The sequence below is a fragment of the Nicotiana sylvestris genome, chromosome 3 (assembly GCF_000393655.2).
Source record: "Nicotiana sylvestris chromosome 3, ASM39365v2, whole genome shotgun sequence".
In the NCBI taxonomy this organism is placed as follows: Eukaryota; Viridiplantae; Streptophyta; class Magnoliopsida; order Solanales; family Solanaceae; genus Nicotiana; species Nicotiana sylvestris.
Window position 1 is genome coordinate 132765497 of NC_091059.1, and position 72089 is coordinate 132837585.

General features: G+C 40.1%; 2 protein-coding genes across 7 annotated transcripts; both read right to left on the reverse strand.

Moving 5' to 3' along the window:
• Positions 1-33625: 33625 nt before the first annotated feature.
• LOC104232410 (membrane steroid-binding protein 1-like) lies at positions 33626-36088 on the reverse strand. The gene is made up of 2 exons (XM_009785602.2): positions 35580-36088; positions 33626-34232 (listed from the first exon to the last, which is right to left on the reverse strand). Exons 1-2 carry the CDS (start codon positions 35888-35890, stop codon positions 33860-33862), a joined length of 684 nt encoding a protein of 227 aa, XP_009783904.1. The 5' UTR covers positions 35891-36088; the 3' UTR covers positions 33626-33859.
• A 10434-nt stretch (positions 36089-46522) lies between these two features.
• Positions 46523-53067, reverse strand: LOC104232409 (F-box/LRR-repeat protein At3g48880). 6 transcript variants are annotated; one of them, XM_009785597.2, is made up of 5 exons: positions 52850-53067; positions 51378-51624; positions 50516-50722; positions 47569-47957; positions 46523-47376 (listed from the first exon to the last, which is right to left on the reverse strand). In XM_009785597.2, exons 3-5 carry the CDS (start codon positions 50528-50530, stop codon positions 46821-46823), a joined length of 960 nt encoding a protein of 319 aa, XP_009783899.1. In that variant the 5' UTR covers positions 50531-50722; positions 51378-51624; positions 52850-53067; the 3' UTR covers positions 46523-46820. The 6 variants fall into 6 exon arrangements, with proteins under 6 accessions (XP_009783899.1, XP_009783898.1, XP_009783901.1 ...); XM_009785596.2 differs by lacking the exon at positions 51378-51624; XM_009785599.2 differs by lacking the exon at positions 51378-51624 and having other exon boundaries at positions 50570-50722; positions 52850-53066.
• Positions 53068-72089: the final 19022 nt, after the last annotated feature.

The window sequence follows — 72089 nt, forward strand, 5'->3', positions numbered from 1 at the left end:
TCTTTGTTACCAAGTCCTTCATAAACTTGGCATATCCCGACATTTGTTTTAGAGCTTCAACCAAAGGCACTTTTATGGACAAACTTTTCATTATATCAATGAATTTCTTGAATTGGTTATCATTGTTTTGTTTTGCAAGTCTTTAAGGATATGGTGGAGGAGGCCTTGGCAGAGGATCCTTGGTTTTGGGCCCTACCGTTTCCTGTATGTCTATCACATGTTCCCTAGACGAGTTCACATCGTTTTGTGTCTCCTACACATTGTCATTAATGTCTATCTACACTTCATCATTCACATTCTCATCATTCACTTGGAAATAATTATTTGGTTCATCATCATCTTGCACCAACACATCATCACTCACAATCTTTCTGGGATTAGAGGTACCAGCAACTCCACCTCTACCACTTCTTGTAGTCACCACCATAGCATGGCCTGTATTGCTCCCACCCTTTGGGTTTACTACCGTATCACTTGGTATTGCCCCCTTAAGGTGAGTATTCAAAGCTTGAGAAATTTGGCCAAGTTGAATTTCCAAATTACGCATTGAAGTGTTATGAGAAGCTAATTGGGCATCGAAGTCGGCATTTTTCTTCATCATTTGCTCGAACATGGTTTCAATCCGTCCATCTCATTGTTGGAAGATCTAGGACCTTGTGATGGATATGGAGGCGGGTTGTTCGGTTGTTGATACATCGAGGGCCTTTGAAAGCCTAACCTTCGATTCATTTTTTTATTATTGTTTCAACCCCTTTGATTGTTATTGCCTCCCCAATTACTATTATTGTTGCCACCCCAATTGCCTTGGTTTCCTTGATTACTCCAATTTTGATTGTTGTTGTTCCCCCAATTGCCTTGGTTGTTGTTGTTGCCACTATTCCAATTTCCTTATTGACCTTGATTTCCCCAATTTCCTTGCGATCTCCACTGTTGTTGATTTGGAGAATTGCCCCGTTGACCTTTATAATTGTTCACATATTGAACCTCTTCACTTTGATCGCCATATGAATCATCTTGATTGTACCTACTACCACTTTTCTCAAATTTGTCCGGATTGCTTTGAAATTGTTGACCTCGTTGCCTTCTCTTGTTGATCATCATATTAACTCCTTCCATGGCATTGACTTGTTTTGGCCCTTGAACTTGTTACAAATGAGCTTTGGCCAATTGGTTCATGGTAGTAGTCAACTCGGCTATAGCTTGGTCGTGGTCATGGAGCTCCTTGTGTAGGTGAATAACATTAGGATCACCTTGTGGCACATTAGCTCGACTTTGCCACGCTGAAGAGGTATCTTCCATCTCATCAAGTATTTCACACGCTTCGGCATATGGCGTATTCATGAAGTTCCCCCCGGCTAGTTGGTTAACTACACATTGGTTTGTTGTGTTGATGCCACGGTAGAATGTTTGTTGGATCATGGCTTCGGTCATATCATTATTCGGACATTCTTAACCATCATCCGATACTTTTCTCGAATTTCATGCAGCAGTTCATTTGACTCTTGTTTAAAATAAAGGATCTCATCTCTTAGCGTTGCCATATGTCCCGGGAACTTCTTGGCCAACTCATCCCAATTGGTGATGGAATGGTTGGGTAACCTTTCTAGCCAACCCAAAGCCTTTCCCCTTAGAGAAAATGGGAAAATCCTTAACCTCAATGCGTCCTCGAAGACATTAGTTTGCTTGCTCCCCCAGCACGTGTCAACAAAACCTTTAAGATGCTTGTAGGCGTTTTGGTGTGGAGCTCCGGTGAAAAAACTCCTCTGTTCTAAAAGTGTAAGCATGACATTGATTATTTGAAAGTTGCCTGCCCTAATCCGGGGCGGGACTATTGCACTTGCATAGCCTTCGTTAGGCAACACCCTGTGTGCTGCCCTTGCTGGAAGTGGGGGAGGGTTCGGAATATTATCATGAGGAGGTCGACCTCCCCTTTGTACTTGAGGTTCGGGTTGAATTGCATCCATGTGATCATCATCTACCTCCTCCCCCAATGGCAAATTTCTGAGGGCTTCATTGTTAAGATCCACTTGGAACCTAAAATCAATACACACACAGATTAGAAAAATAGAACGAAAGAAAAACAAAACACAAATACTCAAATATATAGCTAAAATAGTCTAACTCCCCGGCAACGGTGCCAAAAATTAATCGGGTCAAAGCCTACACTACTATTGAGTAGAGAGGATGGTCAATGCAGTTTTAACCCAACTAGGTCGGGATCGAATCCATATGGAGTTAATAATTGGAATTAGGTTTATATCTAATCTATATGCGGGTTTTGAATCTAATTACCCTTCCACAAATGTTTGGTTTGATTTCTACTTCTACTTCTATTCTATTGCATGCAATATTTGAAACTAAGTACAATATTTTTGTTGTTGATTTTCAAGGGTTTAAAGGGACTAGGGTAGTGACTTCCACCTTGGTGGATATCTAACGGGTAACAAGAATCTAGGTCAATCGTGTGATTAATTGGGGTCGTAATGAAGTTATCACACCCGGGTACTTACTCTATATCTCTCGGTAGTTTGAATGATTTTGTCTAGTTTGACTTTCTCAAGTCCAAATGGGTATTCATGCAATTCAAGTGATTTTAGCTCAAGTCGGGTATTGCTATCTCTAGATTTAACCCTTTAATTGGGGCTATCAGTTTCTTGAGTTCACCCCAATTCCTTGTTAGCCTAGCTTTCCTAGACTTAGTCCCTCTTTCTCAAGTAGAGACTAAGTCATAAAGGCATGAATTAGTGTTTGCAACCACTAATTCTATAGTTCTAGCAAGAACTAGGTTAAATATCACTAACCCATACACATTCAAGCCCTAAAATTCAATACCCATCAAATACCCACACTAGGGTTGGGTCACAACCCTAGCTATGGGTTTAGCTACTCATGGAAATAACAGAAATCAAAGATACAAAGAAGATGAAATTCATATTACTAGATTAAAAGATGAAAATCTAATGTTAAAAGATGAATCTAGTACAAAATTTCCAAAAGCAGTAAATTCAGCCATCTCAGGTGCTCCTCTAATACATAACTTGACCTAAAAATGACAAAAAGATCTATTTATACTAAGCTAAAATTTTCGAACAAAAATACCCCTGCGGAGGTTTCGCGGCCGTATAATTTTGACCGCGACCGCACTTTTGCTTTCGCGGCCGCATAATTCTGATTGCAGTCTGCATTTTTAACTTCTAGATCTGAGTTGAGCATGGTTTTGCAGACCATATAATTTTAATCATGGCCGCATAATCATAATGCTGACTGCACTTTTTGTTTTAGCTTGAAATGTGAACTCTCTGAACCTCAGCAACCGCGGTCCATGGAATTCCAATCGCGGTCGCGCAAGTACTTTCGCGATTGCACTGACGTGGTCCATGTTCGAGTTATAGCCCAAAAATCCATGTCTCTGTTTCTTCATTTTGCGGACCTCGAAATAGTGTTCTTGGCCGCATTGATACTTTCGCGGCCACACAATCTTTGCACGGTCTGCGTTTCTCATCTATTGGCACAGTCTTGGTTTTTGTTCAAGTTTTGACTCCTTTATGAGATAAGTATGGCTTCTTTGGCTCATTTTGAAAAATCCCTGCAATCAAGCATATTAAGTTAGTTTCCGAAAATACCTTCACGCATTTTTGGCCAAATACACAAGTAAAAGAGAGCAAATAATAGGCTCAAATCCCACTTATCAGACCCCACAGTTCGTTCAGTGAATGAACCTTCTCATAATGGTAGTGAAGAGGCCCCGTCAAAGAGGCGAAGGTTAATGTCGGAGGGGGCGTCTTTGATTGAAATGCCCTCGAAGGGTTACCCTATTTTGGCGGTGTTTGAAGCCGGTGGTGAGCTTGGGTGTGGAGGCGATGCCCATTTCGGGCGTGGAAGAGGTTGTCGTGGTAGGAGACAGAGTTCGAAGTCCGACACGATTGTTCTGGGTGGTCCATTAACGTCTCTGTAGGCCTGTACCCCTCTTCGACTAATAAGAGGTTGAAGGGCGTAGTGGTAGATGATTATGAATCTGATTTTGATATTGATCCTGAGGATATGAGGATATTCGAGGAACGTTTTACCTGGGTCGATGTGAGGGCAGAAGGTCCTTCCTATGTGCTCAAAATTCTATCAGACTTTAACCTGTTAGAGGACACGGTGGACTTGGTGCCCCAATTTGACTTTCTGTGCTCCGCCACCGAAAGCAGGTCTCTTCGGGAGATCAGCGATGCCGATTTGGCACGCGGGGTGGCTGAGTTGGCCTTGATGGTGAGTTTCCTTTTGCTATTTTCTTTGTTTTGTGCCATTTTCTTTCGCTGATTCTTCCTTTTTTCCTCCTCGGACTTAAATGTTGGAGATCGAGAGTGCTTGTCGAGCTGAGATGCAGGCCAATGTCTTTCTAAAAATGTCCATGAAGTATTGCAGGTATCACAACAGGTGCCGTGAGATGCACGCGCAGCTTAGGGCGGGCAGTAATACTCAGTCCCTCAAGGAGGAGTTGGAGATGAAGGATGAGGATCTGGTGCGGTCTATCCGCAGATGTAGCGAGCTCGAGGGGCTACTTAGGGCCAAAAATGAGAATCTCGAGGTGGACAAAAGGGTTGTGGCGGAATGCGAGGATCTTCAGGCGAAGGTGTTGTCTTTGCGAGCCAAGCTTGAGCACAATGCCACTAGAGTTGCTAATCTAAGTTTAGAGTGGACGGAGAAGGTGGCCGAGCTAGAAAGGAATGTGGCTGAGTTAGAGAGGGATGAGGAAGCCTGAGTGGTGGGTTTGGCGAGGGCAGCGACGCTGGAAGACACTATCCGCGCCCTCATGTCCGAACAGGAGGTCAAGAGGGCGAAAGCTGCACTAAGGGAGGCAAGGCTCGAGGAGCGGGTCGGTGTACTCGAGAGGGATGCCTCGAACCTGGGAGACAATGTTGTGGCTCTCGAGGCCGAGAAGGCGCAGCTGTTGGCTCAGGCCTTCCCTTAAGAATCTGCCTCTATTGTTGTCCCCCACTATTTGTACGAGATATGGGTCCATGTTGAGGCCCAACGAGATATTTATAAGGATTTGTGGGCGGCGGGGAGCGTTACTGAGGTCGTTTTCGAAGATGCTCGGGTTAAGACACGTGAGGCTTGGCTCGCCTGCGGTTATGACCCGGTGACACCAGAGGTCGATGGGAGTGCTGAGATCGAAGATGGGCTTTTTTTTATGATGACAACGCTGGAGAGGACGGTAGTGGAGATGAGGTCGAGTGAAGTTTTTGTAGCTTTTTGTACTTAGAATTTTTTGTTCTTTTGTTGTTGCTTGTTTTTCTTTTTACGGGGGCCCGCTTTTGGTCTTTTGTAAGACGTTGTTGCGTGTGTATATCTTCTGAATAAGATAGTTGGTTTGCCTTTGGTTGCATATCTTTGACTTTTTTTCACTTTTTTTTTTGAAAAAAGATCTTCAGATTTTACCGTAATGAGTCCCTGATTTTTAGTTGGGAATTCGAATGAGGTCGAATTTATCTTGCTCATTCGAGCGAGGTCGGATCTCATCTCGTTAGTTCGAATGGGGTCGAACCTTACTTTGTTAGTTTGAGCGAGGTCGAATCTTACATTGTTAGTTCAAGCGAGGTCGAATCTTACTTTGTTAGTTTGAGTGAGGTCGAACTTTATTAACTTCAATGAAAGTCAAATTTTACTTTTTATTTGGCGATAGCCAGGGACTGTATGGGTGTAAATTCGAGCGAGGTTGAATTGAACCCGTTATGAGTTCGAACAAGGTCAAACTTTGGCTTGTTGATTCGAACGGGGTATTTTACTTTCGCTTAGCGATGGCTGGAGGCCGTGAGAGTGTAAATTCAAGCGAGGTCAAATTGTAACCCGTTATGAGTTTGAGCGAGGTCGAACTTTACTTTCGCTTGGCAATGGCCGGGGGCTGTAAGGGTGTAAATTCGAGCGAGGTCGAATTGTAAACCGTTATGAGTTCGAGCGAGGTTAAACTTTGGCTTGTTAATTCGAACGAGGTAGAATTTTACTTTCGCTTGGCGATGTGCGAACTCGGTGGAATGGTAGGATTGTTGCATGTTGCGTTGCTTTTATAGGAGAATATTACTTCGTTGTTGCATTGTCTATGTATGCTTTGGGGTGAGTCCCAGTCTATCTAGTCCCTTTATTGCTCGGTCTGGAGAGACCGTTGATGGGACGAGCGATGAACTTATTGCTTGCGCTTCTGGTGTCACGCCCCAAAATCCAAGGAGCGCGACCGGCGCTCAACCGAGTAAACTCGACTGAGCAAGCCTGTTAGGTTTCATTCTATCTAAACTAATTCATGAATAAATAGGAGATGGACTCCATTAATCATACTTCGTAAGTATTTCATTAACAACTTCCATTTCATTTCCATTAGCAGCTTAAATCATAATTATCAAAATATTACAAGTTTTATAAATCCTTGCCAAACATCAATATTTCTACTTTAATTCCAATACCCGACACTACCCACAACCTGTCTATGGAGACTCTAAACACAATTGAAGAGTAATGTAATATGGAAATGCCGGTAACAAGGCTCCGGCTATACCTCAAATACAAAGTACATGATGAACAGATGAAACAGGACCCAAAAACGAAGTGGGGCTCACCAAGTCAACTGAAAGGATGATGCGGCACTAGCTGCGACCAACACTGCCTGCTATAGAAACACCTACATCTATTTAAAGACGTAGCGCCCCCGTCAAAAGTGACGTTAGTGCCATCAAATAGCACTAGTATGTATAACTAAACATCATCTAGTTAGAAAGAACTTTCATACAAAAATAAAAAGGAAATCATAAAGACAACAAAGTTTCAAATAAGCACCATGTCAACAATATAAGGAGGTTCACATGATTTTCACATAGTTTCTAAAATTTTAAATTGGAGCATCCCACACTGTTGCATCATTATCCACTTTGCCACCGCTTCTTTGAATGGAGTCCGATCACGGCCCAATCGGCTAATCCATTTCTCGGAGACGTTACCATTATTTCATTCACACTTTCCAGTTTCAATCATCAATACATTACCACCATGTGTATATATCATGGCGGCCGATCACGGCCTGATCGGCTAAGCCGCCTCCCCGAGACGTTACCATTTTCCATTATTCATCTCACTCCAATCTTTGGTGACACATGTACTAGTTTACCGGCACTTGGGGCCACAATTTCCACATTCCATAATTTACGTTTCACATTGTTCCCATTTTCAACATTTACCTTGCCACTTAAGATCATAGGCGCATACAAAGGCAATTTAAATCATAAGCATAGAGAGGAATTCGTCAAGTTTGGCATATTAGTTCCAAAGTAACCTTGGCATGACATTTAGGCATTTAGCACATAAATCATGTTCTCCACACATCCTCCATTTACAAAGAATAAAACATTAAACACATGAAGAAGTACCTACCACATACATTTTCACAACAATAATTCACTTAACATAACAAGTACTACATCAATCACGTTTCGAACTTACAACATTTACACGGGCACCATGGAAGCTCAATTTCTAAGAGACGGGGTTTTATCCATACATACCTTGTTTAAGCTTTCCGTAAGTTACTGTGACATTCCGAAAATTCTATCAATCCCAATCTACTTTGAGACATAACAAAATTGAGCACAAATTAGGAAGATATTCATGGTTTCAGCTCATTTGAGTATTCTATCAAATACTAGTTGAGCATCTTGATTTCAAATCTCTTTTACAAGGTTTCCTTCATTTCCCAACCCAATCTTTACTTATTTATGTTCAACAATATTCCGACAAACCTAATTTGTAATTTCATGTATACATAATACTTTTACGCCCAAAATCATACCTCAATAATCTCATCTTATACCCAAATCTCGAAATTAAAGTCTAGTGTATAGAACCTTACCTCTTAGATGAAGATCTTGTGATTGGTTTCCTTGATTCTTGAAGATTGATAGAAGATTGAATGGTTAGAATGTTAGGCTCCCTCCTTCTCTCTCTAAAATTCTCTTAACTCTCTCTAAAATCATCAGAATATCGCCCCAAATGAAACCCCAAAGCCTATATATTAAAGTGGGGTCGGGTCATGAAAATAGGAAGATTAACCCTCCGAATTCAGGTCTGCGGTGCATAATGGACCGCAATATGAGTATGCTGGCCGCAGACGCATCGCAAAATCCGGTGCCCAAAACTGGGCTACACTGGTCCAATTTGCGACCAGATTTGTGATTGCGGATCAATTATGCGGATCGCATAATGGTTTTGCGATCGTAGAACTGACACAGGATCACATTTTTCCAACCTTTGGTAATTTGATCATAACTTTATGTAGATATGTCCAAATGACGAACAGTTTGAAGCGTTGGAAACTAGACTCGAAGACATTTCATATGATTGGTTGTCATTACATAAAACCTTATACATATTTAGATATGCTCGTTCAAAATGTGGACTTGTGCAAACTCATTTGGAATCTTAGCCTATTATGAAATTTTCCAATTTGACTTAGGCTTAGGCCTTTCCTTGAGCCCCAAATTACTTACCATAAGACTTGTACACTTATTTACCAAATCCAATTGATGCCCACCATGTTAGTAGCACATAAAATATTATAATTAGCCTACGTGGCACCACAGAATCCTAGATTGCTTAGCGAAATTTTTTGGGGCCTTACATTCTCCCCCTCTTAGGATCATTCGTCCTCGAATGAGGAGTAGAGTCCGCCCTAAATGCTTAAATTAATATATCTCTTTTCTCACCTACCTCAAGTCCCTAAATTTTGACTATCTCCTAAATTTTTCAGAATTTTCGGCAGAGTCTCTTTTGTAACTAGGCCTATCCACCTGCTAGAGAAGCACCAAAACCATCCTAAAAACACATTCACAACTCGACAAAGCACCACAATGTACATATCAATAACACGAACCTTACCATTACAAACTACATATTATCATAATGACACCGGAACATGGATTGCACATTTTTAGCTCATCACACCTATAAGGTACCTTTCAAGTCAAAACTTATTGATATATAATCAAGCGAAAATATTTTCCTTCCACGACACTTTCGGCCTTTAAGGTGGCCTCCTCGACTCCCAAGCTTTGCCATAACACATTCACGGAAGCAATCCCAACCCCTAAACTTATCTAACAAGGATGACAGCTAGATACCTTACATAAGCTAACTATCCATTAACATTCACCTTCAATAATTTACACCAGGATGATACACAAATGATCTCCACCTACCTTCTTAGACATAGACATATGAAAACACAAATTCATGAAGAAAAATTATGGGGAAACATTATACTCCTAGTGCGGCCTAATGGGATATGCGCTTACATACCCTTCATTATTAATTCACATAACGTCTACATGGGAAAATTTTGAGAATAACTGGTTCACCCTCCTGAATTCTAAATCTCTATGCGAACACCCAAACTAAACTCGTGGTGACCTTCACGATTACTCTAAGATGTGCTATAATAAATTGACCATAAAATTACCTACTGAATATATGTGATCACAGGGTGACTTTGACACATTTGAACCTTTAATATCAAATAGATCTAATATAGTAAGGAGCAACGTAATTCAAGATTGGGCTGGAATTATTCAGGAATCCATTAATCTGCTGAGCAGAGTATTTCATGAGGTTATATGCTAAGAGATGCAAAGATTACTACTAACAATACTAACATGGTTAATCATTGTGACGACATCAATTATTAGACACAAATAAGGCATATGGTTAACTCGTACATTGGCAATAGGAACCATTAAGGAGGAATATTCAAGTACGTGAACCAGTCGTCTTCTGGAGTGTAGGGAAAATCCGTTTATCAAGAATGAGAATACTCTGGCACCTTGAATGCGATATGGGTTTCAAAATACATGATGTTGAATTACACGCTTAACATTAACTGACATACGAAATCCATGCCACAAGCCCATGAGGATGAAAAGAAGTTGAACACTTATGAGATTATCATATTTCAAACAGCTTAACCCTTCCTTATAGTTGATCCTATATGAGAGAACTAAATATACGACAACTTATCTTCCAAATCAATATGCTCATGATATGTGCAAAAATCTAAAGGCATCTAATCTCAACCTTTCACGAGTGAAATTACATAGCTAGGATATCCTACCATAGGGGTGAAATCATGTATTGGTTAAAGGAGTTCCAATGGTTGACGTAATGCTCCAAGAAGAAAGACAATTAAAACCCATATCCTCCTTAAGGAGGTGGAATGCCAGGGGTAGCAAAATTTCCCGCACATGACAATGACGTTGTCACTAATCCTAGAAGCGGAGTGAGCAGAAGGCCACGTAACCCATCCAATCCGACCCATTTAAGACTTTTGAAAAGGGGACACACTCTGGTCTGAAATCATGGCAATTTAAGCTAGAACTTTAAGGCAAATCATTACTTTTGAAACCCATGATACAAGCCCTCGTCGTCCTAGAAAATCATCAACAATGGCAAGAAAGTACTTAAAATCATTACGAGCTAGTATAGAATAAGGCCTCGAAGCGACTATATGAATAATTATAAAAGGGTGAGAAGTCCTGATGCACTTATCGGAGAAGAGTAACCTAAGTTATCTAGTCACATGGACAAGTAGAGCAGGTAGATAATTGTTTAGGATAAATCTCATAAGGAGTGTGAGCAATATCTTTTTATCTTAACAAAAGGAACATACCCCGACCCTTGATGCTATACGGCATAAAATTAGATTCACGAGGAGAGTCACCAGATGAAAATAGATAGTAAGGCAGCACAGCTAAGAGCACCACTTGGAATCGACAAGCTTAAACAGAGTTGAAGACATTAGAAGTCTGTAGAAAAAGGGGGAAATTTGCCCACTCTCAGGGCGCTTGTAGAGCACATAAAAGTGAGGTTAATTAAATCAGATCATATAGTTTGATAACTAGTTGAGACATTGAGATAATATCGCATTGAAGATTATGGGAAAACAACATATGATGCAAGACAAATGAAAAGAAAGTGAGAGAGCTTATAGATGTGACCTTTACATTGTAACTACCAGGAAAGGTGATAATATAAAGCGATTACGAGAAGCTACATTTTTGAAAGAAGATCTCTGTATGTAGTCACGTGATGTATAACTCCAGAATTCAAAAATCCAATTATGTTTAGCAACTCTACTTCACAATGAAGCACTACAGCACACTTCTACACAACCAACTATTACCAGCCAAATTGAGAGACGCTAAAAGACTTGACTGAGAGAGAAGCTTTGGCATATGAATGTGTTACTAGGTGTATTGCTCCTTGGTTAACCCAAAACCAAAAGGCGAGAGTTAGACTGATAAGCAGATCGTTGGACCAGCACATGTATAGATAATCCATTATCGAAAGGAGATCATGCAATCTCAGCAATTGCAGCAGGCTATCAACCCTTGATGAACTTGAAGTGAGGTGGGAACCAAATGAGATAGTATAAAATAATCATGGAAGGTTTGCAGATGTTCATAATGAGTTCTCCATGGATTTTGACTTGAGAAATACCTACATGCTAATGAAAGACAGAAAGACAAGAGAAACAGACGTTGTGCTATGATAAGATAACCCCCAAAGGTGTGCTTGGTCTTGACGGAGAGCCTAGTAAGGTTCCTTACGAGAATAGAAGTGTTACAATGATACATAGAAGGATATGTTCCCTCATGGTTATCGAACAAGTGTTGGGGAAACTAGCACAATGAATTCACTAACTAAAAAACATAATTAACACATGTTGTGGAGGTGTAAAGAGAAAATAAACACTTGTTATAATCTAGACATGCTTCTGCTATATTAACTCCCAACTGCAATATACGACCACGCCACGAGCAACCACAATACTAGGACAAAGTGAGCTACTTACTGCGGGATGTCCCAAGTGGACACAAAAATTATGGCGACACAAGATCTTCCTATGACGGGGATGTGAGGATCTCAACTTTCAGAGGGACTTTATGCACACGGTGACTATTTCGATTGACATTCACTCATGTGATAGGTGTTAAGGTATGCTCTTATGTTATTAGACAGTGAGAAACTTCCATAATGATACTCACAAAAGAGTAGAGTGACTGTTCAAACCATATAAGCCACATACACAAGTGAGTAAAAGAGTGACTCGAGAAGGATCGCAACACTGGGATGCTTTACATGGAACTTGACACCACATAGGCAAATTTTATGACGGTGCATACATAGGCACAAGTTGGCAGATGTTGTCCATTCAGATAAATTATTCTGTAAGAAATTCATCATGTATAGTCCCTTGTTAAGAATTTAGGAAAAACAGGTGGGAAGTATTAATCTTAGAGTCATAACTCCATTCAAGGACACAATTATAGAACTTAATTCCACAAGAATGTAAATAAGAGGATTTGTAATAGAGTGGATTCACGAATGATGCATCTCATTCAAAAAGTCGATATATGCAATGTTTTGTTATTCAACACCTTGTTAGGACCATATTTATGAGAATTCTTCAATATGGATGCACATATACAACGAGTAGAAATTTTAATTTGACTCACTTAATGACTTTAGGTTGGTAGGGCAATAGCTTAATCGATACCCCTCGACACCACACTCCTAACCTACGTAGGTAACATACTGATATACTACATGATCTGGTGGTGCAGAGACATTAATAGGAACAAGGGTACTCCCCTTAGCAACAAGTTCTACAAATCCCTCCGTGGCTCGATACATTCTCCTAACTAACGCTTGGGCAATCTCCCTCAGATTCAATGGTGGGGTAATTCCCTCCTTAATGCTTCAACTCATGGATTAAGGTATCAAGATTACTCATCTAGAGAATAAGACATAGCGAGGAAATTAGCTCCCTATCTTGGGTTCTACTGCACGATCTGGAGTATCAAAGAAGGGTGAAATTCCTAAATGTCCGAATAGCCTCCAACTTATAGATGTGATCGACTACACACCGATAAGAAGGACTCTACTAGACACGGCTCTGAGACATCATAGGACACTTTAAAACCTTAGGCTCTGATACCAAGTTTGTCATGCCCCAAAATCCAAGGAGCGTGATCGGCCTTCAACCGAGTAAACCCGACTGAGCAAGCCTGTTAGGTTTCATTCTACCCAAACTAATTCATGAATAAATAGGAGATGGACTCCATTAATCATACTTCGTAAGTATTTCATTAACAACTTCCATTTCATTTCCATTAGTAGCTTAAATCATAATTATCAAAATATTACAAGTTTTATAAATCTTTGCCAAACATCAATATTTCTACTTTAATTCCAATACCTGACACTACCCATAACCTGTCTACGGAGCCTCTAAAAACAACTGAAGAGTAATGTAATATGGAAATGCTGGTAACAAAGCTCCAGCTATACCTCAAATACAAAGTGCATGATGAACAGATGAAACAGGACCCTGAAATGAAGTGAGGCTCACCAAGTCAGCTGAAAGGATGATGCGGCACCAGCTGCGACCAACACTGCCTGTTATAGAAATACCTACATCCATTTAAAGACGTAGCGCCCCCGGTAAAAGGGACGTTAGTGCCATCGAATAGCACTAGTTTGTATAACTAAACATCATCTAGTTAGAAAGAACTTTTATACAAGAATAAAGAGGAAATTATAAAGACAAAAAAGTTTCAAATAAGCACCATGTCAACAATATAAGGAGGTTCACATGATTTTCACATAGTTTCTGAAATTTTAGATTGGAGCATCCCACACTGTTGCATCATTATCCACTTTGCCACCGCTTCTTTGAGTGGAGTCCGATCATGGCCCGATCGGCTAAGACGTCTCCCAGAGACATTATCATTATTTCATTCACACTTTCCAATTTCAATCATCAATACAATACCACCATGTGTATATATCATGGCATTTGATCATGGCCCGATCAACTAAGCTGCCTCCCCGAGACGTTACCATTTTTCATTATTCATCTCACTCCAATCTTTGGTTACACATGTACTAGTTTACCGGCACTTGGAGCTACAATTTCCACATTCCATAATTCACGTTTCACATTGTTTCCATTTTAAACATTTTCTTTGCCACTTAAGATCATAGGCGCATACAAAGGCAATTTAAATCGTAAGCATAGAGAGGAATTCATCAAGTTTGGCATATTAGTCCCAAAGTAACCTTGGCATGACATTTGGGCATTTAGCACATAGGTCATGTTCTCAACACATCCTCCATTTACAAAGAATAACATATTAAACACATGAAGAAGTACCTACCACATAAATTTTCACAACAATAATTCACTTAACATAACAAGTACTGCATCAATCATGTTTCGAACTTACAACATTTACACATGCACCATGGAAGTTCAATTTCTAAGAGACGGGGTTTTAGCCATACATACCTTGTTTAAGCTTTCCTTATGTTACTACGACGTTCCAAAAATTCTAGCAATCCCAATCTACTTTGAGACATAACAAAATTGAGCACAAATTAGGAAGGTATTCATGGTTTCAGCTCATTTGAGCTTTCTATCAAATACTAGTTGAGCATCTTGATTTCAAATCTCTTTTACAAGGTTTCCTTCATTCCCCAACCCAATCTTTACTTATTTATGTTCAACAATCTTCCCACAAACCTAAATTGTAAATGCATGTATACATAATACTTTTACGCCCAAGAATTATACCTCAATAATCCCATCTTATACCCAAAACTCGAAATTAAAGTCTAGTGTATAGAACTTTACCTCTTAGATGAAGATCTTGTGATTGGTTTCCTTGATTCTTCAAGATTGATGGAAGATTGAATGGTTAGAATGTTAGGCTCCCTCCTTCTCTCTCTAAAATTCTCTTAACTCTCTCTAAAATCATTAGAATATCGCCCCAAATGAAACCCCAAAGCCTTTATATTAAAGTGGGGTCGGGTCATGAAAATAGGAAGATTAACCCTCCGAATTCGGGTCTGCGGTCGCATAATGGACCGCAGAATAGGTATGCCGGTCGCAGATGCGTCCCAAAATCCGGTGCCAATAACTGGGCTACACTGGTCCAATTTGCGACCAGATTTGCGATCTTAGATCAATTATGTGGACGACAAAATGGTTTTGTGATCGCAAAACTGACACATGATCTCATTTTTCTAGCCTTTGGTAATTTAATCATAACTTTGTGTAGGAATGTACAAATGAAAAACGGTTTAAAGCGTTGGAAACTAGACTCGGAGACCTTTCATATGATAGGTTGTTCATTACATAAAACATTATACATATTTAGATATGCTCGTTCAAAGTGTGGACTTGTGCAAACTCATTTGGAATTTTAACCTATTATGAAATTTTCCAATTTGACTTAGGTTTAGGCCTTTCCTTGGGCCCCAAATTACTTACCATAAGATTTGTACACTTATTTACCAAATACAATTGATGCCCACCATGTTAATAACACATAAAATATTATAATTAGCCTACGTGGCACCACGAAATCCTAGATTACTTAGTGAAATTTTTTGGGGCCTTACATCTGGGAACCCTGGGGCTCGATTAATTTGAACGAAGTTCGAACATGACTCGTAATATTTAGTCGGCTGAATTGGCGTAGCATCTCCATGTCGAGCATACGGGCAAGCTTTTCGTGTTCATGTTCTGCCTATGTTGGGGAGACTGTTGTCACACCTCCCTTTTACACACCCGAAGGTAGTACAAGGGAGTTTTTCCACTTTAAGTGACATCATTCGAAATGGGATTATTTATTTATTTTTATTCAGAGTCACCACTTGGGGTAGTTTGTTTTCTGATGTCCCAAGTCACCGGTTTATTTTTAAAATCCCAAATCGAGGAAAATTCGACTTTCCCTTCGAAGTCTGTGAACCAGAAATTCTGAATAAGGAATTCTGTTAACCCGAGGGAAGGTGTTAGGCACCCTCGAATTCCATGGTTCTAGCACGGTCGCTTAAACTATCATAATTAGCCTATTATCTGATTTTAAAACATGTTTTAGCCTATGGTATAATTTTAAATTATTAATCACTTTTAATTAATTTTAGAAAGATTCAACGTTATCTAAAATACGTCTTTGAACCACGCCACATGAAATGCACCCGCGGTCCACGACACATTTTATTTAACGTTGTTGAGATTTGGATTTGGGTCACATGAAATGCACACGCGTGTTTAAGGAAACTAATTTAAATAGCGCGCCTAAAGCAACTACACACTTTCAAGTTTGTGAGGGCCATGGAAAATTCAACTAATGGCACACCTCGATTTCTAAAGAGTTAAAATTAATTAAGTGAGGGCCATGAGTTTTGGGATTTTATTTGACATGGCACGCCTCAAATTATTTCAAGATTATTGTAAGTCATTGATTATGGATAAGTATTATGGAAGAAAAATGTAAAATGTAGTTATTAGGATTACTTCGCAAATTAGTTTATATCAAAATTTCTCATTCACTCACAATGCCTTAGCAAAGTGGGATGTAATTAACAACCAGAACACTATGCTTGAGCGCAGATGAAGTGAATTCAATGATCAACCACCATATTCATTAATTTAATCAAACAAATGAGCCAAAAACATATACTATCATTTTAAAAGGGCGAACACCAGTCTAACCAAAACAAGACGACTGACCCGAGAAATAAAATATCAATAATTATGGACACAATCATGAAGGAAAACTAGAACCAGAATTTTCGTGCATAGTAACACAAAATCAGTAGATGAATCGATCAATATTAGGTAACTCAACCTCCGAATTGTTTATAGGGCAATTAGCTGCCCATGGAATTAATCACACACAAAAAAAATCCACCTCAAATTGATATTAACTTCAGTTCCCACATGGCATTATGATATATACAAAATGTAAAAGTAATTAACTTATTGATTGAAAGGGAAATTCTTGCATACGAAATGTTTGTGTACATCCTTCACAAAAAAGAACCATCAAGTGTCTAAGTATAATGCCAACTAAGCATATAAAAAAATAAACTATTTGACCCGTTTCCTTGAATCGAAAGATATCTGATGAAAGCCAAAAATATATACCCATATATGAATATGTTTATCTTAATACACATGATTTCTTGTCATGTCGTGATAAAATAGTTATGCCAAAACATTCTAATCTATTAACATCCAAAGAAAAATTCACCCAGAAAGTGCAAATGGATTCATCCAAGGTTGAGGCATATCTAAAATGCAGCATTACAGCAAAAGTGCCAAACAAAAGCTAAAGAAGAAATGTGAATGGTTCAGCGAAATTGCAACGCCGCAGCAACAAACAGCCCTTTTAGATCTCGATTTAACCTTGAAAATCAACTTGCCCATTTAGACATTCCCAGCACATTCGAAACGGCCACCAAAGCAACACTCAGATTTGAAAATGAAACCCAACAAAAATGAAAAATAGAGCAGTGTTTGCAGATCACGAATCCAATTTTACTACTGAATTTTTTTTTGTTTTCAATTATTTACTCTCAACTTCCAATCTGATCTCATGAGCATGATGGTTGGAGAAGAAAGAATTATTTCTCTCCTTTTTTGTTTTGGCGCTGGCAGGTTGCGAAGCAACATCGAGGTTCCGATTTTTTCCGTGTATGTTTCAAGAAAATGAAGATGAAGAAAGAATAAGAAGAAGAAGAAGAAGAAGAAGAAGAAGAAGAGGGGTCTGTTTTTGTGAAATTTGGAAGGGAGGGGTATGATTTTGCTTGGATCTCTGTTGAAGAAGAAGAAAGGAGCGCTGTTGCTTGGGAGGGGATCTGATCTTGTTTTTTTCTCTCCCTGTCTAATGTTAGCTGCTAGGTTATTTTAATGTGGAGGGGGGTCCGTTTGGGTTGGTGGGTTTGGGTAGGGAAATTGGGCTGGTTGGTAGGTTTGGGTAGGGATTTGGGCTTAGCATTAATTTTGGCCAATCAAGTTTAAACCAACCTTTTCTTTTCAATTTCTCTTTTTTCTTTAATTAAAAAAATCCTAAAATTAAAATCCTAGATTATCTAAAAAATGTAAAATTAAACTAATTAACTAATTATAAAAATTATAAATATTACTTAATTCTAAATTAAAAGAGGAAAATCAATAAATTAAAATTAAAAGACAAAATCTAAAAATGAGCTATTTTGTGATTTTCAACTTTTTATAAAACAAGTAACTACCAATTAATCCTAAAAATATAAAAATAAAGCCTAAATGCCATGAGTGATATTTTTTGGGTATTGTTTATGATTTAAATAAAACTTAAACATGCACAAAATGCAAATAATTAAAGAAAATTCTACAAAAATTTCCTAAAATGTCAAATAATTAACAAAAAATCTATTTTCTTGGGATTTTATAGGAGTATTTCATATAGTGCAAAAATCACGTGCTCACAACTGTACGTTCCATGGGCTCACCGCCTAGTCCCAGGCTATGGAGATTGTTTCTTAATGATGTAGGCTTATTTTGAGCCGTTTGTCTATTACTCGTAGTATGGTACGGTGTGGGGGTTTTTCCCGATTTGTCGTTTGTCGTAGGAAGGAATTTAGAGCATGTATGTCAACTAGCCTTCGTTTGCATATTTGGGAGGACATCCCTATTCTCTGTTTCACTTCTCTCTTCTTCTTTTTTTAAGAATGAATAGCGGGTTAAGAGTACATGGAATCATTTGTTACCTTGGTCGGCTGTTTAGCTGATGAATGAGAAAGTTCCTTCGTTCAGCAATGAACTAGGGATCGCTCCGTAGAGCGGCTCACCTTGTTCTGTATGGTGGTACTAGTTTCAGGCCTGATGTTGGCTTCGGCTTTACGCTCAACCTCGTCACTGGTTGAGCTTTGGCATCTCATGGGTGGACGATCCACTCCCCCCATTAGGGTCTCGAGTTCGAGTCCCAGTTTGTCTTAGTCCCGGGCATGCGGAGATGGCATAAATGTAAGTTATACCACAAACATACAGGCGAAGAGTATATCAGTCAGTAAATTACACAACAAGCATCGGCTCATATGGTAGGAGGGAAGGCGATATGCGCAGGATGTAGTAGGTGTTGGGTGCTAACTTGGAAATGGGATTACGGACACGTTTGTTATGCGTAGTCGTAGTCCCACTACGATGGCTCATGTTCATAATGCATCACGGTTGCTGCTGTGGTGCAACACAATTTTCGTGTGTAAACCGGGCATAACTCCAGTTTCGTAAGTCGACATTCGTAATAAAAGGGTGAAACTTCACTGAATGAGAGATAAAGCTAAGACCATGTTTGGATCTAGAGGGAACTAAGGCCTTGGCTTGAAAATCCCCACAGTCGGTGCCAAATTGTTTTACCAAAAAGTGTTAAGCCCTTTTTAGTTAAATCAATTTAATAAATAGATAAGGGGTAAATCCTAGCCAAAGATAATTAGCTCTAGATTAATGAATGATAAGTAAGAAAAGTTGAGTAAAGTTAAGTTCATGAACTCATTAAGATAATGGAAAAAATCTAATGTATATGATGAGCTTACATTCATTCTCGACATAGGTTACTCCACAATGTAAAATAAAGAAGAAAGAAAGAATTCACCATTAATGACCACGGGGTATGTCTTTATTTATTCCATAACGATGGCTACAGAAAATGAATAGTAAGGTTCTGAACCTTCTCTCGTTTTCGAGATGTATTCTCCAATTCCTCTCCCCTGTTAGTGAAGAAGTGTGTGATTTATGAATCCCCCCTTTATTCGTTCTCTCACCTAGTATATATACTAGGTATTTTCATTTACACAACGATCATTAGCCAGGGTACCTAAGTCATTTAACTGTATTACAGATTGACCCTCTGAAATGCCGTAACATCCAATTCACCGTACAAGCATTCTGAGTACACGACCTTGGCCGTGGCCGAGGTGCTTGTCGCTATAGAGTTATGTGAATATAACTTCGGTCCAACTAACTTTTTGTCATTCCTCTTCACGCGGATTCTTGTTTGGTTAAATTTCGACCCATACACTTACAAGTATCAGAAATAAAAACCAGACCAAAACTATACTTATCTATTTACGAAGTGTAAACATCTTAATTAGAGATTACTTATTTGTCTGATTGTAGTCAGTTTTATATTATACCCCATATATTCGCGAGTGGGAATTTACTAAAACACTTATTTCATTTTATTTCAAAGAACCAAATATTTATTAATAAAAATATTACATCTAAATAATGTTGTCATAATTTAATCCTCTTATTATAATTCTCACATTATAATTCCAGTATAATTTGTTCACAAACCAAACAACTCTAGGATTATCCCACCATTTGTTGGCACTAGCTAAGGCTAGCTTGTATCCTCATTCATCTGTATTATTCCAATGTTATGAACTATGACAATGGCAAGATAATGACTTGGGATTATGCTAATGCTTATAACTCCATATATAACATCATCTTTTTTATTGAAGTCAACTGTTGAATTAAAATTACTTAATGGCTAAAAAAATATGAAATACTTCAACTGCCATAGTGACCCACCCGTAGGCCTTATCCTACTCCAAGATTCCTAGTATACTAGTTCTAATAAGATATAGCTAGCAAACAAGCTAATTTAACTAATGATACAGTAGATATGCATCAAGCTACATTAGATTGAGGTTAGGTACTTTGTTGCAATATTAAGGATAAGCATCACCAATAACTAGTTTGGTAAGTGAATTGCATGCATAATAGTGAACCACAACAACAACCGGAAAAAAAAGGCTGACAAAGAAAAGAAAAAAATATTGTTTACCTCGAAAATACGAGTAACAATTAAATTTGATTTGTGGTTTTAAAGATATGTGATTTAGTTCAATACCAATTAATAATCAAGAAATATGAAGTGTAGATGAAGGAAATAAGTGAATCAAACCAACGTTACTCAGCAGTGATGACCTCGAGTTTAGTGACCTCGAGATGAACTAAGAGCAATAAAATAAGAACAATAACTGTAAAGGACAATGATGATGAACAATAAGAGAGAAAAGCAGGATAGTATATTCTTTACCAATAATTAGATGATGTTACAAATGATTGAGGTCCCCTTTATATAATATGGAAACCCTAAATAAGGTACATTTCCATTTACAGTAAAGAATCTTATCGGTACAGCTGTTTAACCGCCTAGTACGGAATCGTACAATCTTATTCCGGGATTCACGCCATGATCTTGGGAACGTGGCAGGAATCTAGCTCATTTTGTTACAAATCAATAACGATACTATTTCGGGGTCGAGCATACTCGGCCTCGGTATACATCGTGTTTCAGTCTTCAGGCATTGCATTCTGTCTTCGAGCTCAGGTTTGATCCATCGGACTCGAACTCGACCTCTCCTGAACTCAGGCTTAAGGAGGACCCTCGAGCCTATAAATCGGAGGCATACAATTTTGGCCGTATACAGATAGTCCCCGCGTTTCTTAGAATAAGATGATAAAAAACGACTTGAATCTCGATCTCACGGAGTTTCTGATGATGATGTCATTCCCATAATATAGGCGTTCGAAGTGACCGAAATGTCCCATCGGTTCGCTTTCCCAAAATATTAAATACATGACAGTAATGGTCGGCCACTAGCGTCGCCGAACTGTCATTGCTCATCTATAAATACGAGGCTACTTCTTTGAATTGAAAACTTTACTCCTTCATTCCCATTTACTCTGGTTACTTCTCTTCTTCATCTTTTCCTCTCATCATCTATTTTCACCGCCTCTTCAATACGCCGGAAAATGCCTTAGCCCAAAATTATGGCTAAAACTTCTGAAACAGTTCCCAAAAAAGATAAAGCATCGTCTTCTTCTACTTCCTGGTCGGCAAAACCGATGGTGCCACCGGCTCTTCACAAAATCACCTTCGGCCCTTGTGTGAGTAAAAAAGACTTCAATATTGAAATCCTCCCGATATCCTAGGACGATGCGAACATGTATCTCGATACATCAGTTTGATATCGGAGAAATACCTCAAAGCCATAAAAAAGGACTGCGGCTGGGAAGACGAGGTCGTGGTACAGATCCTAGGCCCCGAGGAGAGCATCACTACCCACGTGGAGGGGTTTTTAAGTGTTTACACTTACCCATTCACACTGGGTCCCATCGATCCAGTAGTGATTAACTTCTGTAAAACATATGAGGTCACCTTCGGCCAGATTTATCCCTCCTTTTGGCGCATCGTGATCATGTTGCGCTATTTTTTTGGAAAGGCCGAGGGGTTGGAATTCACCCTCAACCACCTTATTCGGCTGTATCGGCCCCAGCTGTTTTGAGGACTCATTAAGCTGCAATGTCGAACAAAGAAGGCCTTCTATGCTAGTAACGACAAAGACAAAGATCGAGGTTGGATGAGCTGGTTCATTAGAGTAAGGACTTTGGATGTCATCCCCGGGGACAAAATGCCATTTTCGGAGAGGTGGAATTTTAATCGTAAGTAGGGTTCCTTAACAAATACTTCTTCATATTCTGCTTCTGTGTTCCATAATATTTTCATCTTTTCTGCAACTATTACTTGGACACCTCACGTTGTCCCAGACCTCGAGGACTGGGTCTGAAAGTTGGTTGTGACCTCCTCGTATAATGAGCGCAAATGGTGTGGTTTAACGAGGGGCAAATAGGAGTCCAAACATCATGGTAAATTCTCTTCTCAGGTTTTTGATACTCTTTTTTTATTGGTGGTGTCATCTCATTCATATTTACTTATGTAGGTATTAGAGATGTCTCCGAAATGAGGCCAGCCCCGCTTAGGTAAGGGACCAAATCTTTGATTCCTAAATCGGGGAAAGATAATAAAAGAAAAAGGGCTTCGAATCCCGAAGATACCCAGGACGAGTCGGCCCCTACTCGAAAGTCGAGGAAGAAGCCTGCCCATGTGGAGTTGGATTCATCCATCAAATTCCTGGAGGCTGAGGAGAATGAGGGCGAAGAATCGGCATTGGTGCCCCGAGCTAGGAAACCAGTCGAGGCTGCCAAACCCTCCGAAGAAGACTTGGGTAAAACCCTTGAGTCCTCCGAGATTGAGATCGTTCCTCCTCTTTCAACAAATACACCGGAGGGGATAAGTTCTGAGAGGGCTGACGCTAATCAGAGTGCCTTGAGTAAGGAGCTCGGGGCTATGACAATGGGTCACTCCATTTCTCTACCATCTTATTTTGAGGAGGCAATCAAAAATGCTAATGCTTTATGTACGCTCGATCCGAGCAAGGTCCTCGAAGAAGATCCCTTTTAGGGTTGCTTTGCTGGGGTCTATGATGCCACCGACCTTAATGATTCATCCACCCTCTTTGAAGAGGCTCAACATCTCCTCTCTCAGGTAAATACTAACTTCCATTGTTGTAATTTTTTCTTCCTTTCCTTTCGTTTGACTGACATATCTCCATTTTATGTATAGGTCATCGTCAAGTTTAGAGCGAAGCTGACCCAATGTGAGGCCGAGCTCAAGAATGTTTCGGGTGAAGAGAAGGCCCTGAGGCTCCTCTGTAGCCAAAAGAAGGAGGAGCTTAAGGACCTCCGAGATGAATTGGCCAAAGCTCGAAAAAAAGAGACTGAGCTAGATGAGCAGGTAACTATGATTTTAACAGAGTATGGTCTTCTTGGCCCTACTTCGGAGGCTAACACTTCGATGTATCAGCTATAGCAGAAGTTGGAGATGATGGGAAGCTCCGGGGCGAGGTTAATCAAGTTAAGGCTGATTGCCATCGATGGAAAGAGAACATGGATTAGTTCTATATCGACAAGGAAGCTGTTACAACCCAACTATCCTCGCATGGAACTCAACTCCGAGGCATTAAAGTGAAGGGTCTGTCCCAGGCCAAGAAAATTGAGGAGTTGGAGGTAGAGCTTGCTAGAGCCTGGGTCGAAGCTGCACAGGCCAAGGCTGAAGTTGAGAAGATGAAGGCTATGGCTGATAAGACCATTGTTGTATACTTAAGGTATGTCGAGGCTGTTCAAGTGGAGTTGAGGGAGGCCTCGATCAGGAAAAACGGAGTAATGATTTGGCCAAGTGCCAAGCCCGGAGGGAGACTCTCGAAGAAATCCACGCCCGAGGATTTGACCTTACTGAAGAAATAGCTGAAGCAAAGGCACGGGAAACCGATGCCAGGTTCCTTGTTTCTTCTAATGACGAGGATGTTGTGAGTGGCTCCGGGGATGGATAAGGTGAAGAAGGTGTCCCCGGGGAAGAGGGGGTTCCCGAAGATAAAGCTGTCGAGGGTGCAGTTTTTGAGGATGTCGCTTCCGGGGATGTGACTCCGAAATAGATTAGGTTCTCTTTTTTATATTTGTGTAAGGGCCCCTTGCGGGTGTTGTAAGTATACTTTGTAAATCATATTTTGTGGATATAAAGAACTTTTTTGCTTTATCTTCAGTTTGTGTTGAACTTCGTTTCGTCTTCATCTATGAAATTTTTTATTGTATAACTCTAATGATCGGTCCGAATACTAGACTCAGAACATAATAAACCCTTAGGTTTTTTATTGATCAACATAATTCCTCTTAGGGATTTAGTTAATCCTCGAGCTAAGCTCAAATCGATTTGATGTGAGCTCGTGGTATCTAGACCTTTGAGTCTGAGTTGAGTGAGATTAAGGTCTCGAACCCTTTATATTTTGGCCCTTAGGCTCTTTTAGGTTGGCCCTTAGTCTCTTTGGGGTTGGCCCTTAGGCTCTTTAAGTTGGGCCGATTCGGCCTCTAAAGTAGCTATAATTTTTCCCTCTTTTCGGCTAAAGGACATACTGAAATTTTTTGTATGCCTTAGCATGTGTTTTTTCCCTTGGGTTTTTCGAAGGTTCGATCGATTGGAACCTCATTTATAACTTGTTTGTTTAAACATAATCGAATTTCTATTGAGTTTTTTTCGAAGGCTGATGTTATCGAAGCCTCTAAATTATTCGAGGGCTAATTTTATTGAAGCCCTTTATCTTTGCTTTTGCCAAGGGTAGCATGATTTAACCGGTTTTTTCAAAGTGTATTAAGGCCTTTAATTTATGGCGGAAGTCGGACTTCTCCGAGCCGCATTATTTCGGCCATAGCCTTTTTATATGGTCGTAGCCTTTAATATGGTTGTAGCCTTCGGGTATGTCTCTTTGACTTTTTTCCCGATAACCTTTTGAACTTGTTCGGAGGGCTAGTCCCCGAGTATGTTGGCCTTGGCCTTTATATCGAGGAGATGCCTCTTTGAGGTCTTATGAGTCCGAGTTTTTGATGACTCGGATGCGTTGACTGTCGATGACAGTCCCCGAGTATTCGGGGGTGCATTTGCATTTTGGCACTTGAGCCGTTTCCCGTAGGATTATAAGTGTAGAGCTCATATAATAGTAGACTTCTTTGAGACAAAGTGTTTTTATATAGAAAGAATGCTTCTTTGAATAATTATACATGCGTACATGTTTTGCCATAGGGAATCGACTATTCTATATGGACACGGTTCATCTGGCCGTTTGGCCCATTACAAAGTTCTCCTATGGAGGCCCTCTTTGGCATGAAGTATTTTCCTCGAAATCAAAATCTATGAGGGTGATGCTCCCCAGTATTCGAGGTTGATTGAAAAGAAGCCTTGGATACTGTTGAGTTCTCCTTAGGTAGCACATAGTTGTTGCCTCATTAAAAACCTCGCCGGTAAAACCCATTTGGCACAAAATCCGATCTAAGGGAAAAAAAGTGTAACACATGCTTTAAAACCTAAGGCCTTCGTGTAAAAAGGGTGCCTTCGATAGCTTTGATCGAACGCCTGTAATGGATTAGTTTAAAATTCAAATAGACAAAAAGAGAGAGTCATACCTTAGCAATAGTACCATTGAGTAACGATACATTTCAATTGTTTGGCAGTTGTTCACCTTCCATTGTGCTAAGTTTGTAGGATCCTTTACCGACAATTCTGAGGACTTGGTATGGTCCTTCCCAATTCGGGCCTAGTTCCCCTTTATCCGGGTCTCGAGTATTGAGGGTGACTTTCGTAGAACTAAGTCCCCGACTCCAAAGTACCGAAGGTTGGTCCTTCTATTGTAGTATCTCTTGATTCTTGGCTTTTGCGAGGCCATCCAAACAAGTGTTGCCTCTCGTTTTTCATCTAACAGTTCGAGGCTAGTATTCATAACCTCGTGATTTGACTCCTCCGATACATGTCGAAACCTGGCGCTGGGTTCTCTGACCTAGATAGGGATAAGGGCCTCAGAGCCATAAACTAAAGAGAACGGAGTAGCCCCTGTGCTAGACTTCGATGTTGTTCGATATGCCCAAAGGACCTCGGGTAGAACTTCTCTCTATTTTCCCTTCGCATCGTCTAACCTTTTCTTCAGGTTTGAATGATAGTTTTGTTTGTTGACTCGGCCTGTCCATTTCCAGTAGGATGGTATGGTGTTGATAATATCCTCTTTATTTTATGTATCTCGAGGAAATCCATCACTTTGCTGCCAATGAATTGTTTTCTATTGTCACATACAATCTCGGCAGGTATCTCGAACCGGCATATGATGTGATCCCAGATGAAGCTAATAACTTCTTTTTCTCTGACCTTCTCGAAGGCCTGTGCTTCCACCCACTTAGAAAAATAATCAGTCATAAACAAAATAAATTTAGCTTTACCTGGGGCCGTTGGTAGAGGAACGACTATGTCCATTCCCCATTTCATGAAAGGCCACGGGATATGACCGAATGGAGTTGTTCTCCGGGCTGATAGATCATCGGTACAAATCATTGGCATTTATCACTTTTTTTGACGAATTCACTAGTATCTTTATCCGTGCTATCCCAATAATAACCTGCTCTAATAATTTTGCGAACCAAAGACTCGGCGCCGGAGTGATTTCCACAAGTACCTTCGTGGACCTCTCGTAGAACATAATCGGTGTCCCCCGGTCCTAAACATACCGCCAATGGTCCATTGAACATTATCCTGTACAATGTTCCATCTTCGTCTAATGCAAACCTAGCAGCCTTGGTTCGTAAGGCCCTCGATTCTTTATGGTCCGATGGGAGTTTACCATCTTTCAAATAATCAATGTACTTATTCCTCCAGTCCCAAGTCAAACTTATTGAATTTATCTCAGCATGACCCTCTTTATCCACAAACCTCGATAATTGGAAGACAGTCGTCGGGACGATATCATCTTCTTTAACCGAGGATCCCAAATTAGCAAGTGCATCGGCCTCACTATTTTTCTCTCGAGGCACATGATCTAGGGTCCATTCCTTGAAGCGATGCCATGTTACCTGTAGTTTATCTAAGTATCATTGCATCCATCCTCTCGAACTTCAAAACTTTTGTTTACTTGGTTTACCACCAACAGTGAATCGCACTTGGCTTCAATGACTTCTGCTCCTAAGCTCTTGGCTAGCTCGAGACCTGCAATCATGGCCTCATACTCGGCCTCATTATTAGTCAACCTAGACATTTTTGATAGATTGTCTAATGGTACTGCCCGTAGGTGGTTTTAAGACAATGCCAAGCCCGAACCCCTTCACATTCGAAACACCGTTTGTGAGAAGGGTCCATACCCCCGGTGATGTATCCGAACTCAGCAGGAGTTCTTTTTCCACCTCCAGTGCGAGGGTCGGCGTAACATCAACCACGAAGTCAGCTAGAATTTGAGATTTGATGGCCACTCGGGGTTGATATTCGATATCATATCCGCTAAGTTCAACGGCCCATTTGGCCAGCCGGCCCGATAGCTCGGGCTTATGCAAAACATTTCGAATGGGATATGTGGTTAACACACATATGTGATGGCATTGAAAATATGGCTTTAGTTTTCTAGATGTGCTTATCAATGCAAGTGCTAATTTTTCTAAGTGAGAGTATCTGGTTTCAGCATCTCTTAGAGTTCGACTTACATAATAAACAGGAAATTGCGTACCTTGCTCTTCTCGAACTAGTACCCCACTTACCGCTATCTCAGATACTGCCAAATATAGGTAAAGTTTCTCATCTACCTTCGGGGTGTGAAGCAAAGGCGGGCTAGATAAGTATCGCTTTAGTTCTTCTATGGCTTGTTGGCATTCTGTGGTCCATGCGAAATCCTTTTTTCTTTTTGAGCAAGGAAAAGAACCGGTGACTTCGATCTGATGACCTCGAAATGAATCGACCCAAAGCAGCTACCGACTTGTTAGCCTTTGCATGACCTTCACACTATCCACGATCGTGATATCCTCGATGGCCTTGATTTTATCGGGGTTAATTTCGATGCCCCGATTCGACACCATGAAGCCGAGAAACATACCCGAGCCGACTCCGAAGGCACATTTCTCTGGGTTAAGCTTCATGTTGTATTTCCTTAAGATTTTCAATGTTTCCTACAAATTAGCTAAATGGTCCTCTGCGCGCAGGGGCTTAACCAACATATCATCAATGTAAACTTCCATTGTTTTACCTATTTGGTCTTCGAACATTTTGTTGACTAGGCGTTGATATGTAGCTCCCGCATTTTTTAGCCCGAAGGGCATTACGTTGTAACAATAAGTTCTAAATTTAGTAATAAACGAAGTCTTTTCCTGGTCCTCCGAATTCATCTGAATTTGATTGTACCCAGAGTAGACATCGAGAAAAGTTAGGATCTCGTGCCTGGCCGTGGCATCGATCATACGATCGATGTTGGGCAGTGGGAAAGAATCTTTCGGACATGCTTTGTTCAAGTTCTTATAGTCTACATACATTCTGAGTTTGTTTCCTTTTTTAGGAACTATAACTATATTGGCTAACCATTCGGGGTACTTCACCTCCCGAATAGACCCTATTTTAAGAAGTTTGGTTACCTCGTCCTTTATGAACACATGTTTCACCTTGGACTGGGGCCTCTTTTTTTGCTTCATCAATTTGAACCCGGGGTCGATCCTTAACCGATGTGTGGTGATTTCCGGTAGAATCCCTATCATATCTAAATAAGACCAAGCAAAGCAATCCATATTATCAATACGAAATTGAATGAGTTTTTTCCTGAGTTTGGGGGTTAATCCCATTCCCAGGTATATCTTTCTCTCGGGCATATATTCCATCAGTATGACCTGCTCCAGTTCCTTGATCGTTGACTTAGTTGCATCGGACTCTTTGGGGACGACGAAGGTTCGAGGAGTAAGGAAATCCTCATCTTCGTCTTCGATTACCTGTTGCTCCGATTCCGTCGAGGCTGGAGACGATGATTGCTATTTGGCCATCTATTTACCTTCGATAATTTATTTCTCCGAGGTCGAAGGCTCTGGTATCGGTACCATTTCCTCGATTTCAAACTTATCATTTGCAGCACGTTGCTCTCCGTAGACTGTTTTTACTCATTTCTCTATTGGGAACTTCATCATCTGGTGAAGAGTTGAAGGCACTGCCTTTATATTGTGTATTCATGGTCTCCCAAGGAGTGCAGTATACCTCATGTCACCTTCGATGACATGGAATTTTGTATCTTGTACAGTCCCGACTACGTTTACTGGCAGGATAATCTCACCCTTTGTTGTTTCACATGCCATGTTGAATCCATTTAGGACCGAGGATGCAGGTACAATATGATCTTGCAGGCCGAGCTGTTCTACGACCCTCGATCTAATTATGTTTGCTGAGCTACCTGGATCCACTAAAACACGTTTAACTTGAATTTTATTTAAAAGAATAGAAATTACCAGGGCGTCATTGTGTGGCTGAGATATGCCTTCTGCTTCTTCATCATAGAACGATAAGGCATCCTCGGGCACATATCTCCGAGTCCGTTTTTCTCTGGTGATTGATACCTTGGTGCGTTTGAATATAGGTTGTTGAGGGACATCGACTCCGCCAATGATCATTTGGATTACATGTTGTGGTTCTTCTTGCTTATTTTTCCTTGCATCTCTCTCCCTGAAATGGTTTTTGGCTCGATCACTAAGGAATTATCGAAGGTGACCTTCGTTGAACAACCGAGCCACATCCTCCCTGAGCTACCTGCAATCTTTGGTTTTATGACCATGTGTGCCATGATACTTGCACATCAAGTTTGGGTTCCTTTTAGAAGGATCAGTTTGTATGGGCCTGGGTCACCTGGTGTCATTGATTCTTCCAATAGCTGACACAATCCCTGATGCATCTACGCTGAAATTATACTCTGACAATCGAGGTGCCTCTACGGGGTCGGTATTCTTATCGAACCCGCTCTTACTCATGAATCCTCGAGAACTTTGGCCTCGATCATTTCTCCGATCATTTCGAGGGGCGCTACGACCCGAGCTGTTGTTTCTCCGATCGACGTACGAATTATACCGTTCCTTGTTCAATCTCGATTCCCTATCGACATCCCTCGGGGGCTTGGCTGCGAATCTGTTAGGATGAACTGAACCCGAGGGGGCTACCAACTGGTTGTCCTCGACCCTGATTTTTGATTGGTAACGGTTGTGTACATCTGATATGTCACAACTTGATATTAGATCAAGTTCTGCTTTAGTTGTCGAGACGCAATCGAGCTCCTTTCATTCAAACCCTGCATAAAAGCTTGTACTGCCCAGTCATTCGAGACCGGTGGTAACTCCATTCGCTCCATCTGGAGCCTAGACACGAACTCCATCAATATCTCGTCGTTCCTCTATTTTATCTTGAAGACGTCTGATTTTCTCGTGGCCTCCTTTATGGACCCGGTGTGTGCCTTAACGAAGGCGTCTGCTAATATAGCAAACGAATCAATAGCAAGTTATGGTATCAAATCATGGCTCCCTTAGATAGTATTTCTCCAAACCTTTTCAACAAAACTAATTTGATCGCATCGTCGTTCAAGTCATTCCCTTTGATCCCACAAGTGTATGAAGTAATATGCTCGTTAAGGTCGGTTGTCCTATTATACTTGGGTATATCAGGCATGCGAAACTTTTTGGGAATGGCATCGGAGTCGCGCTATGAGGGAATGATTTTTGTATGAACGTTTTAGCATCTAAACCTTTCAAAACTGGAGGTGCCCCGGTATTTGGTCAACATGGGAGTTATAAGTCTCCATCTTTTTATCATTGTCCTCAATCTTCTTTTCCCCGGACTCTATTCTTTTGGTGAGCTCTTCGAGCATCCTCATTATGGTGGGGTCAGTCCCCGAGTCATTTCCATTCGACCTCTCTGCCACTGGTTCAGCACGTCGAGTGTTTTCATGTTCAGCTACACTTAGAGTCTTATTCTGACTTTGAAGTTGAGCGATGGCGATCTGCTGAGCTTGTAGCATCTCGAATATCACTTAGAGCCTAATTCCCCCATTTCCCATTCCTTATGTTCCTTGGCCACCAGATCGGGCTTCCCTGTGTACATTCCCTCCGGGGCCTATGCCTAAATTCGCGTTTAGAGCAATGTGTGAACTAACATCAACTGGTTCCATATTTGGCACTTCCCCTTGGTTTATCGGTGGTACACCGACCCCTGCATTGCTGTTTTCTCCAAGACCTTCCTTGTCATGAACAGGTGCGTTTTGTGAGCTAGATATGTTTTAACCTGAGAATCAAAATATTTTGACAAGAAAAAGTGTAAAAACAACGCGTGTAATGAGAATCAGTAAAGAAATAATCACTGTTATCTTTAGCCTCACTGTGAGCGCCAAACTGTTTACCTCGAAAATACGAGTAACAATTAAATTTGATTTGCGGTTTTAAAGATATGTGATTTATTTCAATACCAATTAATATTCAAGAAATATGAAGTGTAGATGAAGGAAATTAGTGAATTAAACCAATGTTACTCAGCAGTTATGACCTCGAGTTTAGTGACCTCGAGATGAATAATTGTAAAGGACAATGCTGATGAACAGTAATAGAGAAAAGCAGGATAGAATATTCTTTGCCAATGACTAGATGATGTTACAATTGATTGGGGTCCTCTTTATATAATAGGGGAACTCTAAATAAGGTACATTTCCATTTACAGTAAAGAATCTTATTGGTATAGTTGTCTAACCGCCTAGTACGGAATCGTACAATCCTATTCCGGAATTCGCGTTATGATCTTGGGGACGTGGCAAGAATCTAGCTCATTTTGTTACAGATCCATAACGATATTATTTTGGGGTCGAGTATACTCGGCCTCGGTATACATCGCGTTTCAGTCTTCGGGCGTTGCATTCTGTCTTCGAGCTCAGGTCTGATCCATCGGACTCGAACTCGACCTCGCCTGAACTCGGGCTTAAGGAGGACCCTCAAGCCTATAAATCGGAGGCATACGATTTTGACCATATACAAATATCATTTTCATATATCAATTTGTACATACATAACAATTGGATAAGGATATATAGTAATTCAATGCTAAAAAGAAGAGTAATATTCTCTGTAATGGCCTGATAGGAGTAAAATCTTTGTATTGTAAAATGACTTTTTAAAAAGGCAGTTCGGTGTACAAAGTATCCCGCATTTACGCAGGGTTCAGAGAAGTGTTGCGCCCTATAGAGTTGTGAAGAGGATTTGGTCCTCCAGGAACAACATGTTCTGAACCACCATGAAATGGAGCAAACTTCTTGCTAATGGTTAGTTTCTGAGACTGATAAGCTGCACTTAAACGGCGTAATAAAGACAGAGAAGACATAGCTTTGACCTTTCTTTAATTTGCTTCGGCAATACTAGCACTGCTAATTAGCCTGAAATCTGTGTGATGGAATGCTACTAGAACCAAAATGAAATTCAGGAGTAGAAATAATGAAGTGGGAGGTTTCATGTTTTAAGTACAAGTGAGATGTTTTTTATGAAGATATAGGAGAGGAGACAGGCCTATTCAGGCTGTTTTGCAAGTATTTGTACCAAGGTGATTCAAGTCTATTTATAAAAGATCAGGCCACGTTTACAGAGCTAGATACAGCCAAAAGTAGTGAATCAATCAAATGAAACTTTGATTTAGACTTCAGAATGACAAAGTTACTCGTGTTATATATCTTCCCCTTCTTGCATTAATTTTGATATAATATTCATCTGGAGGCCAATAGCGTGAGGATAATTGTGTACAAACAGTCCATTGTACTGCTTAAATATAGAATCTTTTTTAGCTCCACTTGTCCAATTTGGTCGAGGATCTCTCTCGGACAAACATTGCAGCTTGGAAGAACTGCCGAACGGCCACTTGCAAATATTAAGTAAATACATCTTACTTGCTAATGTTTGGCACAATTTGCGCGTGCTATTAACTAGTACTCCCCCTCCCACTACCGCGATAACTCTGTCTACCAAAACTTAGGCAGATTGAAAAAAATCACATTTTTTGTCTCGCTTGGGATTTAAACCTTGCTCTCCCATAGTTTTCACCATTTTATTGACTAGGTGTGCGACACCTTAAGTGCAAAAGTATATAATGAAGCTGGCTATTCAGTGAGGGAGACAGTTAGAAATGGAATATGGTCGTGGTGTTATTACATAGGAAGCCCAAAGATGTGGTCTTATCCTAAGTGAACAAAAGCTACCCACACTGGCACTTCCACCGGCCATATAAGCAGTATTGCGTTTAGAAAAGGTGAAAGCTTCTTACGCAGACAACCACAGTAGAAATTGCATTACTAAATTTAACGTCTCCTTCAATTGGACATAGAGATCAATATTCTTGATGCTGATACTACTGCCGAAATTCCCTTCTTATTACTGCCAAATGAGGGGAATGCTTCAAAAACAACAAAAAAGGGAAGGGTGTGATGGTTTCAGGAGTGGCTACCACAAGAAGAGATTCACTTGACACGAGATAAAAGGGAATTGCTACCACTTGCAGACATACAGGTGAACATTAGCGAGTGGTCGTCTAGTATGAGCTCCATTGATACAGTAAAATGCTTGTTTCATTATTTCATACATCAAATCATAGACTTAAAAGTAACTAGACTAAGGAGTATATGTTCTAGAATCAACAACAATCGTCTAACACGAGATAATACACACATCTTTTCAATGCCTTTTTTTTTGGATCTCCACAAAAAAACTGGTTCCCAGAGGGCTCAGCTTGTTACTTGATTAAAAATGGTATGTTTATTAATCCTTCTTTTCAGCATCATCGTCAGACTTGTCCACAGTTTCAGCAACACTTTCGGATGGACCATCTTCTGATGGCTTTGCGCTCTCTGATGCAACACCTTCTGCTGGCTTAGCTTCACGATCAGTTGACTCAACTGATTCACCATTAGCTGCACCGTCACTTACTGCCACTGTCTGCTTGACAGTCCCAACTTTGACATACTTGCTCATGAATTTATACTCCCAATCTTGCAAGGCCTCAAGCTCAAATGGACCAAGGCCAGAGATATCACCGGTGAGATCTTTTTCCTCGAAGGACATCTTGGCGAGAGCTCTACTAGCATCCTTTCCAGCAAAAAGTGCATAAGGTCCTCCAGGTCCATAGAACATTCTGCAGTACACAGTGAACAGACTTGGATACGAATATATAGTAGTAGCTTACAGCATTTAAGAGAGATACTGAAACAAATGATAGACCTTTAGTAGTTAAAAATGCTTAATGTTTATCAAGAGACTCAGACATACATTTGTGAGAATAGGAACTTATTCAAACTCAACTCAGGGTATTTGATCAATTAAGAACATTGTCCTGGTTCAATAGAATGCACATTCAGACTGACAGGATCATATATGAAATCATTTGATATTAGAATTCTTAAAAGTTGAAAGATATCATGTTTATGCTGAAACAAGGACAAGTTATTATTAAATGTCCAGATCCAAGATATATTGAAGTACCGATGAAATGCTTCACGGAGACGAACCAAGCTCACCATACGTAACAAAGTAAATATACGTGTTCAAAAGAAAAAGAAAAAAGCCTGCTTGATTGCAATCCAAAAGATGACCCATGATTTTTCTAACTGCTTGAATTAAAACTAGAAAATATAAGTGAATCTACTGAGAATCAAGTAAAAGTCACAGTGTTCCAACAAGGAATGAAAGAATCACAAACAAGTCAAGACTGCTTTAAATCCTCGCAGTCTAAGCCTTGCCATTGTATTAGGCCTTTGAACCTAATGGCTACCTGGCTGGCGGACTGACATACTTAATCAGCCGTTGGATAATCCTTGCAGAAGGAACTTTTTACTAGAGTATTTGTTCAATTGTCGCACCTATACACTAAAGAGAAAATATATTGATATTTTCTTTTAATAACAGTAGTTCCGGGGCCAGCTTGTGCGTATCTACTATTCCACCAGAGACCGATAGCCCCAGCATAGTTACTGGATAACTTTGCCCACCAATTTGTTTAGGCATATGGAAAAAGTGCTTAGTATATTACTATTCTTTACTGGGTTTGAACCCTATCTTCACCCATTTTATTGAAGCTATATCACACCATGGGTGCTAAGGATCGTGTCACCTACACACTAACTCCCTATTAGTTCCGTATTCCACTATAATTCCCATGCCGAAACACTACGTCGTGTAAATAGCAAATTTCCGAGACTGATAATTTCAGCCAAATTAGAACTTTTCCCGGCAAATAAAAAGGCATAAAGCAGTTCAAAGAAAACAGAAAGAGAGAGTGATTCTAGGATCACTAACTCTTCTTTTCTCAACCAAAAACTTCCCAACTTTCACATAAAGCTTAAAACTTTCAACAATCACCAATAAAAAACAGCAAAAAGAACAAACAAGCACGAAACAAAAAGCCAATAATTCTAAGAATAAAAGTCAAAGCTCCAAATAACATCGAATAGCTTAGAAAACTTATAGACCAAGATAAAATTACCTGCTCTGAGAAACATCATAGATCTGACCCTTAATAGCCATCAACAAAGGCTTCTTTGAATCAGACCCATCATACTCCTTCAACTCCTTTTCACTAATCTCTCCAAGCTGAACTGGAGGTGGCAGAGGCTGCACCTGTTCCTCAAAATTTCTAGACCTCTGCTGGTGACCATGATCAGTTGAACCAAACAATTCCGAGACAACATAGTAAAAAGCAAGTGCTAAAGCAACCGCTGTAAAAAATGTTGTAGGTGAGAGACCTGTGTAAGCTGTGATGGAGTCTTTCAAGTTTTCCCATAACTCTAGGGCCATTTTCTTGGACAGGAAAAAGAATTTATCTGATTCTACTGTAGGGCGAGAGAAACAAAGAGGTTTCTTTATTTGTGACTAATCAATCAGGATTGTTTATCTAGTCTAATGATAATTTTCTTGTGCTGTGCCGGACCAAGATCAGTGGAGTTGTTCATTTTGGACTTTGACTAAATATACTACTTGCCCCTTTTAATTTCCAACTACTTATTGTATGGATCCAAATTTGAACAACCACGGTCGTTGATGAGTACGACAAACGACGAGATCCTCGTAGCTCGACAGAGGACGAGAACGACTTTACAGGTTAACAAGAAACTGTACGACTCTTGCAGTAGTGCAAGCCCAGTAGGGGACATTGGGATAACTTGTCTTTTAGGGCTTAGAAGGGTTTTGTCCCTTATATATAGAGCGTAAAACAACCCTGTAAATTCTCGGGGGCATTCTTCCTAACCGATAACACTTGTTGTAACACTTGTACAAAAACGATTGATAGGATTATTGTTTAAGGTTTTGTCTTGATGAGATAAAGAATTCTTATTCTCCATATTCTCCTTGTCTATCTTTTGTTCTAGAGATTATTATATTTAGCTAAGATTTACCCCTTCATTTTCTTTGATTGATTTATTCAAAAAGGTTCCGATATCTTTTGAATCAAACAATTTGACGCCGTATGTGGGGATTTCTATAGCTGAGATCTTAGTTTCGTCTAGATCCTTGAAAAAAATAATCACCTCTTCCTAGTCTCGCAAAAGCCAACAATGGAAGGAAAGGGAGAAGCAAGGTTAAAGGCAATAGTAGGTGTCACGAACAACCTCCTGAATTCCCTCAATGAAGCCGGTAGGGAAGACAACAAAAATGCAACGCCAAGTGCTACATCTGAGGGAGAGATCTCACCCCCCCTCCCCGCACGAGGGCATGACTGTCTCGCACGAGAGAGAAACCTCAACATCCGCAGCAGGAGGAGTCACCTTGGAGACGACGTTCCACGTAATGAACCAGGAAACAACCTACAACGCCATCATAGGGCGTCCATGGATACACACCATGTGAGCCGTCCCGTCAAGTTTTTATCAAGTAATCAAATTTCCTACCCCATGGGGGATATTCAGCATCCGAGATGAGCAGCGCACCGCCCAAGAATGCTACCGAATCGCCCAAAATTGCACACACACCAAACAACTAAAGGGGTAAAGTGCGGAAGCATAGCAATCAGCCATATCGGGAACCAAACCCGACATACAAATAGAGGCCATCAAAGACCCGGATGTCGTAGAAGCTTGCAAGGAAACCGTAGAAGACCTTGACCCCGTCCAATTGGACAACACCGATAGCACGAAAAAGGCTTATATCGGACACAACCTCTCAGAACCAGGTAAGTACTATGAGTTCTTAACTGACAATGTTGATTTATTTACCTTTTCCCATTCAGATATGCCAGGAATCCCAAGGGACATCGCCACACACAGGCCAAATGTCGACCCTCTTTACCCGCCAGTACAGCAAATAAGGAGAAAGTTCAATGCCACCATCAATGAGGCGGTCAACGAAGAAGTTGATAATTTACTCGCTAGTAGTTCCATCCGAGAATCAAAATATCCCCAATGGGTCGCCAATGTGGTCATGGTAAAAAAGAAGAACGGGAAATGGAGGATATGTGTCGACTTTACCCACCTGAAAAAAGCATGCCCGAAAGATTCCTTTCCATTACCACATATCGACCAGCTCATCGATACAACGGTGGGACATGAACTACTGAGCTTCTTAGATGCTTATTCTGGTTACAACCAAATTCTAATGGCTGAAGAAGACCAAGAAAAGACCAGTTTCATCACCCACCAAGGAACGTACTGCTACAAAGTCATGTCGTTCGTACTCAAGAACGCAGGGGCGACGTATCAAAGGTTAGTTACCAAGATGTTCAAAGAACAACTCAGTAAGACCATGGGGGTTTACATCGACGACATGCTATTGAAGTCGAAAAAGAAAGAGGATCACATTGGTCATCTGAAGGAAGCCTTCGAGATATTGAGGCAATACAGAATGAAAGTGAATCCCGAAAAATGCGCCTTTGGCATAACCTCAGTAAAGTTCCTTGGTTTTTTGGTGTCACAAAGGGGTATCGAAGTCAACCCGGATCAGATCAGAGCCATCGAAGGAATACCGGAGACATTAACCAGCAAGAAGCAGGTGCAGAAATTAACAGGACGAATAGCCGCCCTATCGAGGTTTATTTCACGATCGTCGGATAGATGCCATAAATTCTTCAACGTGCTAAGGAAAGACCACGGACTGCAGTGGAATTCAGAATGTGTCGATGCCCTAAGAAGGCTGAATGCGTATCTGTCCTTGCCTCCACTACTCGTCAAGGCAAACCCGGGAGAATGCCTACTGGTGTACCTAGCAGTCTCTGAAGTCGTGGTAACTGCAGTCTTGATCCGCGAAAACAAAGGTACGCAATCCTCGATTTATTATATCAGCAAAACCTTAATTGATGCCGAAACGAGGTACCCTCACCTTGAGAAACTAGCTCTGGCATTAATCGTAGCTTCACGAAAGCTTAGACCATATTTTCAATGTCACCCCATAAAAGTGGTGACAACATTCCCCCTTAGGGGCATCCTACACAAGCCCGAACTATCGGGTAGGTTGGCCAAATGGGCCATAGAATTAAGCGAGCACGATATAACATATCAATCGTGAACTGCTATTAAGTCGCAGGTGCTCGCCGATTTTTTCGCCAATTTCAGCGCGAAAATATTACCTAAAGTAGAGCAGGAGGCGCTCTGCGCTTCTGCACATTCTGACCTCTGGGTCCTCTACACCGACGGTGCATCTAATTCATCGGGATCGGGATTGGGACTCGTCCTCGAAGTCCCTACGGGCGAAGTAATTCGCTAGTCCATACAATGCCTCGAGATGACTAACAACGAGGCCGAGTATGAAGCTGTGATTGTAGGATTAAAATTAGCCCTCAAATATGGAGCTGGACGACTCGTCCTCCATTGCGATTCTCAACTCGTGGTGAACCAAGTCACTGGGACTTTCCAAATCAAAGAATAGAGACTACAAAAGTACCAGTCAGAAATTCACAAACTGCTGCCAGAATTCGATGAATGCCGCCTCGACCAAATACCCAACGCGTAGAACATCGAAACAGACGATCTCGCCAAACTAGCAACAGCCACTAGAAATATCAACAAGGAAAATATGGTCACTCTTCTCCATTCCGCAATAGACCAGGTCGAGGTACATTCTGTAAACCTAACTTGGGACTGGCGCAACCGTATCGTAACATATTTGCAGGATGGAACGCTCCCACAAGATAAAAAAGAAGCCAAAAAGCTTCGAATACAAGCATCCAGATACAGCCTCGTAAACTGTGATCTTTACAAGAGAACGTTCGGTGGTCCCCTCGCCAAGTGTCTTGGGCTAAACCAAACAAGGCGAGTACTAGAAGAAGTACACGAGGGGCACTGCGGTGCTATACGGGAAACCGTGCCCTCGTTTGATGCCTTATCCGCGCCGGATACTACTGGCCTACCATGAAAAAAAAGGTCGCGGATTATGTCAGGAAGTGTAATCAGAAATGAAATGGCCAAGAATTTTTGAAAAAACAAACCCTCCACCTATTTATAGGATTGGGTGGCGCCAGAATCGAAGCGGAAGGTCGCAGAGTGGCACCGAAATCGAAGCGACAAGCCATCAACTCCTGTCTCAAAAACACGCATAATGATGACGCACGTGGGGATGACGTCATTTCCCGGTAAAATACATTACCTGGTGTCTTGCTAAGCACGCTGACCGCCCACTATTGGACAGGCCGTAACGCCTCGTAGGGTCAAATTTCTCCGTAAGAACGTGTGGTGTCCGCTTATCGTGGACGCACCAAGTTGCAACCTCAACAAGCGGAGGGACTAACTGTATGGGTCCAAATTTGAACAACCACGATTGTTGATGAGTACGACAAACGACGAGATCCTCGTAGCTCGACATCCTGCAAAGGACGACCTACAAGCGAACAAGAGACTGTACGACTCTTGCAATAGTGCAGGCCCAGTAGGGAACATTGGGAATATTTTTTGGAATATTCCCTATAATTTGTCTTCTAGGGCTTAGAAGGGTTATGTCCCTTATATATAGAGCGTAAAACAAACTTGTAAGCTCTCGGGGTGGGGGGGGCATTTTTCCTAACCGATAACACTTGTTGTAACACTTGCTTACAAAAACGACCGATAGGATTATTGTTTAAGGTTTTTTCTTGATGAGATAAAGAATTCTTATTCTCCATATTCTCCTTGTCTATCTTTTGTTCTAGAGATTATTATACTTAGCTAAGATCTACCCCTTCATTTTCTTTGATTGATTTTTTCAAAAAAGGTTCTGATATCTTTTGAGTCAAACACTTATATGTAGCAGTGTAGACGAATTGAAAAATGTTTTGTTTTAACTGAAAGATGTTAGTGCACAAATTTGAGTACTACAGTATTTTTTTTTTTTTTTTTTTTGGAGATGACAAGATTCCATCTTTGTGGATGTTATAATAGTCAAGTCATCCCTTTTTTTTTTTTACCTTGAGGGAATTATATTATGCCATCATGTAAAAAGCCAAGTGTTAAAAAAAATATAGTGTATTTCTGTTTTCACGAAAATGATGCACATGTTGTTTTTCATGGTTGTGCATCATTTTTTTTCTTTTTAAATGGATAAATTTGAGAAACAAATGACATAGGAGAAACAATTAAATTTCATGAAGTCTTTAAGTATTTTTAGTCGTTTTCTAAAATTCGTAATAAAATTTTGAATTATTTCTCAGACAGTTTGATGTCTTTTGTAGAACTTAGGAAAAGATGGTACTTCCTCCGGTACAAAATAAGTGATTTTTGGTCGTTTTCACACATATTAAGAAATTCACCTTTTAATATTAATTAGTAATGAATTGACCATATTAACTTCCACTACCTCTTCGCATAAATATTCCTAACACATACTCCAACACTATTTACTCCAAGGTCAATATAGGGAAGAAATAATTAATTTATTCTTGAAATATGAAAAAATTACTAATTTTGGACCACAAAAAAATAGTCAAAAAATTACTTATTATGGACCGGACGGAGTAATTACTAATTTTGGGGGAGGGGTGTTAGAAAGAAAATAACAATAAGGTAAAACAAAACGTGCAGGTAAATAATTTATCCTGAGGAGAGAAGGGTCATTCCAAAGGTATTTGGTAGACGTTAGGTAGAGAATGCCATTTAATTCATACCAAACTTTGGTGACAACGTCGATATCGCCATTGTGGCAACTGGCATGAAAGTCGAAAATTTGGTCGGGCTTACCAAAATAGTCGCCTAACCATGAGTCATGTTACGCAACATCTTCTTGATATTTTTTGGAAGGGCAACGTAAGATTAAGCAATCGACGTCAGTGCGGTTGCTGTCCGCCAATGAGGTCCCCTCCCCACGCTAGATTAGATTGTCAGTGCCGTGCGGGAAAATCAATGTCACGAGCAATTGCGGAAGCTGAGAGAGAATTGAGTTTTGAATGATGATGATTTTATTGATGAATGAAAGCTGATTACAAAAGATGCGGTGTTAAGGGGGAGAGACACCAGTACAGAAAATTGATTGCTTGAAAATGTTTGATTGTTTGATCCCCCCTAATAATGCTTAAAAAAAATAAACCAAAGTTACACGACTTGCCCTAATAAAGCTGTAGAAGCACACTGAATGAAAATAATGTAAACTAGCCTATAATTACAATGAAAAGGACTTGGTTTGTTACAATGTAGAAACAAGTCCGATGACAACAACTTTGTCTTATGGGTCAGGGTCTGCGCGTGAGGTACTATTGGCGTGCGCGACACTTGTTATGTTGGCCTGAGGCTGGGCATTGGTGCTTGGCATCAGGGTCTGTGCGCGAGGCGCTGCTGGAATGGGCCTGCAGCTGGGCGCTGGCAAGGCATCAGGATTTGCGCGCGCGACATTGTCAGTGCGCGCGGCGCTGTTGTCATTGGCCAGCCGCTGGGCGCTGGAGAGAGGCATCGGTGGGGCGAAAGAGGCACATGCGCGCTTGTCACTTGGCGCAGCCAAGACCACAGGGCCGACCATGGCGCTAGGCATTGTGAGACTTGTTAGGCCGTCATGGGGTCGGCCAAAGGGTCATGGGGCGTGTCTGGGAAGCAGCCCATGACATTCTCGCCCACCTGAGCTGGCGCCGTCCTTAGAGCCTTATGATGATAATTATTCTGGTGGTTGATGGTTGGGAGGTCTGCGCCCCTCTGTTCTTTGAGCTTGTTGTGGTAGCGATGCAATGATTTCATGCGGCTGACATGGAAGACTGGATGGATCTTCCACCAGGATGGAGTTTTCACCTGGTATGCGACTTCCCAATGCGTTTTTCAATGGGCAGGGGCCCGATGTATTTTTGTTGCAGGCGAGGGTCATGGGTCCTCTCTGCAAACAAGTATCGCTTTGGGGTGCATAGCATTACTTTGTCCCCTGCTTGATGTTGGACAAAGCAACGATTTTGTTCGGCGAATCTTTTTGCCCGCTCTTGGGCCCTGATGAGATAGCTCCGCACTATCCCCAGGTTGCGCTCCCATTCGCTCAAGAAGTTGGCAGCTCGAGGAGATTTCGGCATGGTTGATGCATTCACCGTTTGCGGGAGAAGCGGTTGCTGTCCGGTAACAATTTCAAAAGGGCTTTTGTTTGTATGATGGCTCTTTTGAGAATTGAAACACAGTTGAGTAGCATCCAAGAGCTTCACCCAATGCTTCTATGATCCGGTTGCAAAGTTGCGGAGATATTCCTTTAGCATGTCATCGAACTGGTCTGTCTGGCCATCCGATGGTAGATGGATGTCTAAGTTGTGACTCAATATTGACCCAAAGCACCTGAAGAGATGGGTCCAAAAGTTGCTAGTGAAGCATGAGTCGCACCTACTAACAATGTCTTTGGGCAGGCCCCAATGTTTGACAATGTGCGAGAAGAAAAGTCGAGTTATATATTCTGCTGAGATGTTTTGCGGGGCTGCTACGAAGGTTGCATAGTTTGAAAACTGATCTATGACAACCAAGATGATGCAAGATTACCAACTTGGGGCAATCCCGTGATGAATCTGAGGGAAACACTTTCCCATGGTCTCTGCGGGACATGTAATGGATGTAAGGGTCCCGTCTGTGATGAGTGATCCGACTTATCCTTGTGGCATGGCTGACAAGTCTTCACACGCTGAGGAGCGTCACCAGTCTTTTGAGGCTGATGACCTGATGGCTGATTGTTGTTGCGAAGGGTAGCCAAAACCAGGGGTTCATGTATGCTGACTACCTTCTCCAACTGCATGGCCGAGATGTTTCCAGCGGCCATCTTTATGGGAAAGCATGGTATGGTGCAGGGCTTGGCCCCGTTTTCTCCCAACTAGGAGTATGTTGGCATATGGTACTGGTATGGTGTTGGACTGCCTCATGAACTCCAACCCCACTATCATGTCGAACTCATCTATGATTGCCATGCGCAGGTCGATGCTTCCTTTGTATGGGCCAAGTTTCACTGGGACATTTGTAGTTATTCCACCCAATGTCTGGGGTGGCGAGTTGATAGCCTTAACGCGGCCTTTGCTCTTTTGCACAACTAGACCGAGACGCTCTACTTGAGTTGAATACACGTAGTTGTGGGTAGCACCCGTGTCTATCAATGCGTGAAGGGGCTTTCCGTTCACTTTCAATTCGACGAACATTAGGGTCCTCGCTTGTTTAGGAGGCCTCTCGTCCATCTTTTCCTTCCCTTTCTTGGTGAGTGGGACTGAGATTTTCTTAGGAGGACGTGCACTGGTCCCTGCTAAGGCATGTGGGATAGAGCCAACAATTGCATTGAAGGCGCCTACCTGGTCTTCTTCTGATGTGTCTGATTCATCTGACTCATCCTCGGCAGTTTGATGAGCATTGATCTTTTTGTTTAGGCATTCATTGTTCCAATGTTCCCCGCCGCAATGACGGCATTCTGAGGGAGGCTTTCTCCTCTGATTGTTGTTGATGGATGCAACACTATTGCTGCTGGAGGGAGGAGTCTTAGTTTTGGATGCACTCCGATCTCCCCACTTTTGCTTGGGCCACCATTGCTGGGATGGTTCCCGTTGAATCCCCCTCGGACAGGCAGCTGGGTCCTGTCGTTCTGAGTTCCCAAGTGATAATCGCCAAGGCATTCTGCAGCTTGAATGGCCTTGGGCAGGGTGTCTACCCATTGTCTTTGTAGTTCCATACGGGAATGAGGTTTCAAACCTTCTATGAATGCGAAGAATTTGTCTTTGTCCCCCATGTTGCGTATGTTTAGCATGAGTGCGGAGAATTCGCGCACGTACTCTCGCACTGATCTGGTGTGGCGGAGCTCCCGTAGCTTTTTCCTTGCATTGTATTCCACATTTTCGGGGAAGAACTGCAGGCGTATGGCCGCCTTCAACTCGTCCCATATTTGGAGAGTATCTTCACCGGCCCTAATGGCTTCGTATTTGACCCACCACCAAAGTTTGGCATCGCCCTGAAGATACATGGCAGCAGTTGCTATTTGGATTCTTCCAAATGGCTCACGACACCGAAGTATTGTTCAATGTCGAAGATGAAGTTTTCCACTTCTTTAGCATCCCGGGATCCGTCGTATGGCTTTGGCTCCGGTATCTTAAGTTTTTGTGGAGTGGGGGTGAGGTTTGTTGCACCCCTGATGTGGTTGTCGCCTCCTCGAAGTAGGCTCTGTAGGGCAACATTGACAATATTGAGCTTACCTATCAAGTCGTCTATGGTTTGCTGCATGGCAGTTAGTCTGTCTGCCTCTTGTTCCCGATGGGCTAAATCATCGGCACGCTCCTGTTGGAGGTCCTCAAATTTGCCATGAATATTGGCAGTTTCAATGGCTGCCGTTTACCGGTCCTCCTCAGAGTCACGACTGATGTTTGCAATGTCATTTTCCGCCTGCGGCATTCGGCGGTCCAGGTCGTCCAACCTTTGCACTAGGTTGTTGTGTTGATCAGGCACCGTATCTACGATGGATCGTAATCGGTCAACCGTCTCTTCTAGGGATGCTAGGCGCTCCCCATGATTCACCATGGTCAGAAATGGTGATGATGGCAAATGTGTTCCCTCGCCCGATGTCGAGCCTAGGTTCTGATACCCACTGTTACGCAACGCCTTCCTGATGTTCCTTGGAAGGGCAACGTAAGACTAAGCAACCGACGACAGTGTGGTTGTTGTCCGCCAATGAGGTCCCCTTCGCACGCTAGACTAGATTATCAGTGCCGTGCGGAAAAACCAATGTCACGAGCAATTGCGAAAGCTGAGAGAGAATTGAGTTTCGAATGATGATGATGATTTTATTGATGAATGAACGCTGAATACAAAAGATGCGGTGTCGAGGGGGAGAAACACCAGTACAGAAAATTGATTGCTTGAAAATGTTTGATTGCTTGATCCCCCTAATAATGCTTAAAAAAAATAAACCAAAGTTACATGACTTGCCCTAATAAAGCTGTAGAAACACACTGAATGAAAATAATATAAACTAGCCTATAATTTCAATGAAAAGGACTTAGTTTATTACAATGTAGAAACAAGTCCGATGACAGCAACTTTGTCTTGCGGGTCAGGGTCTGCGCGTGCGGTGCTGTTGGCGTGCGCAACACTTGTTATGTTGGCCCGAGGCTGGGCGCTGGTGCTTGGCATCAGGGTCTATGCACGAGGGGCTGCTAGAATGGGCCTGCAGTTGGGCGCTGGCAAGGCATCAGGATCTGCGCGCGCGACATTGTCAGTGGCGCGGCGTTGTTGTCTTTGGCCAGCCGCTGGACACTGGCGAGAGGCATCGGTGGGGCGACAGAAGCGCATGCGCGCTTGTCACTTGGCGCAGCCAAGACCACGGGGCCGACCATGGCGCTAGGTATTGTGAGACTTGCTAGACCGCCATGGGGCACGGCCAAGGGGTCATGGGGCGTGTCTGAAAAGCAGCCCATGACAGTTATCGTGTAATTTGCAGCTATTATTAGTCCATTTACGTATATATAGCTACGATAAAGAGGGAGAGGACAGTCGCCAAAGTATAGGTAAAGCTAGGTAAAGCTATAAAATTAGTTGTCATGTCATTTTTGAAAGTCAATTTAACTAACTTACGAAACTAAATTAGGTTAGATCAATTCAATGAAATTAAAACTAAAATTCAAATATTCAAATAATATACAAAAAGTATTACAACTTACGAGTTGTTCTCGTGTTAATAAGTAGCGGAGCTAAAATTTTATTAAGGGGTGTCAAAATATATAAAAGTAAAAAATACAAAAGAAATTAAAGAGAATCAACACATTATGCATAATTGTTTTTTACCTATCTACACTGTATTATTCCCACTAAGGGTGTCAGTTCACCACTTGCTATAAGGTGGCTCCGCCACTGTGTTAATATGATAAAAAAATATTTTATAATGTTTGTCAAAATATATCTCTAATTTTTACGTAAAAATGTTGCACCTTTAATGAGCTTCCTTAAAGATCAGCCATAACCTAGAGAGGATCATAGACTTCTTTTCTTGTTTGAAAACGCAGAAACAAAACGCATCCACGTACCACAAAGAGAAAATTATAGGAACACAAAGAAATGTGATAGAACAGGAAAACAATCCCGCCGAAGAAAATACACTAATGTTACAAAATTACAACATGAAAGTAACATTACTCTCCCATGTGCATGATGATGATACAGTTTTATATGTCTCCTATACTACAAAGCTACTCTCCCTTTGGCCACCAAAGGAAAATACCTGCGGCTAGCAACCGGAAGCTGATTCACTTCCATTAACAATGACAAGGTTTTATTTTGCTTCATATACACAATTTTACAACTGGACCTTTAACAAGGTATCTAACTTATGAAAAAGCAATATATCCTTAAAGTTGTCAAATTGCAAGAGATCTCACCTCATCCACTTTCCAGAGGTCTTCTTCATATTTATACCACCTCATCAGTCCTTCATCGTTTCGAGTGCGCTGACACATGATGCACGAATCACTCATGCAAGTCAGGAATTTGCGTAACCTTGAGGCTTTTTCAAGAATTGATTCATCAAGCTTGGTCAGAACTTTTCTTGGTGAAGATGGAGGGACTTCAGTGATTAGGCAATGGGATATGTTGAGCACTTCCAACTTTTTTAAGCCCTCCAAGATAATAACTAAGGCGCCTTTAGATAGCACTGTGCACCGCACACTCAGTACTTTCAAGTTTGGAAGAAATGCTACCAGTGTAGATGCAAAGAGAATATCACATGGCCCCATAATCTTGAGCTCAGCAAATTTTTTGCAATTCCTTGCAATTTCCTCCATGACGTATGGTGGATTTGCTATGCTAGGCATTGTCAGTGATTCAAGATCTTCCCAAATACGAATAGCCCTGCATATTCCTGTCTTTTTTATTCTGTTCCAAGCAGGCATAACTAGACGTTTAAGCCGCGGACACCTGAAAAAGAGTAGATTTGATTAACTGTCCTTTTCATCCTCACTGTAAACTTTGCTGCTCCTGAATTAAAATAATGGCAAATCATTGGACATCTAAGATATATGATGCTGCCTGAACTCTGGAATGATTGATGTATGGTCTTTTAATTAAAATAATAGAGCTAAGGAAAGATGAAGGTTTATCAGGGAATACCTCTCGGCAGTATAAGTCAACTGATCGTCGCTGACATACAGATTGTAATGGAAGATTAACGTTAGTATGTTTCCACGACTGAGGTTCAAAGCAATCCTCAGGAGGCGGGTTAATGTTTTATCAGACTGACAGTCCACATATACATACGGCTCTAACGGGATTTTGATGAAATTTGATTTTATTACAGACAAGTCCAGCATTTTCCAGAGAAGTTGATCAGAGCAAGCTAATCGCCACGAACTACAAACTTGAGCAAGTCCAGAAGTCAACTCAAAGAGGTCAAAGGACTGCAATATCTTCACCAAGATATCGTTATCAAGGTCCTCCCATCTCCTTACAGCAGAATCTCCTTCTTCCATCACAAAAGCTTCAACGTCGCATGAAAACACCTGTAATAAAAAAAATCATTACTTCTCAAGCGTCATTATCAACCATGATGAAATCTGAATTCCTGATGTCAGTTTGATGTTGCTGATTGTTCGCTCTGTATTCTTGTGAAAGTAATCAGACCATGAAGCAGAAAAGTTGAGCGTTAAAAGAATATACAGAAATGTCTACGGGAGTACTGGGATTCCCGAAATTGAAGAAACTACGAAAATCTGAACCGAAACTTGAGTTGGTTATAGATAACAAAAGATTTCTAATTTCATGCTGGCATAGCTGATTGGAGCATCACATTTCAGATAAAGATAATTATTACGGAAAGCAAAATGATACATAAAAGACCTAACATCAATTTCTTTTGAGAAAAAGGAGATGCAGTAACATCAATTTGCACTTAAAATTCCCTAGAGAGGAAACTTCCATGTCCATTAGCATTAGGATGGAAAAGCTGGAGATTTGTTATAAGTTTTGAAGAACAAGATAAGAATGAATAGAACTGGGGACAATTAGGGCTTACTAGTTTCCAGGAATCAAATAGAAGGGGATAACAAAACATGTTTACTCCATCCATGTATTCTATGTGATTGGGGGCAGAAATAAAGATGTTTATTTGATTTGTGTATTTAACAAAGGGTACAAAAACAACAATAAACCTAGTGGATTCCCACAAATGGGGTCCGTGGAGGGTAGGGTGTATGAAGGCCTTACCCCTACCCTGGGAGGGCAGAGAGGTTGTTTCCGTTAGACTCTCGGCTGAAGAAAAGATGAAAAAAAGCAGTAGCAACAAGCAATAACAACAACAAGATATTAAGAAGACCGAAGAGAAATTTAACAAGGGGTAACTAAAAAATATATAAAAGTAATAGTTTAAAAGTTAGTTGAAAGGAAAAAACCATATAAATGTTTGAATATTATTAGTTAAATCAACTCCCAAAACTTGACAAAGTTATATAAGATAATACTAGTAAGAAAACAACAGCAAATATGCCTTAAATCTAAAAAAAAATGGAGATAGCAATATGGTTCTTCTGCAACCATTCAACTCTACTCGGGACTCCAATTTCCAATATTAATTAACAACAACTATGCTTCAATCCTATAGTTGGGGTCAGTTATATGAATATCCACTATCCATTATGCTCCCGTTGAAGCAACTTCATTCTAATACTCAAGACAAACTAAGGATTCTCTATAAATAAAGGTTTTCTACATTTTCTGCTGAAAAACAAACCACTATTGAATAAAAAGGACTCCTGGCAAACAACATACCTAATGCAAGTGTCACGACATAACTAAACCTTAATCCTAACTGGTCAGAATTACCTATATGGATCTTTCGCTTCCATTATTTTGGAATTTGCTAATTTTGCATGGATTTCGAGAGATTGTAAGTTCTTTGGGACAACTTCCGTCCATGTAATTTTAGATTTACCTCGTCCTTTTAACACCTTCAACCATCCTAGCGTCACACTTACAAACCGTTTCATTTGAACGTCTAACGTAAGACATGACTGAACCATCATGTGGGACCTTTTTTCGTTTTATCCTCTATGAGTGCTATTTGTACTTTTTGTCAGACATAACAATTTCTTATCTTATATAATTTTGTATAACCGCACATGGCACATCTATCATAACATTTGTATTTCTTCGACACACATCATATGAATATGTTAAACCTCAGAAACCCAACACCCAATCCAGTATATCATTGTTGGTCTCACAACTATCCTATAAGTTATAACCTAGCCTTTCACTCTGGTAGGTATCTCCTTATTGCATAACACTCATGTGACACTTCTTCATCTCAACTATACAATTTTAATTTTCTGTGTTACGTCTCTATTCTCCTGGAAATTGAGCCTAGACATGAACTAATTTGCTGATATCAAACCTTAATAAATAAGGAGCTAATGATCAATGTAAAACTAGTTAATTTATGATGGATCCTTACAATAACAATAACAGGCAGAGAAATGGTATCAAATATTTTGTGACATCCCGAAACAAAGAGTGTCAAATAAATTGCAACAAAGGAAATATTGATAAAAAGTCCTCGATAAAAGAACCAATGATGTTTGCTAGGAGGCACCGTGTCCATTTACAAATAAGTTCTAAATTGAAAGCTAAACTAGCAACTAAACATGATGGATCTTCAATCCTATTCCAAGAAAACAAATATAGATTATAGGGCTGGAAAAAACACTAGTATTTTTATGTTAAAGAGAGAATAATTTAACACATTTAAATTCTTAATACTTGTGATAATTTTATCTTAATAGAATGGTTTCAAACATCTTGAAATGTCCTAAAATAGAAAGAGGTTATATAAATTGGAAAATTAGGAGTATAAATATATCAGGATCAAGAATATTCATCCCAGAAGGAGCTTAAAGAATGGAGAAGAAAGGAGCTTGAATGAAGCGGAATTTCTCTGTAGTTCGTGACTTCTCATAACAAGCTACAGTTCTCACCATAGTTCAAGTTGCTCAAATGAATAACACAGTATCAATTGAAGTATAAACAATCAATTAAGGAACAATGATATTACTTAAGAAAATACCAGTTGACAAGTCATAGCCAAAATCTCTACACTCCCTGGCCTTTTAAAGCTTACATTGATGTCAGCCGCAAGCTTGTATTGAGCCTTTGATCAATGATGGTAATTTATCACACTTGTATGTCCAAATACAACAGTACTTGTGATTGAAGGGAAAGGATGGGTGCTAACTCCAAGCATAAAGAAGAAGATAGAAAGCTGTTCCACGGCCTACAAAGATGTGAACAGTAAGAATGCCTTTCTCAAATGGCTTCAATCACAAGCTTATGCGCCAATAAGAGTCTTTGGTTATAGGCGTTTCATGTAGGACAAGAGAGGAGATCTCAGGACTACAATAGGCAGCAAAGATGCAGCAAACGTGGGACTCATTTTGTGCTGGTATCTAGCTGAATTATGGAACAAATCCCCATGGACTACAAAGGCTTTGAAGTAGCCAAAGGATCAGCAATAAATTGCAGAATCAAGAAGGAAACAAGTAAACAGAAGGTTCTCTGCCAGCCCGTTGACAGATATTAAGAGGAAGAAAAGGTCTAGGAAATCCAGTTAGTGAGTTGCAAAATGCACCAATGAAACAAGAAAAGCTTCAACAAATACTTTTTCTAAATAAAATCTTACATCTCGACTACCAAGTTCTTGATTTCTGAGACACTAATACTCCAAAAAGAACACAAAAGCTGAAGCGTACCATAGAGCATGCATTTAAGGGGGAAAGTTTCTAGGAAACATTATTTGTGTGTGTGTTTGAATGCTCTGGAAAATCATAAAAGAAAAAAGTTGAATAGTGTGAGTGAAGTTTTCAACTACATTATAGCAAATCGATCCGAAGCAAAAGTGGGAAAACATGATAGAGAATATTGGAACTCACCTTACCGTCCTCTTAAACCCAGCATCGTTATTCACCATCTCCCTCCCTCCCTCAAAATCAACTAAAGCGATCTCTTACTCAACTTGGTCAGTGATCCCAACGGTTTCTCAGAAAAGGACAGATCAGTGACCTCCAAGATATGGAGTTGTTTAGTCAAATAAGGCAAGAGATATGTGATGGAGAGGGTTTGATGGTGGTAATTAAAATGGAAGTGGCAGTTGTAATCAGAAATACGGACCAGCAGTTCCTGGTAAAGTGGCCAAAGCTTTATATCTAATCTAACACTGGCTTCTTTCTTTCATCATGTTGGAAGAGATAGGTTCAAGAAAAGCAACATTCAAATCTGTGGCATGCTCATGCAAAATTGATACCTATAATAGAATGTGGTATTCATTCAACAATGGGATTAATTGACAGATCACCAAGTATGCTTATTCACCATATCAAGCCGAGCCATTTCCCCTACCTTATACAGCATATCCATACAACCCAATTTCCGCAGATTTTTCAATTGCCTTCCAGATAAAGTGAGGAAATTTGAGATTTAGTTACGCTTTTCTCTTAACCTTCTTTTTCCCAAAATTTTTGAAGATCCAAACATCTGGTAAATGACATCCCTAAAGACCTATTAAGCAAACTCTGAAGAATTGCTGTTAGACACAGTCTTACCAAAATACCCTTGGCTCTATAGATGTAAACAAAGAACTAGAAACCTAGAAGCAGATTAGTAAATTCAAAGCAAACATGGAAATGAACCTAACACTCTGCACATAAAAGTCTCTTTTTTTTCACTTGCATTCTTTTTCATAAGCATGATGTTCAGGCCAGCTTGTGTGTTCCTCGACTAATTCCACAAGGTATCGCTTTCACTTGCATTCCATAAAACCATTTCAAGCGGAGTTCTATCCAATGAACTGGAAACCCATTTTGCTTTATTTGAAATATCAAAAAACAAAAGATAGCCCAAAAATATATGTATCTTTCCTATAAGAACTGTATACAAAACTAAATCTGTGTACAAAATTTCATTCTTAAAATAAAAAAAAAAAACCTTAGAAAACCACTGATTAGAAAAAAACTTAGCCGTGAAAATCAAATGTACTTATGTTTGCCTCTAAAGTTCAATTGGCAGCCTGGTTTTGAATCTTTATGGGAACAAGAAGATATAATCTTTAAGAATTAAATCGTTACGTTAACAAAAAATTTAAAAAAAACACGTAAGAAGATATAAAACTTTTAAGAATAAAAGATCCGCATTTGATCATACCACACTAATTGAAATGCAGAAAACAAATAAAATAATTCAGACAAGCTCAAATTCAGAACAAAAATTCCACAAGTTGTACACAGAATTACTTTAACACGCTTAACAACTATTGGAATCAAGATCCAACTTGAAAAAATTACTCCAACAAACAACCAGAATAAGGAAATAAAGCAAAGAGAGAGAGAGAGAGAGATTTAGGACATGCCTTTAGAAGATACCAGGTAACTGTTGCGAATGATTTACAACTTTTTGGAGCGTTGGTTCAATTCAGAGTGTGTGTGTGTGTAAATGTGCGGGATGATAGTGTAGCTGGTGATGAGGAGCGAGATTAGGATTCTTGGGACGGAGAAAGATATACGAAGAAATGACACAAAAGCCCCCACGTATTGGCAGGTGCAGAGTGTCAAACTGTAATAATTGTACCCTGCACCTCCCACTGTGTCAAAAAGAAGTGTCATCATATCTTCCACTCCTGATTTTGGTCAACAGTCGATTTTAATTTATTTTCCTTATTAGTCCAAAGTACTGACTCCATCTTTTTTTCCTTATTACTTAAAAGTACTGTACTCAATCTATTAACTGAAATTTCCCCCCCTAAATTTCTCTTGTTTCTTGATTGTTCTTTGCTGAGGATTTCATTAGGCAGTGTTGGACGATGCATTTCTAACTACTGGGATTTAATGTGTTCGTTTGAGCTTAATTTACTTAAATTTAATTGATATACTGATTGATAACTGTTCATCGTCGATATTTGCTAAATTAATATCGAATCGTTGATATAAAACCAACCGATTCGATTAGTGATTTAGTATATTTAAAAATTCGAAACATATAAGCTAAATCATTAAAAGTAAATACCCAACAAAATCGTCCGACAAGCACCCCTATTTTTACCCTCTCTTTTTTTTTTTTACAAAAAAAAAATGAGTCAATTACTCAAATGGTTACTCAACTATCTCAAATTATCTCCTAAAGTCATTTTACTTTCGTTTGTAACAACAAAGTTCTGAACTATGCCTATTGCACTAAGAAGGTCACTCAACTAGATTTTTCAAATTTTTGATTGTCAATACCTATTTTACCCTCTAAATTATAAATATTTATCTTCTTTTTTAAAAAAAAAATTTAATATTATGATTTTCTCTTTTAATTTATATTATAGACTTACCTATAGAATAAATAAATATTATTTATAAATTAAAAAAATAGAAAGTATTTAAGCATATATAATGCTGGAATAACAAAATAATGAGCATAGAAAAAAATAATTAGAATAATGTGTTAGTAATAATAATTTTAGTATTAAAAACAAAAATTCAAAAATTTATTTGCACAATTCAGAATGAAAGAAAATAAATATTGTAAAATATATATTCCATGCACGTAATATAAAAATAATTATTTAAATAAAAATATTTTTATAATATATATTATATATTCTTGAAAATTATGCTCAATTATATTATATACATATTCCATGCACGACTTAACATAGCATATTTTACCATATACAGATAGTTCCTCTGCTTTCTGGTGATATAACTTTGTGTTGTTGGAAAGTTGGTAGAAATATAATAATATAATTGAGCATAATTTTCAAGAATATATAATATATATTATAAAAATACATTTATTTAAATAATTATTTTTATATTACGTGCATGGAATATATATTTTACAATCTTTATTTTTATTCATTCTGAATTGTGTAAATAAATTTTGAATTTTTGTTGTTAATACTAAAATTATTATTGCTAACATATTATTCTAATTATTTTTTTTACTATGCTCATTATTTTATTATTTCGGCATTATATATGCTTAAATACTTTCTATTTTTTTAATTTATAAATAATATTTATTTATTTTATAGGTAAGTCCATAATATAAATTAAAAGAGAAAATCATAATATTAAAAAGTTTTTTTTTTAAAAAAAAGAAGATAAATGTTTATAATTTAGAGGGTAAAATAGGTATTTGGCAATCCAAAATTTGAAAAATCTGGTTGAGTGACCTTCTGAATGCAATAGGCATAGGTCAGTGACTTTGTTGTTATAAACGAAAATAAAGTGACTTTAGGAGATAATTTGGGATAATTGAGTGACCATTTGAGTAATGGACTCAAGAAAAAACATTGAAATGAAGACTTAGGAGTATTTTTGTTCATTATATAGTTGCAGAAAATTTAAACATAGAAAAATATATATATTAAATATTTAAGAAAGTGAATTAATCTTATATCTAAATTTCTCTTAATTCTTCTGTTATTTTGAAGAGAAAGAGGATAATTTGTTCATTTACATTACCTGAACGGAAGCTTGTGCAAATCGAATAAGTTATGATAGTATTTAATTTTTCTGTAAAAAATTGAAGTTAAATTCAGCTAGTAAGTTCTATCTGGTATAGCAATGGATTTTCTAGTTTTTTTTACTTCCATTTTATTTCCACCAGGTCATTCTCTTAATTCTTTTGTAATTCGATTTTTCTTAAACGCCTTATTACAAAAGTGTTCAATAAAGTAAATGATGATGTTTCAATTAGTGAGCTTGCAAGTTAATGAAATAGAAAGAGGAGAATTTTACTGATTTTTGTTATACCCAAAAGTTAAAAGTAGAGTAACATTAAAAGATTTACTACTCCTACATGTTATGGCAGGAATCTTTATCTATCATTGTGAGAATTGTCGTGTTGAAATGGATCATTTGCCTTGCATGTTTGAATCATTAACCATGTCTTTAGTCTATGATAAAAATGATTTTAATGAAAATCAATCAACTGTGTCTTGAAAACGAAATAAGTGAAAGTTGTGATAACAGTAATTTTAAGGAACATTAATTAATGAGAAAATAATATTGTATAGCTGTTATCAAAATAATAGCTGGAAAATGTATATTTTTTGTATATATATATTTTATATATTATATATAAAAATTATATATATTTTAACACTTTTTCGTCTAACGAATATAAATAGTCTGTGACACCGACTAAAAGTGACAATACCCCATATATAACTGACAAAAAAATTTTGACCATTTGAGATCACGATTTATGTAATCTAAATGAAATTCACATAAACTTAATGACGTGTGCCCGAATAATGTGCTTTTTGCACCTAACAGAAATAAAAATTCATTATTAGCACCGACCTATTGTTTGACTCAAAAGATATTGGAACCTTTTTGAACAAATTAATTAAAAAAAATGAAGGGGTAAATCTTAGTTAAACATAATAAATTCCAGATCAATGAGTTAATTGAAAGAATAGTGTATGAGATGAAATAAAGGTAATCGATCTTATTGAAACTCTTCATTGTGGCTCCCATTAATCAATGGGGGGAGGTAGTTTTACATGTTTTTCTGGAGATTACTTCGTTCTTCTTTTTCATTATGAAGATTACAAAAGAGAGAACTAAGGAGAGAGGATGGAGAGGAGAACCTCCCTAACCGAAGGTTTTCCCCTACTATATATAGTCAAGGGACCTTTGCTATTTACTTGGTCCGACGCTCTCTCACACCAAGTATGCCTTGGTCGTCCTCTAGACGTTGTTCCTTCTGACTCGACGGGTATCGAGAGTGCCGGATGTGGAGTAGGCCATGTCGTCTTTTGCTTCCTTGCCGCCTGAATGGGATGTTGGTCAGCTTGACCGTAGCGGTAAGATTTTAACCAATACAGTTAGTCCCTCCGCCTGTCGGGGTCGTCCTCTGTCGGGCCAGGCAGGCGGATCATGAGTGCTACGAGTTCGAGAGAAATCTGACTTCTCGTTCCTTGGTTATGCTTCTTAGGTTTCAAGTGAGATGACGACGTTCTTTCGATAGACCGTTGCGGCTGTTTCGGAACCGAAACGTCGTTTGGTATTAAAGCGTTGTTTCGTGGTTGCCGCCATTATGACACACGTTATTGGGGAACCAAAACGTTTCGTGCCCTATCAGATTCGATTGGTGACTCTTGGATTTCGTGCTTGGGGAGATTTATGCCTCTTATAAATAGAAGGAACACATCATTCGATTGACACACTTCTCTGCCTTGTTCTTGAAAAAATTTTGTGGATATACTTTCTTCCTGATACTCTGAATTTTCATTCACCCCCATTTGACTGAGAACTTTCATCCTTCCTTTCGATTGTCTTTTTGTCACACCATTTTGACAAAATGGCTGGTGATTCTTCTCGCACTGATCTCCCTGTCACAATTTCGGTGCCGAAAAATGTTGCTCTGGTCACCGGAGGAGTAGAAGTGGTGGAAGATGAAGAGGTCCCATGAGTAGTTGAGATCTTGCCTCTCTTGGGATAGAATGGAACGATTTCTGCGATCGCACCGGGGTGGAGCCTGTTGATACCCAATTTTTCCCCAAAATATTTTAAAATTGCATATATACCTTCAAAATCATGCATTAATAGCAATTGATATTTTCCGCAATTTTTCTATATTTTTATTAATTTATCCAGCATTTTATTTCCAATAAATAATTACAGAATTGCATCACAAGTGATTTCAAAAGTATTTCTTGATTTAATTTATTATTTATTGTCCTATTTAAACCAAATTATTCCATAATTAGCCAAATTGGCATCGTTTGGCTACAATTGCAATAACTTTGCAATTATAGCCCAAACATATGATTTTATACTATTTTTGACCGGAAATTAATCATTTGTATTTTTAAAATACTAAGTAATCATTTTTAACTATTTCTATGCATAAAAATTTTTTTTGTACAATTATCAGCTATTTTTATAATTTTTTTATTTAATTTAATTGTGTATTTAACAAATAGCCAATTCCATTTCAATTCTAGCCTAATTGAATTAGACCCCAACCGAATTAAAATAGCCCAAACCCCAGGCCTAATCCATCAAAATTGCCTGACCCAATCCCTGGTCCAATCTAGACCGTTGATCAATTCTAATCGACGATCCATGTCCCCCTCTTTTCATTATTAACCTAGTAGTCTAACCCTCCCCCAAACCCTCATTCTCTCATCACTCTCTGCCGTTACATCTCTCATCTCTCTCAAGACTTTCTCTGCTAAACCTAAGCTCCTACTCGCCGGCCGTTGCCTCGCCGGTATCAATGGTGGTTCCACCACCGCCCCTAGCCTCCATGGCTCGCTCACATGCCAGATCCTTGCTACCTTGAGGTCCTCAAGGGAATCAGAGGCTGTTCAAATCACACCTATGGCCTTTTCATGCCGTTCTCAGGCCACCCTTGGCTGTCCGAGTAAGATCTTTATATTTTCCGGCTAGATCCATGGCTTCTGAGCTGGAATCTCTTTATCTCTGGGTTATCTCTCTCTGAAACCCTAACTCATCTCTTGAATCTTTAGATCTACCATAGATCTGAGTATATTTTGAGTTATTTTTGCCGTTTTCCATGATAACGTCTCCGATTTTTCAAAACGCCTCTTCGTCTTCAAAACTAGGGTTTCTTAGCCCCTTTTTCAAAATGACTTTTCCTCTGATTTTCAGTATTATTCTATAATTTTAACTATGTTTAAACGGTTTATTTAAGCTTTTCTTTTATCTGATTCATTATGTTTAAAACCCTAATTATTTTGGTCTTAATCCTGGGTTCTGAGAACTGTCCTTGCTTATTTGTTCGTTTAATTTGCTCGCATGTCTGTTATTAATGAATATTTTCTATGTTTTATGTGATTTTTACTTTACTATGCTTATTAGGGTTTATGTTTTATTCCTTCTTGCCTATGCTGTGATTATTTTGTTTATTTTACAGCAATTTATGTTAATTCCCTTAATCATTACTACTCATATTTGAATCCCTAATTTCCGTGTAATTGATACCTTTCACTAATCTCTTGTGATGATTTCCTTACTGATTTTCAACCTCTAAGATATTTTCTTGCCTTATTTTTTGGTCGACTATGCTATCAATCGATTCTTAAGTACTTTCCTTAATTAGATTTTCTGAACATAGCCTAATTACTTGTTCTATACTTACTATGCCTGAAAATATTTCCTTATGTGCTATGTTCCAGTCTTATGTGATCTCTTTCCTTATTTGTCTTTATCGTTTGAAGTTAACTCCCTTAATTAAGGGAGTACTTATACTGATTTTATACTAATTGATACCTAGTTCCATAATTACTGCTTGACTTTAGTTCTTACCTTATTATTCTACCTAGTTTCGAACTATATATATATATATATATATATATATATATATATATATATATATAATATATATGCTCTCTCATTAACACACACAATACACACGAATACATTAGCTCAAACTCCCTCACACTCAAAACTTTTCTACTCTCTTTCTTTGGTTACTTGCTATTATTCTGAGTTAGCCGGCGGCAAGCCAAGGCTAACTATTGTGCTCTCCTTTAATTTGTACTTACTGTCCTCTTTACTGGTATGTCCTGATTTTAGTTCAAAGTTTCAAAAACAACATGTTTCCTTTATTACTTCAACTCATCCTATTTCTAGTCTGTTTTCATTTATGGTTTTGTTGTTCAACTGCAACTAATATGTTTGCTTCATCACTTTATTAGCATGCTTCTGAATGTGCCCCCTCCCTTAGACTCAACATGTTTATGAAATATTATCCCCTTCAACATACCCCAATGTGACTCTTCCTTAATTATGTTTACCTTTTTGTGCAAAGTAGTTGGTTATCCTTAAGTTACCTGATTCTGTGTTAATTCTAAAGTTCCTTAACCCCTTAGCATATTGTTGATTATGTACTTAAGTGCTCCTGCAACTATATGTTTACCTATATGACCTATGTGTCCCCAAATCCCATTACCCCTATTTACGGAACCTACCTTGGTTCTATGTTCTTTGGTTATGTATGAACCTGTTTTGGGTGATGTGTTTGGACAGTAGCTTATTACTCCACTCTCTTTTCAAAACTGTCTTGTTGAATAACTCTCTCTGTTGTTTTACAAAACTATTTCAAACAAGACTTTTTTCAAACTGTTTTCCCGTTTAAACCTTTTCAAACTATGCCAAACACTCTCACTCTACTCTTAGGTCCTTAAGTTCTGCCCCTCCAATGTGTGACTGCTTAGGGATCCCTATAAGATCCCTCTGAACTCTAATGCATTGGAGCTGGCCCTTCCACACTGCACTTACTCAACTATGATTATAAAATCGGGGTATGAGCACTGCCCGGGATCCCTTGAGGTCCTTAGGGAACTCTGACACACCCGGATTATGTGAAAGGCTGTGAGGCAATCTGGCATGGGAAATTCTGGAAATTTGAGCCTAATTTCAGGCTCCCTATAGTGTAACTTCTTATTTTTTTCTTATCTACTTATGTAATTCATGCAATACTGGTTTGTAATAATTATTGTAAACGAATATTGGGGTTGGCTAGTGAAAAGATGGGGGCAGTTATACATGCTATAAATATCAAGGGTAGGAACCATGCTTTAGGTTTACATTTTTGTATGTGCATTAGAATTCATATTTAGGACCAATACATGCAAAGCATATCATGCATTAGATACCATGCTCCTAGGTTTCATGTATACTGTTTTCAGCATCTCATTTTGACATCCTTATTATCACTCAGAAATCCTGTTTCTAGGATAAACGACAACATTAAAATAAATTGTTACTTATGTATATTTTGAAATCATGTTGTAACCTACTGTGCATTTAAAAATCATGCTTTAGGAATTTTGCATATAAACCATTCTAAACCTTATATGTGCGTATTAGATACCATGTTTAGGATCTCGTTCATACTCACTCAGCTACGCCTAATTAAACTACTGATGCATGAAAAGGAGTATTAACAGTCTCATCCTGCTTTAAACAAACTGGTAATAATTATGTATTTTGTAAAACTTAGAACAACATGTTTTAGGTAAAATATCTCCTACACTGTTTTAATAATTCTGGTAACTGTTGTGCATTATCCTACACCTAGGTAAGCCTTAGGTAATCAACCTCTATAAAACTGGAAACTGTCTCTTTTTATTTACTGCTTAATGATTAACAGGCTTAAAATCAGTAGGCAAACTGATTAGGCCCCTACTTCTAAGTTTTTTAAAAAAAAATCTGCATGTCTCTTATGTTCTGATATTCACCTAGACATCATGTCTTAGGATCTTATTTAACAATACTGCCCTTATTTGTGTTTGAGTCGTGCTTTTTACATGCCATATATGTGGAGGTAAAACTGAGCCTCTTATTTGCCTCTTCCTGCTTTTATTTGCTAAGAGTTCTATGTGTTCTTGCTTGTCGCCTTAATATTTTCTCCTTTAAACCTTAGGGGTCTGTCTAGAACTACCTATAGGTGGAGGTCCTAATTTCCTCCAGAACCATTAAGAAGGGACGGGTAATAGCATGCATAGAGATTGTTAAATAACACTCGCTTTAATGACCGCTAAGGGGTGGGAAAGGGTAGATATGGATATGATGACTATGCGTTAATGTCACGTGTAGCCCCTCATTGAAGAGTGTTTACCGGGCATTGCGTGGGGTGATACTATAGTCTAACCAAACTAGGACCCCTCCTTCCCTAAATCCCTTTGCCTAAAACTTTACTTTTCTATATAACTTGTTCAAATTTTTTGTCTTATTGTCTGAGTCACACAATGTCCAACATGCTCTTATTTGTAATTATGCATTTAAAACTATTTATTTGTTAATGGACTAGTTCATAAGTATAAGTTCGGCCAGGACCCACCGTTGTGGACCGAGAGGGGTGCCTAACACTTTCCCCTCAAGGTTATTTCGAGCCCTTACCCTAAATCTCTGGTAATGCAAACCAATCCAAGATTTAATCGCTCTAGGTTCCCTAACGCACCATAATCCGTTAGGTGGCGACTCTTCAAAATACCCAATTCCCAAAAGGAAATGAGTTATTATCCCCATGAATGTCGAAACCTGGACTTTCTTCCCCGTAAAAAAGGGAGGGAAAAAAGGGGGCACGACAGCATGTCGACTCTGCTGGGGATACCTTTAGGCTCTTACCATAACGAACTTATTCTTATGAATTAGTCCAAGCATGCTTTATCCCCTACCCTTTCCCCTTGTTTTAATTTAACTGTCTGTTTTCTTTTGAGTATTTATGATTCTTTATCCCTGAAACTGACTTGTCTTTTTGTTTCTTTTTCCTGTAACTGTCTTTCAATTATTTAAATACAGTATTTATTTTTCCTACGTGCAAATACTTGACTACATGTTATTAGTTGTTGCATAAATTATGTTCCACATCATATTCCACTCGTGCGTATCAAATCCTATAGCAACGCTTAAATTAAAACAATGGGTACCAGTCTAAAACCCTTAAATTCGGAAAGGCTTATTTGCGATAAAACCAGTCGATTAGCGGTGCAGTCGATGGTTCTGTGCCTTCCCCCTCAAGTTGTCCGCTTGAGGGTACCAGTCTAAAACCCCATAGTAGCCTTACTCTGGTCAAAATTATGCATGCATCATGGTCAAACCTAGTCGGATCAATATGTTGTCCACATAATGATCCTTTAAGATAAGCCTTATCCAAAAGTCCATTGGGTTTTCCATAATCCAAACAGATACAACCACGTTTTGTGCATTAATTTGGAGAACTAAATGTTGATATGCTGATCGTAAATCTATAAATAGTCGAGTCTGGTGGGGGTAAGACCTAACCCTTTTGTTTTGCAGAAAATAAGGCACGAGGTCCCCAGATTCGGTATGGTTAGCAATATCCCACTATTGCTGCTAGATTGGTGGGAGAACCTTTCCACAAGTGACAAGAAACGTGTGAGAAAGTACCTGGGTAACTTGCTTTCCTTGCTAGATATTGGGCCAAACAACAAGTTGATCGAGGCTGCCACTTTATTCTGGGATAGTGAAAGGGCTGTGTTTTGTTTCAACAACATAGAAATGAAACCGCTTATAGAAGAAATTGGAGGGCTTGCGGGGTTAGTTTGGGATAGTCCCAGGTTATTGGTACCAAAAAACCGTATTGGCAAGGGATTTTTAAAGATGATGGGGCTGAAGAAGAATGTCGACCTAGTGTGCTTGAAGGAATCTTACATACCTGTATGAGAGGCATGGCCATAGCAAGTCTTTCCGTACCTACCATGATGAGATCTCTCTCACTTCTCTGGGTCACATCCACCGCAGAGTGTTCGTATTCATTGTATGCTTCTTAGGCTTGATAGTGTTCCCAATGAAAAAGGGAATAATCCACACTAGGTTGGCCATGGTCGCCAAGACTTTGATGGAAGGGATTAATGGACAGACATATACCATAGTTCCCATGACCTTAGCTGACATCTACAGGGCTCTAGAGCGCTGTCAAAGAGGAGTCAAGCATTTCGATAGTTGTAACTTGTTGATGCAGTTGTGGTTGTTGGAGTATTTACAAAAGGGTCACTATCGCCAAGAATTTCCGCGAAGGGCTTGGAACGACCATGTTGCCTTCCATCACCCCAAGCGGATAACTTATATTCCAGACAGGTTTGCTCAGCCGGAAACTGCTAAATAATGGGTAGGGTTCTTCGACAATCTGACCGAGGAACATGTGCTTTGTATGTTTGAATGGTTACCAATCATTAGATCTAGGGATGCTCTACACTTGGTGCTGATCGGGTTGAGAGGGATATACCCCTATGTCCCTATCCAAGTTACGAGGCAAGCAGGCAGGAAACAGGTTGTACCAAGGGTTGTCAAGATAAGTCATTTCAGAGCAGACTTTCAAGACGGCGACATCCCTTACAAGTGCCAAGCTCAGCACATGTGGCACTACAAAATCATTATAGAGAAGAACACCATTGAGCCAGACAGGTATCATGCAGGGTACGAGCCTCTCTACCCGGCATGGTTAGAGGACAATCTGAAAGGAATGGTGACACCAAGGGCCGGTCGAGGGAGTAGAATCATAGATGAAGAAGCTGAAGCTCAAGTCAAATACAACAGGCTGCGCAAGAGGGTCCACGACTCTGAGAATGAGCACCGTGAAATACATGGGAGGAATTTAGGTTGATCGAGGAATGGAAAGAAATGGCAGTTAGTTCCAACAGGAAACTGGAATATCTGGAGCGAGGAATAGTGGAGCTGGAAGGTAAAGTCATAAAGAGGATTGAAAATTGCCAGAACGCTGAAGGAGCTGAAGGAGGACATCTGGCAAGAGCCTACTTGCTACTGGGGCTGCGCGAGCTGGGGGATGTATATGATGGAGTCCAGAAGATTGAATCTGGGGAAGGTCTTTCAGGGACCAAATAGGCTAGATTTACTTGCTTTTTCCTAAAATGTAATAAGGCCAAGTGCCAGTAGTGACTTATTTTCTTATCTTAGTGTCATTTTGGGATTCGTCTATTTTTTATATTATGAAATGAAGCATTTATTGGCATTTAAAGTTTTCCAAATTTATTTGTCGCTAGGCCTACCTCGGGCACAACGAGATTCCCAAAGTAGGACACGAATTTACATTTCCGCAATATGTGTTTAAATATTGTAAATATTTCAGGATCCTCACTAACTTGTTACTTTTTTTTTGTTTTTCCTTATTTTTATTTATCTCATCCCCTTAGGTTGGTTCACTCATATTGGCTTTATCAACATATCATATCAGATCTAGAGGCCCTCCACCTCCTTCTCCTCCAAGTAACACAAAAGGCAGAGAAAAAGCAAAAATGGACGACTTAAGTGGTATCCGAAAGGAGAATGTTGAGAATGCAGAAACCTCAGATGGATGTAGTACTCCGGCCCCAAATGATCTAATCCTGAGATTGGAACAAAAGTTACTGGAATTGCAAGGAGAACTTGAGCAGGTTTGCAACTTGGCAAACTTGTCACTCACCCTCAATGTCCCCGACATCCACCAACAAAACACAAAGAACCCAGCACCTCCTCAGAACACACAAACCAAAATCCTCCCGCGCCAAATCAATACACAACTCCATCCCAAAATCTCAATCCACTGCCAATACCAACTCCGCCACAACATCACCATCAACTAATTCAGTACCCACCAACCACCACTTACCACACTCCCCAAAACACACCACAATCCATTCTCGATCCCCAAAACTTCACCAATGACCATCATTACACCCAAGTCTCTGGAACCTATCAAAGCAACCCTATATATGTGGAAACTGTACCTCACTCTACCCAACCAATCTCCTATACACCGGAATCCTCCGAGAAGGACCTGCTCATTAAAAACATGGCTGAAGAACTCAAGAAGTTAACAAGCTGAGTTCAAGGTGTTGAAGATGACAGAGGAATAGAAGGTTTAAACTATGAAGACCTGTGCATACAGCCAGATGTGGAACTTCCTGAGGGGTACAAACCTCCCAAGTTCGAGATGTTCGACGGCACAGGTGATCCCAGGGCTCATCTAAGGACATATTGTGACAAGCTTGTCGGGGTCAAGAAAAATGTAAAGATCCGGATGACGCACTTTATGAGGAGTCTTACTGGGGATGCTTTGTCTTGGTATATTAGCCAAGATCCCAAGAAATGGTCCAATATGGTAAGTGTGGCGTCGGATTTCATGGACCGGTTTAGGTTCAACATAGAGAATGCACCAGATATTTTCTACATTCAGAATCTTAAGAAGAAACCTGCTGAGACTTTCCGTGAGTATGCTACTCGTTGGAGGTCGGAAAAGGCCAAGGTCAGGCCATCTTTGGACGAAGAACAGATGAATAAATTCTTCATCAGAGCACAAGATCCGCAATATTATGAAATGTTGAGGGTTATCAAAAATTACAAATTCTCTGACATCATCAAACTTGGAGAAAGAATCAAAGAAGGAATCAAGAGAGGGATGGTAACGAACTTCGAGGCACTACAAGCCACAAATAAGGCATTACAGTCAGGCAGCATATCAAAGAAGAAAGATGTTGGAACAGTAATGGTGGCTTAGAGCCCAAAATCTCCACTTATCTACCAAACCCCTCGACCCACATATCAAACACCTCCACCCACATACCAAGCATCACCGCCTACATATCAACCTTCATTTTCCAGATATTCCCAACTAGCCACTGTCCATCACACCTATAACTCCCAATCATCCTACTTCCAATCACCACCAGCTCGCTAAAATTATCCAAGACCAAGACCCAACTTCGACCGCAAGCCACCTAGATAATACATCGCTATTGCTGAGCCCATCGACCAGTTGTATGAAAGGTTGAAAGCTGCAGGTTACATCACTCCTGTTCCTGCTGTGGCATTAGAAAATCCATCCCAATGGGTCAATATGAACAACACTTGTGTGTATCATTCCGGTATGAAGGTGCACACCACTACTGAGTGGTGAACATTAAAAGATAAGATCCAGATGCTAATTGACAACAAGGTCATATAGGCGAAGGAAGCCTCACCTAATATTCGCAACAATCCCCTCCCTGATAATAGAGGTGATGGTGTACACGTGATAGGGACGAATGAAGAATGGGACCCTGAGGGTTTGATTGGGCTTATTCGAGAAGGCGATGACGTTAAAGTTGCAGTCACACTTACCCCTATCGTGGTACAGACTCAGTCACCTATCGAGGTTGAGGTAACTGCATCAATTCTATTTGAGGTAGAGGTGGCTCCGCCCGCAGCCACCCCCACTCCATTTGAAGTAGAAGTGGTCACACCTTTCACTGTGATAGTATCAACCACACCCCTATTCAACTCAAAAGTAATACCTTGGATTATGTTGCCGAGGCTCGACGAAAAGGGAAGGCCAAGGTAGAGGAATCTGACGCCGTACAAGAAATGACTAGAACTGGAAGAGTCTATACACTGGAACATTTGGGAGGATCAAGTAAGGATGCCACTACTAGGCAGCCTATCATTGAGACCGGGCCAGATGACCTGTGGAGGAAAGTACAGGCAAAGGAGTATTCTGTTGTTGACCATCTGAACAAAATCCCTACTCAGATATCTATCCTGTCACTGTTGCAGAATTCAGAGGCATACAAGAACGCTTTAATGTAAGTGCTGAGAGAGGCTTACGTACCCAATAGAATCACTGACGGAGAAATGGCCAACATGGTTGGGCAAGTACTAGAAAGTCATAAGATCATCTTCCACGAAGATGAGTTGCCGCCTGAGAGATTGAATCACAATCGAGCATTGCATATTACGGTGCAATTTGAAAACAAGTTCATTGCCAGGGTCCTAGTTGACGCAGGTTCAAGCCTAAATATTTGTCCATTGAACACTCTGAAAAGGTTGGACAAGGGTTTCCACGAGATACGGGTAGGAAGCATGAATGTGAAGGCTTTCAATGGGTCCTAGAGGGCCACAATCAGGGAAATCAACCTTTTCTTACAAATGGGGCCAACTTGGTTTGACGTTGAATTTCAGGTACTCGACATACCAGCCTTATATAACCTTCTATTGGGCCAACCATGGATCCATGCAGTTGGGGCCGTACCTTCCACACTACATCAAGCTATGAAATTTGAATAGAATCGTCAGGAGGTGATCATTTACAGAGATGGGAGTAACCCCATTTACACTAGCCAAACCATCCCGACTATTGGACATAGAAGAGGCTAGGAGGGGAAACCTATTATCACATTGAACGGGTCAATGCCATCGAGAAAGATAAATGGTGGAGCAGTAAAATAGAAAGTATACTAGCTTGGTCTGGATATGCACCCGACAAAGTATTAGGAAAGAACCTCCAAGGTATCACTAAACCGATACAGTTGAAAAATCATGGTACCACCTTTGGGCTTGGATACCAGTACACATGGAAAAAGTATAGAAATTGGTCACCTCCATGGTGTGGACCTTACTACCCTCTCGAGCAATCAGTGCCACGTTTGGAACAAGCTTTTCACCAAGCTGACACAATATAGGGGACTACAGAAGAGGAAGCACTAGCTGGGTTGAAGAATTTGTTCTTGGAGGATGAGGATATGGACTGCAGTGCCATAATTGAGGAGGGGAAGGAAGAAGGCCTCACCATTCAGACCATAAAGAAGGGAGTCATTCTTAAGAACTAGACCGCCACACCATCCCGAGCTCGCCGAGTCCCTGGGTAGCTTGGCAGAATTTACTTCTATAGCCATTCTAGGCATTTACGATTTCCCGTAATTTTGTTTTAAGTTTTACTTGTTTCAAAATAAATGCTCAATTCATCGAGCCGTACTTTGTCTGGATGATTTTTCAGTTTTAATCAAATGCATTTGCTCTTTATTATTCACTACTATCTTTACACTTTTCCTTTCTACATCATTATTATTACTTTTCCTGATGAACCAGTGACTGTGACATCTAATGAGGCAACGCAACATGAGAATAGTGATTCAGATGAAGAAGATGAGGTACCCGAGGAAATTATCAGGGAGGTGAAAATTTTGAGAATAAGTTTAAGTCCAATCTGGACGAGACCGAGACAGTAAATTTGGGAGACGACGAGACCATCAAGGAGACTCGCATCAGCATTTACTTGTCACCGACAGAGAAGGAAGAGTACATTCGGTTCCTAAAAGAGTATGAGGATATTTTCACATGGTCATACGATGACATGACCAGCTTGAGCACATCTATAGTGGCTTACAAGTTGCCTACTAATCCCATGTGTCCGCTAGTCAAGCAGAAACTTCGAAAGTTCAAGCCAGACATGAGCCTGAAAATCAAGGAGGAAGTTACCAAGCATATCAAAGCCAAAGTTCTCAGGGTGGTTGAGTACCCAACCTGGTTAGCTAATATTATGCCCATTCTGAAGAAGGATGGGAAGGTCAGAGTATGTGTTGACTATCGGGATTTAAACAGAGCAAGGCCCAAGGATGACTTCCCACTGCCAAATATACACATCCTGATCGATAATTGCGCCAAGCATGAACTCCAATCCTTTGTAGATTGCTTCGCAGGTTATCACCAGATTTGGATAGATGAAGAAGATGCGGAGAAGATAGCTTTCATCATACCGTGGGGTGTATACTGTTACAAGATGATGCCATTCGGTCTGAAGAATGCTGGGGCCACTTACGTGAGAGCCATGACAACCATCTTCCATGATATGATACACAAGGAAATAGAGGTGTATGTGGACGACGTCATTATCAAATCCAAGAGGGTCGCAGATCACATTGAGAACCTAAGAAAGTTCTTTGACAGGCTAAGGGGGTACAATTTGAAACTGAACCTCGCAAAGTGTGCATTCGGGGTTCTTGCAGGAAAATTAATTGGATTCATCGTCAGTCGTCGAGGGATCGAGCTATATCCATCTAAAGTCAAGGCTATTCAGGAGTTACCACCACCTAAGAGCAAAAAGGACATGATGCGCTTCCTAGGACGTCTCAACTATATCAGTCGCTTCATAGCACAGTCCACAGTCATATGTGAACCCATCTTCAAGATGTTGAGGAAAGATGCTGAAACAAGCTGGACAGAGGATTGTCAGAAAGCTTGTGACAAGATCAAGGAGTACCTGTCCACACCACCAGTTCTGGTCCCGCCAGAACCAGGACGACCTTTGCTACTCTATCTATCTGTATTATATGGAGCCTTCGGATGTATTTTGGGACAACATGATGAGACAGGAAGAAAGGAGCAAGCCATATATTACTTGAGTAAGAAGTTCACACCTTATGAAGCACGGTATTCTCTACTTGAACGCACTTGCTGTGCTTTGACCTGGACAGCTCAGAAATTGAGGCATTACTTCTATGCCTATACTACATACCTCATATCCAGGATGGACCTTCTGAAGTACATATTTCAGAAACCTATGCCTACTGGGAAGTTGGCTAAATGGCAGATACTGTTGAGTGAGTTCGATATCATCTACGTGACTCAAAAGGTATTCAAAGGCAAGCATTGGCAGATCATCTTGCTGAAAATCCGGTGGGAGGAGAATACGAACCCTTGAAAACGTATTTTCCTGATGAAAAAGTATCATTCGTAGGAGAGGACATTACTGAGGCATACTATGGTTGGAGGATGTTCTTTGACGGAGCTACAAATTTCAAAGGAGTGGGTATTGGAGCAGTTTTGGTATCAGAAACGGGTCAAAATTATCCAGTATCTGCTAAACTTAGATTTCCCTATAATAACAATATGACGGAGTATGAAGCCTGTACACTAGGGCTTAACATGGCAATCGACATGAATATTCAGGAGCTGCTGGTGATCGGGGATTCAGATTTGCTTGTGCACCGGGTACAAGGAGAGTGGGCCACCAAGAATTCCTAGATATTGCCTTATCTGCACCATGTGCAAGAATTGAGAAAGAGGTTCACGAAGATAGAATTCCAATATGTGCCCAGAATCTAGAATGAGTTTGCCGATCATTGGCCATTTTGTCGTCTATGATACAACATCCAGATAAGAATTATATTGATCCCATTCCGGTGAGGATCCATAATCAACCGGCATATTGTGCTCATGTCGAGGAAGAAGTAGATGGAAAACCTTGGTTCCATGATATCAATGAGTATTTGTCAAAGGGAGAATACCCAGAGCATGAAAATCACACTAAAAAATGCACACTCCGAAGATTGTCAAATCACTTCTTCCACAGTGAAGGGAACTTGTACAGAAGAACTCCTGATCTGGGTTTACTAAGATGTGTCGACGCAAAGGAAGCTTCTAAGATACTTGAGGATGTACATGCCGGGACCTGTGGCCCGTACATGAACGGTTTCGTCATGGATAAGAAGATACTCAAGGCCGATTACTTTGGATGACCATGGAGATAGATTGCATCCAGTATGTTCGCAAATGCTTTCAATGCCAGGTGCATGCCGGCATGATAAAAGTGCCGCCAAACGAGCTTAATGCAACAAGCTCACCTTGGCCATTCGCCGTTTGAGGAATGGATGTTATTGGTCCGATTGAGCCCACTACTTCAAATGGGCACAGGTTTATTCTAGTCGACATTGACTACGTCACAAAATAGGTAGATGCTGCATCTTACAAAGCTGTAACCAAGACAGTCATCGCAGATTTTGTCAAGGATCATATTGTTTGCCGATTCGGAGTTCCCGAGTCCATTGTTACTGATAATGCCGCCAATCTCAACAGTGATTTGATGAAAGCAACATGTGAAACTTTCAAAATCAAGCACAAAAATTCCATAGCCTACAGACCTCAGATGAATGGAGCCGTAGAAGCCGCCAACAAAAACATCAAGAAGATACTAAGGAAAATGGTGGAGAACCATAAACAATGGCAGGAGAAGTTACCTTTTGCTTTATTGGGATACTGCACTACGGTCCGCACATCAACCGAGGAGACTCCCTACATACTGGTTTATGGGACCGAGGCTGTTATCCCAGCCGAGGTGGAGATTCCTTCTTTAAGAATCATACAGGAAGCTGAACTCAGCAACGCACAGTAGATAAGAAGCCGCTATGAACAATTGGCCCTTATTGATGGAAAGAGGATGAACGCAATATGTCACGGCCAACTTTACCAGAACATAATGTCTAGAGCTTTCGACAAAAGGGTCAAACCGAGGTAGTTTGCACCAGGATAGTTGGTGCTGAAGAAGATCTTCCCATATCAAGATGAAGCCAAAGGGAAATTCTCTCCCAACTGGCAAGGTCCGTACATGGTTCACAGGGTGCTGACAAAGGAGCACTCATACTTGTAGAGATGGATGGAGAAATGTGGCCAAAACGCTAATCCTTGCCTCTCTACTTGCATGAGGCTAATCCTTGCCTCCTTATTTGCATGAGGCTAATCCCTTCCTCCCCACTTGCATGAGGCTAATCCTTGCCTCCATATTTGCATGAGGTTAATCCTTGCCTCCCTATCTTGCATGAGGCTAATCCCTGCCTCCATATTGCATGAGGCTAATCCCTGCCTCCCTATTTGCATGAGGCTAATCCTTGCCTCCACATTTTCATGAGGCTAATCCTTGCCTCCCTATTTGCATGAGGCTAATCCTTGCCTCCATACCTGCATAAGACTAATCCCTGCCTCCCTATTTGCATGAGGCTAATCCCTGCCTCCATAACTGCATGAGGCTAATCCTTTCCTCCCTACTTGCATAAGGCTAATCCTTGCCTCCTTATTTATATGAGGCTAATCCCTGCCTCCCTATCTTGCATGAGGCTAATCTCTGCCTCCATATCTACATGAGGCTAATCCCTGCCTCCCTATTTGCATGAGGCTAATCCTTGCCTCCGGCATGAGGCTAATCCTTGCCTCCCTATTTGCATGAGGCTAATCCCTGCCTCCATAACTGCATGAGACTAATCCTTGCCTCCCTACTTGTATGAGGCTAATCCTTGCTTCCTTACTTGCATGAGGCTAGTACTTGCCTCCACATCAACATGGGGCTAATCTTTGCCTCCCTATTTGCACGAGGCTAATCCTTGCCACCATACCTGCATGAGACTAATCCTTGCCTCCATACTTGTATGAGGCTAATCCCTACCTCCTTATTTGCATGAGGCTAATCCTTTCCTTCATATCTGCATGAGGCTAATCCATGCCGCCACACCTGCATGAGGCTAATCTCTACCTCCCTATTTGCATGAGGCTAATCCTTGCCTCCATAACTACATAGGG

What these genes read in the sequence shown, in the direction of transcription:
- LOC104232410 (XM_009785602.2), bottom strand. Translation starts at nt 35,890, where the DNA reads ATGGCCCTAGAGTTATGGGAAAACTTGAAAGACTCCATCACAGCTTAC. An exon ending in TATGATGTTTCTCAGAGCAG is followed by an intron (nt 34,233 to 35,579) that starts GTAATTTTATCT and finishes TGTGTACTGCAG; the next exon opens with AATGTTCTATGGACCTGGAG.
- LOC104232409 (XM_009785596.2), bottom strand. An exon ending in TTGACTTATACTGCCGAGAG is followed by an intron (nt 47,377 to 47,568) that starts GTATTCCCTGAT and finishes ACTCTTTTTCAG; the next exon opens with GTGTCCGCGGCTTAAACGTC.